Source organism: Phaseolus vulgaris, chromosome 7 (assembly GCF_000499845.2).
Source record: "Phaseolus vulgaris cultivar G19833 chromosome 7, P. vulgaris v2.0, whole genome shotgun sequence".
Taxonomy (NCBI): Eukaryota; Viridiplantae; Streptophyta; class Magnoliopsida; order Fabales; family Fabaceae; genus Phaseolus; species Phaseolus vulgaris.
Genome location: NC_023753.2, coordinates 17,087,445 through 17,159,533, shown reverse-complemented (window position 1 = coordinate 17,159,533; position 72,089 = coordinate 17,087,445). Strand labels below are relative to the sequence as shown.

At 38.2% G+C, this 72,089-nt stretch overlaps 3 protein-coding genes and 1 pseudogene across 3 annotated transcripts; 2 read left to right on the top strand and 2 right to left on the bottom strand.

Moving 5' to 3' along the window:
* Positions 1–1,135: 1,135 nt before the first annotated feature.
* LOC137829159 (uncharacterized) lies at positions 1,136–4,199 on the bottom strand. The gene is made up of 3 exons (XM_068635954.1): positions 4,029–4,199; positions 1,438–1,781; positions 1,136–1,346 (listed from the first exon to the last, which is right to left on the bottom strand). Exons 1-3 carry the CDS (start codon positions 4,197–4,199, stop codon positions 1,136–1,138), a joined length of 726 nt encoding a protein of 241 aa, XP_068492055.1.
* An 18,732-nt stretch (positions 4,200–22,931) lies between these two features.
* LOC137829158 (uncharacterized) lies at positions 22,932–24,008 on the top strand. Its single transcript, XM_068635953.1, has 2 exons — positions 22,932–23,285; positions 23,454–24,008. Exons 1-2 carry the CDS (start codon positions 22,932–22,934, stop codon positions 24,006–24,008), a joined length of 909 nt encoding a protein of 302 aa, XP_068492054.1.
* Positions 24,009–35,592: 11,584 nt separating this feature from the next.
* LOC137829157 (uncharacterized) lies at positions 35,593–36,312 on the top strand. The gene has a single exon (XM_068635952.1). It carries the CDS (start codon positions 35,593–35,595, stop codon positions 36,310–36,312), a length of 720 nt encoding a protein of 239 aa, XP_068492053.1.
* Positions 36,313–68,072: 31,760 nt separating this feature from the next.
* LOC137830775 (small nucleolar RNA R71) lies at positions 68,073–68,178 on the bottom strand (annotated as a pseudogene).
* Between the last annotated feature and the right edge of the window lie 3,911 nt (positions 68,179–72,089).

Genomic DNA, 72,089 nt, shown 5'->3' with positions numbered 1-72,089 from the left:
ATTTGCACTATTGAGAAGTGGATTTGGAAGGAAGATGAGGACGATCACTTTAAGTCAAATTGACATATTTTATACTTGCAAATCACAGTGAAGGGGAAAGAAATGGGGCTGTTTAAGTCTTTATGGAAACTTAAGGTTGCTCCAACTACACAACATCAAGGCTGGAGAGTTCTTCTAGATAGGATCCATACAAAGGCGAACCTTATTAATAGGGGTATCCAGGTTAGTAATGCTAGGTGTGTGTTTTGCGATGAGAATGATGAGACTGCTTAACACCTATTCTTAAAATACAAACTGACAAATATTGTGGTTATTTTGTGATAGGTGGGTGAATTTATACACATTACACCATAATCAACTTAGAATTAAAAACCAATAATTCCACCTTATGAACTTAAACTGGAAGCAGAATGTAGCTTGGAAGGGGTTGTGGATTGCAATAGTATGGGGGGTTTGGATAAATAGGAATATTCAGGCAGGGAAAGGTTGATATGGAAGAAGTATATGAAGTTTGACTAAATTAATAGTCTGGTTGTGGATTAACATAAGCATAAAAGTTGTGAATTCTCTTTTTCGAATTGGGTTCAATACCCTATTATGTGTTTGAAAACCTTGTGAGAATCTGAAGGTATACAAATCTGGTTCTGAACAAGAAGTCTATAACTTGTCATTCTTTATGGTCTAATAAAACAGAAATACTTTAGTCATTAGCACTATTGATGGGTTTGGTAGGGGTTTATAGGGTCATGACATATAGTACCCTACCTTTTTTAACAGATGTTGCTAAAGGTATGGATTGTATATGGTTGCAGGTTTCTCTGTGAAGCTGGATGTCACGGGGGACAATGTCAGATTAAGGTTGTACCACAAAACTGCAAAACATAGAGAAGAAGGAAGTGAACTGAGGTTGCAAGAATGGATAAATTCTATAGAGTATAACCTCTTGTATGTCATCTATCTTTATAACTAGTTGTATTCTTTTTTGGAGTACAAATGCTATAGCGGGACTAGTTTCTCCAGGACTTCTGTGAGAATGTATGGTTTGAGTGATTTTGTTTTTTGTCTGAGGGCATAAGGCTCTCAGACTGCACATGGTATTTTTGAATACTACCCTTAATGATATTTTCTTTGTATATCAGTTACAGTTACAGTATCTGTAGTAAAGAGATAGAGCACAATACCTAGGGAATACATTTCCCTTAATAGGCTTTTGACCATATTTTCTCCAGTGATAACCATCATCTACTGTATTCTCGTTTTGTCTCTTAATCTTCACTTCCACATTGTCTCTACGAAAAGCCTTCCCTCTCCCTTTCTCACATTCCTCAACTGATCTCTTTCTCTTCCTGTAAGATAATACAAAATAATATCAATAATTGTTAACATGGACATTAACAAAACCTTGGAGATTATGTAGTAACTTTGAAAGAGCAAAACCTGTTCTGAGAAGTGTGTGATCCTCCCCCAACAACACTGGATCTATCCTCATTATCATTGTCTGTAGGAGGAACATCTTCTGGAGTGACCTCCAAATAAGATGAAGGTAAAGGCTGAATGGCTTCACTGCAACCAACTTTGGCATGTGCTTCATTGGAGCAAGAAATTTGATCCTCCTCATCAAATTTTGCATTAAGATCAAAGGGAACCTTCAACATTTTCACATCATTGGAATTGGACGAATGCACTTGTTCAATAACTTTGGTAGGAGAAGCATGTAACAAATTCAACTCCGGGGCAAGAGATTGTTGGCACATTGCCACATTACAATTATCACTAGAAACCTGGTAAACTCAATGTATGATAAATTCCATAGGCATTTCAATCAATTTCAAAAATTTATTAATGTTCACTCTATAAATAGAATAAACAAGTATAAATTTTATAGGTAATATAGTATGATAGAAAGAAATAAAAAAGAAGTTGATATTAATCAAAATTTTAGAGTGGGAAAATATTTACCAATTATAACACGCTGTATATTTAGTTTGGAAGCTTTCGTATATATTGGATGAATTATGAGATAAATAATAAATGCATATTACATAGAAATATTATCTGTTGTTAATTTTACTCACCAACATGTTTTTTTCATAACCCACTGGATCAGCTTAATAAAGGTTGAGTAGTTTATAATAAAGTTTTAGGTTTAATTTAAAATTTGTGGTTTTTTCCATTATATGCAAAAAGAAAAATATTGTGTTTTATTTATTAATATTTTAAAAAATAACTCATGTCATATTTAATGTAACTATGTAACTTGTAAATAAAAGGGATAAATTGGAGAGGAGTTAAAATAATGGAAGTTATCTATGGAAATATAGGATAAATAGGATGGACTCACAAATATTTTTCCATTTTATTTCTTATGCATCGTCATTAATTTTTATTTTTTTATCGACAATAAAAAATAAATAAATAAGAATCACTTCAGGGATGGTTCAACCCTTATACACGGTACCCAACTACCGATTCCTGTCTAAAGCCTCTCAAACTAACAAAAACTTACCTTGCCCAAGTTATATCTAACACACTTAAGTAATTAACCTCATGCATAACAAAGGTTTTAGACATCAATCAGAAAATGAAAACGACATATTTCAATAGCTCCCTTTATTTTTTATTTTTAGTCAACAAAATTATTAAACTTTTACTTTATTTTTCATATTTTGACTTTCATCATCTTTATTTTTTTGTTAAACTAAATATTTTGTAGTAGTCTCTACCGCTACTTAATAATCACTAAATGTATTTGACGTGGCTAAAAAGTCAGATTAAAATAAAATATTTTTTTTAAACTAAAATAAATAAAAATTAGTACAACCGTGATTAAATTAAAAAAAATTATAAATGACACGTATTCACCAAACATAGTGAAATGTTAGACTGATAAGTATAAGTTGGGACTACAGCTAAAAATTCAATATTGTATGTTATTTTGAAATAAACAACTTTAAAAGGATTAAAATAAAAATAAAATTATATAAACTAAAAAATATATTTGATCTTTATTGAAAACATCACAAATTTTAATATATAATTCCAACAAAAAATAATTTATTTTATTCTCTACATTTAAGAAAATTATGTAAGTTTAATCTCTTATATTAAGGACTAACAGTATATGCATAGAAAACTAATTTTGTTGCTGGTAACTATGCCAATAACTTAAACTCTTTTTTTCAAAACTACTCTAAGTATTTCTTTAGCTTTTCAACGCAAATAGTTATGTTTGGAGAGAACAGTGATTATGTAATTGGTTTCTATTCATCCTTTCCCATCCTAGCAAAAATAGAAAAAAGAATTCATATAATTAATTTTAAATATTTATTATTTTGGTTAAAAATTAGTAATTAATTAAGAACACTTTAAGAAAAATAAATTATTGCAACATATAATTAAAAAATAGCCTTAGAATTAAATACCAACAAACAATTTTTATGAAAAGAATTTTATAAGTAGATCTTATGTGGGCAATAGTTTTACAAACAATAAACTTAAATTTATTATATTCCTCCAATGAGATAATCACATTCGATTAGTGTTGAATCATTACGAACAATATCATTTTTGAACTGTTTATTTAAAAATTGAATCCTAAACCACTAATTAAATTGAAACAATCTTTACCTTCAACCTCCTAATGAGAAATGACATTGCTTTTGAGTATCTTACGACTGTGATCTAAAATCTAGTCCAAATACAATCTAACCTAATTTGTGCAAAGATTACAAGTTCGATCCGATAGTGAAAAATTAAGTGTAGATTTAATATTGATTTTGATTTAAACTAAAGTAACTCTAAATAATTTTGTGTTAAATAAAAAAATGACACTAATTGTTTAGAATATTCCAAACTAATTATTTGACTTGAAAATCAATTTTAACAAAAATCAATAGAAAAAATGGAAATATTGAAAAGCAGACCTGATCAAAACTGACATGTTTTTGTAGTATACAGCATATATAAAGAGTATATTTATTATGAAAAGCAAAAGGGCACATTTTTTTAATGAACAGATAGATTGATACCTGAGAAATTGGAACGAAATTGATATCGATACAAGGAAGAGAAGCCTGAGGAGTTTTATTAATCATAGGTTCATTCAAATCAAAATCCAAACCCCTACTCTCCTTGGCAGAGAACCCATGAAAGCCCCTTTCTGCAGAATTGGGTGCTGTGGTTTCAATGGAAGTGGACATGGTGTGGTGTCTTCTGGATAGAACAATTGGAGGTTGAACCAATGAAGCAGCTTTTGCTTTGACTATATTCTTACACACAAAACATGTTAGGGCAATGAATTATATGGACAATTTAAAACATGAAATAAGGAAATACAATACTCATAATTAACTACTCTATTACATATACCACAGAGTGGGATCATGAAACTAAAGTGTTTACTTTACTTATGTGTTCAAGCTGTCACAACATTACAAGGAAAATTAAAATATATTTAATTTTACAAAATCAATTTAGAAAATAAAAGATTTTTCACTGTATCTTTTAATTTAATTATATCACTAACTGATGTATACAATTTTATTGTCATGCACAAAATTAATTATTATCACAAAATTTTATCACTAATTGACTATATGATTAGTATTACAGCAACAAAATTTTATCGCACAGGACAAAGTGAACTGTATGATCATCAAATAACTTAATCAAAAGCTGCAGAGTAATTTATTTATCCATTATTTATTTGCTTCATTTACAATAAATTTATTTAATATAAATATTATAAAATATAAAAAATAAATTGAATCAACTTTATTTATTAAATTTTATGAATAGTTAATAATTCATTTATTATTTCTCAAAATTGAATGAATTCTCTTAATAATACTTAACACATTAGTATAGCCAACTTTTCAATAATTAATTCTTTTTAATTTATTTTTATTTTAAATATTTTCACAAATGTATTTTTAACTTTATTTTATATTTTAAAAAGTAGTTTTAAAATTCATTTTTTAATTTTCTAAAATTATTATTTTGATCAGTAAATCGGATATGAAATTGTTGTTATCAGATAAATTAAATTACATTTTTATTAAATGAATTAGATTAAACCAAATATTTTAATTTATCGGATTAGTGAACTGTCTTTTTTTTAGCGAAAAGAATATAATTCATGAGAGTACTTAGGTATTGTAGCATGTTTACACGTTAAAGATATACAGAAAAGGTTTGAAAACAAAGTTTACAAGAAAAAAAAAAGTCTATCCTTCCAAAAAATAACTAACTAATAAACTCATTCATTGCTAAATAGTCATCCCTCCTAAGGTAATCGTCAATAAATAGAATAAAATTTGATCCAAGGTATCAAAATGTGTTTTTATTGCTTTTAAAAAGGGGACAAAAGGATATGTTTTGTTGAATATTCAATCAAGAGAAATTTTTGTGTTCAGGAATGTTGTCTTCTATGAACATATTTTTCCATATCAAAAGGGTCAAGTTACTAGCAATGAAAATAACAGTCTTAACATTCATGATCAAAGTTTTTTTTTTTTTTACGGAAGATGAACCTGTTTTGAGTCAACCATCACAAGCCATTCTTGCACCCTATGATAATGCTGAAAATAACAATACTAATAACTGTGAATCAGACATTATGAAGTTCCTTTTTCGTATAACCCCTTGTGCATAAGGCCTAGGTCAGCTCGGCTCTTGGGCCAAGTCTAGCTTCACCACTCAATGAGTTAGTGAAGAAAGATACTTCATTTTGTTGGACGGAGAAGCATGAGCAAGCCTTTCAAAGGTTGAAAGCTCAACTCACTAATGCACCTTCTAGCTTTACCAAACTTTTAAAAAACTTTTGAGCTAGAGTGTGATGCATCGGGAGTAGGAATAGGTGTTGTGTTGTTGTAGGGTGGGCACCCAATTGCATATTTTAGTGAAAAACTTCATGGTGCAGCCCTTGTGCATAAGGCCCAGGCGACTAGCGACGGCTAGTTTTGGACCTAGGGGTGCGCTTAGTGTGCATGGGGTCTAGCTCAAGTAAAACACTTTCTTTTAAACCTAAGACCATGTGTGCTAGGGCACTTAGAGGTTAGGTTGCATGTGTTCAAACTTTTAGGCGTAATGAGGAATACGAGGCAAGGTTCGTTAGGATCTGAAGGGAGTGACAACCCCACCATACAACAGCTTATGGAGACCGTAAGTTCTCTCCAGGAGACCGTAAGTTCTCTCCAGGAGACCGTAAGTTATCTCCAGGAGGCGGTGGCGGCATCCAGGGTTGACCAGGAGAGGCTCATGGCTGAGGTTCGAGACGAGCAGGTGCTCAGGCAAGATCAATCCATGGCAGAACTAGATGCGTCATGAGAGAGTAACGAGAAGTTACACAAAGCCAACGAGGAATTGAGTAAGGACCTATAGCAGCTGGGTGAACGCTCCATAGGGGAGCGAGGCCCGACTATTCAAACAAGGGCTCGCCCCAAGCCATTCTCACAGGCGATTATGGACGTTGTCATGCCAGCAAATTTCATAATGCCTAAGATTGTTTTTACAGGTACAGAAGACCCGGAGGCCCATCTCACAACATTTAATGGATGTTATGCATTGCAAGATGTTCATGGGCACTTTCACAGGCACGACACTACAATGGTTTGTTGGCCTCCTAGATAGCCACATCACCTCTTGAAATCAATTTTCTGGATTTTTCAGGGAACAATTCATCGTCACCAAGCTCAACCGCCTGTCTCTTTTGACCTCTTCGATGTAAAGCAGAGACAGGGATAACCTTTGAAGGATTTCTTGAACAGGTTTGGGGCATTCGTAGTAAAGCTCCAGACTCAGGATGAGGCCTTGATTGGTCCATGCCTTTGGGCAAGGGATCATGTCGGGGCCATTCAGCAACTCACTGATCAGAAATCGGGTGAGGACATTCGGGGAGATCCGACGACGGGTTGTTGCCCACATCGTCGCGGAAGAGGTTGTAACGGTGAAGAGCGTAGCATGTACCCAGGGCAAGCCAAGCCCAAAGAAGGCGGTCGAGGTCAACCAATGAGAGTACACGAAGCTGTGACCGAGAAGAAGTCAGACACACGGGGAGCACCTTATGCATTGAGAAAGAGCCAACCCAAGTCGAAGGCGAAGGACGACCTACCTTTCCGACCCAAGTTCAGAATGAATTACAGGGAGTTGTTGGCTATTTTGGGTATGGCAGATAAGATGAGGTTCCCCCCGAAATTTGACAGGAATTTTGGGCCACGCAAGGAGCTCTGGTGTGAGTTTCACAAAGTGTTCAGGCATGATGCGGAACACTGTATAGCCCTAGGCTACCAGTTAGCAGGCCTGATAAAGGATGGATTTTTGAAAGAGTATCTGGAGGGGAGTCAGGAAGGGTCAAAGGAGAAGCTTCCTCCAGTTGACCAAAGGCACGAGATGCCTGTCCATGGAGAGATTAATACCATCTCAGGAGGATTTTCAGGAGGGGGATGCTTAACCTCCAAACGTAAGAAGTACGCAAGGGCAGTAATGACAGTAAAGGTGCGGGAGCCTGACCAGCCGGCCGAGCCCTGTTGATAAAGTGCTTTGAAGAATCCAAATCCAAGGTGTTTGATGAAAGGCTGGTGTTGTTGCTGTGTTTGGGTTGGATCTGAGTAGAATAAAGTGTGATCCACTCCTTCGTTGAATCTAAAACTGATGAGAATTAAAACCTTTTTGAAATTAAAACCTGTTGTTTTGTTGAATCAACCGGTTGTTTTACTCTTAAGAGTTTTTGAAAAAGGGTGAAAGGTGTTTGGTTTGGTTGACTTAACTGTCAAGCCAAAACAATCGGTTGTTTCGTGATTTCAACCAATTGTTTCTTTGAAAATCCTAATAGAATTCAGTTTTGAATGGTGAATCTGTTTCAAAAGTTTTCTAACTGAATACGCTCCTTCATTAAATGTTTTGACCAATCTTTGGAAAATATAAATGGTTTGTTTATGTTTTCAAATAAGTAAAAAACAGTTTTGAGAAATTCAGTTTTGACAGATTTGATTCTAAGATTTCAAGATTCACATCAAGCTTTGGATTTTCAAGAGAGATTGGAATAGGATTGCAATTGTATTCAATTTAGATTGTACTGTGATCAGGTGTAATCATTTCAAAACCTACTATATTTCTGGTGTTGTGTTGCCAAGGAGTATTGTGTGTTCTTGAGGTGTTCAAGATCAATACTTTTGGTGTGGTTTGCCAAAGGTAGTGTGTTTCTTGAAGGGTTCAAGGTCACTACTTTGGTGGTTTGTGTTTTGTAATATGGTTTGATTTCTTAGTGGATTACACAATGGTATTCTGGGGACTAGATGTAACTCTTGGCTTAAGAGCGAACCAGTATAAGCTGTTTGTGTGATTCTCTCTTACTTTGAACTTATTTTAATTATGTTTTAAGCTTATCTGATATAAACAACCAATTGTTTCGAAGAAAAACCGATTGTTTTTCTGTGTATTGCTGCATAACTGCTTGAGTTCTTGGCTAACTTGATTCATGTTCTGGATTTATACAAAGAATTTCATTAAACTTGAAAAAGTTTTCAAAAACCCCTATTAAGCAATTCCCCTCATATATTCTAACAAGCCCGACCTCTACTTTACAAGGGATGACTTGGGAGACATAGTCCCGCATGAAGACAATCCAATGGTGATCTCGGTCGTCACTGTCGGAAGAAGAATACAAAGGGTTCTCATTGACCAGGGGAGCTCGGCAAACGTAATGTTTTGGGTAATGTTCAGCAAGTTGCAGTTGTCACCTGACCAGTTGAGACCATACGACGAATGTTTGTTTGGTTTTGTTGGAGATCAGGTGGAGGTAAAAGAGCATGTGGAGTTGAGGACGACTTTCTCAGATGGCACCTCATCCCGAACAATCAGTATCAGGTACTTGGTTGTTAACGTTGTTTCGGCTTATCATATGCTTTTGGGAAGACCTTCCTTGAACAAGTTAGGCGTGGTGGCCTCGACAAGGCACATAAAGATGAAGCTGCCTTCCCTTGAGGAAGGGGTAATCGTCATAAAGCGAACCAGAGGGCGAGAGGAAATGCTATGAGAACAACCTGAAAAATAAAAGGAAGTATGTGTGGTCACTGTCCAAGAACACCCGTGTAGAAGTCGCCAAGGAGAGACGCCCTAAGCCTGCTGGTGAGGTTCAAGATAAAGAGATTAAAGGGAAGAAGTTCAAGCTCAGCTCATCACTAGGCCAGGAGATGCAAGATTAGATCGCCAAGGTGATAGCAAGGCACTTGAACGCTTTTGCATGGGCCACCTCAGACATCCCCGACATCGACCCTGACTTCTTGTGCCACAGGCCCACTATGGACGAGAAGGTTAGGCCCGTAATACAGTGGAGAAGGAAGTTCAATGAAGAGAGACGCATGGTCATCAAGGAAGAGACCCATAAACTTTTTAGTGTTGGCCACATAAGGGAAATCCATAACCCTAAGTGGTTAGAAAATGTTTTGTTGGTAAATAAGGCCAATGGGAAGTGGACAACGTGTGTTGACTTCACGGACCTGAATAAAGCCTATCCTAAGGATTCATACCTGCTGCCTAGCATTGATTCCTTAGTGGACAACACTTCAGGTTGCCGACTTCTGAGTTTTTTAGACGCATTCTCGGGGTACAACCAAATTCGCATGCATCCTCGCGACGAGAGCAAGACCGCGTTCATGATGAAGGTCTCTAACTATTGTTACAAAGTCATGCCCTTCAGGCTGAAGAACGCCAGCGCTACCTATCAGAGGTTGATGGATAGGATTCTCACCCCCATGATTGGGGGAAATGTACAAGCATATGTGGACAACATGGTCGTCACCTTGAAAGAGAAAGACCAACACGTCATTGACTTGGAGGAGCTATTCACTACAATAACTAAGTATGATATGAAATTGAACCCAGAAAAGTGTGTATTTAGGGTAGAGGTAGGGAAGTTCTTGGGATTCCTGCTTACTGAACGGGGGATAGAAGCGAACCCGGAAAAATGTGCAACAATCATAGGATTGAGGAGCCCTGCCACTGTGAAGGAAGTGCAACAGTTGACTAGACGGATGGCCACCCTATTTGGTTCTTATCAGTAGGAGAAGATAAGGGGTACCCTTACTTCCAGTGTTTGAAGAAGAACAGTCGCTTCACGTGGACTCGAGAATATGAAGAGATGTTCCTCAAGCTGAAGAAGTACCTGACTAGCCTACCTGTCCTTTGTAAGCTGCTACCAGGTGCTCCCCTTCGTCTCTATTTCGCAGTTACAGATCAAGTGATCAACTAGATCATTGTGCAAGAGAAGGATCGGGTTCAGAGGCCCATATACTTCGTGAGAAAGGTGTTGCAAGAGCCCGAGTTATTGTATCAGGCCATTGAGAAGGCAGCTTTGGTAGTAGTATTCGCAGCTCCGCGACTCCGCGACTATTTTCAGAGCTTCACTGTGATTGTCATGACCGATCTTCCAATTCGTAAGGTCGTCCAGAAGCCTGATATAGCATATCGGATGGTACATTGGGCAGTCGAGTTATCGGAGTTCGACATGCAGTATGAACCCATAGGGCCTATTAAGGGCTAGGAATGATGGAAGAGTGCCTTCATTCGTTGTGATTTCTTTGGTGGATTGGCGAAAGCTTCATGGATTGCAGCGGACAAGGAGCTCACTTAGAGCTTGTGGATTCCTTGAAGGTGAAGGATAGGTATAGAGAGTGACAGGTGAGGTCTAATCACTTGGTCTAGTGGAAAATTGAAGATCAAACGTCTATCCTAGGGAGGCTAAGAGACAAGAGTGTAATTGACACAAATTTGACAACAATTCACTCATTGATTAATCTTACAAAATGATAGCCTAACACCTCAATTTATAGGAGAGAGGGTTGAACAATTTGGAGCCAAAAGTTTAAAATTAAAAATAAAACTCTCAAATGAGAAAGTGCCATGTGGAGTCATGTTTTCCATGTTTAGCTCACACCTTTCATGCTAAATCCTCTCCACTCCTATGTTGCCATGTGGACGTCCATGTGCTCCAATATGCTCTAAAAGTACCCACCGGAAATCAACAGGATCAGGTTGGGGTTCTTCAGATGACAAATCTACCATGAAATCAACATATACCTAGCCTTTAATCGATTCCCGAGGCTCATACTCCACATCAAACTCAAACAACTCTACTGCCTAGTGGACCATCCGACCTGTTATGTCGGGCTTCTGAAGGACCTTGCGAATGGGCAAATAAGTCATCACAATCATAGTGAAACTCTGGAAGTAATGACGAAGCCACCGAGCGGCTTTCTCAATGGCTTGGTATCGTATCTCTGGTCCTTGTAATACCTTGCTCACGAAGTAAATCAGCCTATGCACTTTGTCTTGTTCTTGCACAATGACCGAGCTGATTGCTCGTTCGGTGAGTGCAAAATAAAGACGAATGGGAGCACCCTGCTGTGACTTGCAGAGGACAGAAGGACTGGCCAGATACTCCTTCAACTTGATGAAGGCTTCCTCACGCTCGCGAGTTCAGAAAAACCAGTTATTCTTCTTCAAATACTTCATGTTCTTAGTCCCTAAGAACATCCTCCCCCTGCGAGTCTTCCTGATTAGTCTCTAGGTATTCCTTCAAGAATCCATCTTTCACCAAACTCGTCAACTGGTTACCCAGGGCTATGCACCTCTGCACTTCATGCCCAAATCCATTGTGAAACTCGCACCACACTTCCCTCCATAGCCCCAAATTTCTATTAGTCTTCTGAGGAAACTTCAGCTTTTCCACAATGCCTGGTATGCCCAATAATTCCTTGTAGGATACTCGAAACTTGGGATGATACGTTTGCTCCCCTCTGACCTTTGTTTTGGGCGCACTCCTCCTGGTCGAGTATAGTGCGTACCTCGATTCTGCTTTCTTCTCGGATGAGGCCTCATTCATCCTTAGAGGGCGGGCTCGACTGCTCTCATTAAGCTTGGGTTGTCTCGAGGACGAACTACCATGTTTCATGGCTACAACTTCCTCTGCACTGATGTGAGCAATGACTCGTCAAAGGTTTTCGGCAAAGGTTTCTACCAGATTCCGGATCAACGAGTCACTAAATAGTCATCTCATGATCCCCTGCTCAAAGGCGTTGACCATCACAACCTCGTCACGGGTCTAGAGCTTCACTGTAAGCGCCCATAACCTATTTAAGTAGTTTTTCGAAGACTCCCCTTCTATTTGCCTTATGCTAAAGAGGTCATACAAAATTGGAGGCTTAGCCTGGTTGACAGAGAACTGTTTCCTGAACAGCTCAGAAAACTGGTCGAAAGAAGTGATGTGGCCATTAGGGAGCCCGCTGAACCACTACAGTGTTGTACTTGTAAATGTGCCCATGAACATCTTGCAATGGATGGAATCAGTTCCTCCGGAAATTATCATCTGGGCTTGAACATCGCGAGATGATTTTTGGGGTCCTCTACACTTGTAAAGACAATCTTAGGCGTGATGTAATGCGATGGCACAGGCTCATCCATGATTGCCTGTGAGAATTGCTTAGAACGACCTCTCTGGAGTGCGTTCAATCTCCGCTCCCTCGCAAAGCGCTGACCATACTGTTGCAGACTCTTGCGCAAGTCTTTATTGGTCTTGCATAATTCTTCATTGTTCGCCCGCGAAGCATCTATCTCCGTCATCAGTTGATCTTGCATAAGTATCTGCCCAACCCGGGCATCAGTCATAAGCCTTTTCTGCTCGGCTTTAGCTTTTACCATAAGCCTTTTCTGTTCGACTTTAGCTTCTTGTTGGATCTGCTCCTACTTTCACCTGTACCGCTTGTTGGCTTCCTGGAGAGCTCTAATGGTGTCCATGAGTTTTTGTAGAGTGGGGACCTCACTCCCTTCAAATCCCACAGGTGCCTGCCTAGTTTTTCTCATCTCGTCAGGAACTCGAACACGTATGTGGATGGGATCAGGTTTTATCGGGTCCCACGGTGGGCTCAAATGTTCTCGCTGGTTGACCTCATATGGACTTGATGGAGAGCTCCTCTTCTAACATGCCTCTTCATGCTACTCTGTGTTGCATCTTGTCACTCTGAAACGTGGCTCCGTTGAGATAGAGGGGGCTCTACCTGTTGATCACACTCTGACGATCAAGTCAGTAAGAGCTTATAGAGTATAAAATAAGTGTATTGAACATGAGTTCGGTCCTCGGTTTTGGACTAGGAATAGCTCGGTCCTCGGCTCGGGCTGGCAGGTGGTCAGCTTGGCTATTGGGCTCGGGCAAGGATTACGTGTTTAGCCCAATTGAAGGGGCCCGTCAAATATAAGCATAATGAGGCAGCCATACGAGGGGGGCCCATTGTGTGTGTGCTTATAGATAAGTGTGCGTGTTTGTTACTTGTGACGTATGCATTTTGTTATTTGTTGCATGTTAATTACGTATTAAATGTTTGTTGATAGATGCTGATAATAACCCTAAAATATAGAGGTGCGCACTTAAAATAAAATGTTGGCCTATGGTTAGCACCTAAAAATAATTGGTGCCCATGACAAGAAGTTTTTTCTGTTCAAGATAAAAGATTAATGTGCCCAGTTCTATTTTCAGTTAAGATTTTATTCTCATGAGCGAAAGCTGTTACAAGAATAGTTATAAAAGGGGATTGAGTTTCCCGGTGAAGGTACTGTTTTTGCACACTATACTGAAACTGTTTACTTTTGGTGAGTCCTAACTGACTTGATCGTCGGAGTGTAATCAACCGGTAGGGGGCCCTCTGTCACAACGGAGCCATATTCTAAGCGCAACAAGGAGACGTGAATCGAAGTTCTGAAGAGGCAGATCCGAAAGGAGGGGTTCAACCCAAGTCAATCGGCGAAAGAGTCAACCGGCGAGAACAATAGTATTCAGTTTCTGTCTTAGAAACAACGTACCTTTAACTGGGGTCTCATTCCCCTTTTATAACTACTCTTGTAACAACTTTCTCTCATGAGAATCTTATCTCTAACGAAAGCACAAAATAACAACAGAAAAAACCACATGTTCACGTGCATCTCTTATGCTAACAACAAGAAAATATTTTATTTACGGGAGCACCTTTACTCACGATGCAACATTATTTTCTCAATATGCATGTCACTTAGCTATTACGTACCCTAAAACGCACACTTAGGTTAAATCATATTCTACTAATAAATCTTATATTAGCATATGATGAAGCCCTTATTTTAAATATTTCCTTAACGAACTGACCTATAGAACTGAGTCAAACATATGACCCACTTAATGGGCCCAATGTCCGAGCTGACCTACCCATACTCGTACACCGAGCTTCGAGCACTGAGAATTGAGCACTATGTCCAGTACATCATCCATGGAAGAACTTGTTGCTTGGTCTCAATAATGGTTCCTTTCCACTTCTCTTCTGTGTTGCTTCTCACTACATCCGCAAAAGACTGCTTCCTATTGACCATCTTCCCTGCCTCCTTCCCTTTCTTCTCCCTCCATACCTCCTAGTTTATGTTTTTGTTCTTAATTGTTTCAGGGATACGTGAGCTCCTAACCTCTGTAAATGGGCCACTTGCTAGATCAACTCTTATGTATTTTGGGATGTTCACGTAAAGTTTCTTGTTCCCAATAAAGATTTGGTCTAACTCCTTCTCTAATCTATCCACGTTTGCTACCTTAAAAAAACCACACAAACCCATATCTCCTTCCCCAACTGTTAAGCTTCCGTAAAATAAAACCTCCTTTACCCTTGTCCACCTCTAAAAGATCTTAAGCATATCATATTCTCCATGGGTAGTTGAAAAATTTGAGAAGAAGAAAATAGTGAAGTTACTAGCCAATTGTTGTGTCACGCGTCCATCGGATCTCCTCCATCGGTCCTCCCTCATATGTGATATCCTAACCTAAAAGAAGGTATTCACCATAAAATGACAGTCACTCGTATACAGAAGAAAAATCAAATAAGAGCAGTTACATTCATATTTCACACTTAAATAAATCATTATTTTATTATAATATAATATTTTATTTTAAGAAATAGTTGTAAAATAGTTAATTTTACTATTTGCAGTAACAAACAAATTTATTCAACAAATAAACCATACATATAAAGCTATCGAAAAATAAAACCCAAAAAATAAAAGGGACGTTAATTTTGTATATCCCATTTTTCACATTCACTCTAGAGCAAGCAGCACTGAACTTAGTTTTCTAACAAGGACTGTGTTATCTTGTCATTTCTTAAGAATAAATTGTTATTGATCTATGTAACTACTTCATGAGAAAGAAAAAAAATTGGTGATACTTTAACACCCCTACACAGTAAATAATTAATATTTTAATTTAATTTTAAAAAACTTGTACTACTAATGCCTAAAAGCAAGATGTGGTGATTTGAGAAACTTATTTTATTACTTTTTAAAAGCCTACCAATATTAGAAATTGTTTCAGTTGGATATATAGAGTTTTAAGAAAATTATTGAAAGAATGTAAATAAAAAGAAGTATATGCAATCTAACAAAATATGTAAAAAACTTATTAGATTCTTCATGGCAAAACCAAAATATATATATAAAAAGGATGCCACCAGACGCATTTCAGCACTAAGTCTGAAAAACTAGCGCTTTTGTAATACTAGCTTTCTTCCTCATACCATAGTTTGATTGAAATCTGAAAATGAACGGCACAAAATATCTTAAAACACCAAAAGAAAACCGACAGAAAATTTTCAATTGCTAACAACTGTTATTATGTAAAGACAAGATAACTATGAAAGATAATATCGTCTGCATGCATATGGAAGGTCGATAAACGGATCACAATGACGTTGAAGATGCAGAGAAGCACTCGCATACTTCTGCTCTGGTTCAAGCATTACCTAATACCATCTGCGATATATTGCACCCCTTAAAGGAAAGACCGAACTGGACCCATTAGCATTAACCCTAGAGCGAGAAAAAACTTCAGAAGAAGAAGGAATCACTGGAAACTGGGGTTGAGGGGCAGCATAAGGGTTAAGGTCAAGTCCATAGAAACGGTAAGGTATGGTATTGGTATTGTTCAAGAAAGAAGAATAATGAATTTGGGGGCTGTAAGAGGAAGACCCAATATTCATGTTACTGTTGAAACTTCCAAAACAGTTACGCCACACAGACCTAGTGTAGGCAAATCCAGGATTTGTGTCATTACGAGATAGTTGAAGAGTGTGAGGTTGTGCTGGGTGTGGAGTGTGAGGTTGTGCTGGGTGTGGAGTGTGAGGTTGTGCAGGGTGTGGAGTGTTGAGAAAGTTCCTACTCTCAGATAATCTAAAACTCCATAAAGCATTGGATGCAGGAATAGCAAGTTCTTCATCTTCTTCATATTCATCTTGTTCATCTTCTTCATCTTCTGCACAGTGTTTTTTAGGGTTCTTAGGGGATGGTTGTTCATGATTGTGTTTTCCCTCGTAAGTAGTGATCACATTCTTTCTGTTGCGCGAATCTCGTTCCACGTGCTTCCTTACACAACACCCAGAACTTGTGCATTTGTAGTAGGCCCTAGAAAAATCCCAGGAACACTTTATCTTTAAATTAATACATATTTGCAGAATTGCATGAATCAACATGTACTAGGGTAAAAGAGTATGCCATAATGTGAAGAGTATAATTATCAGTGAGGATTCATATAGGTGTTGATAGTAGAAGCAAAAACTTCATGTAAAAAAAAAAAGAGCAAACCAATACATAGTTTAGTTTTAACAAATTTTTAATTTTAATTCTGTTGACTGTGAAGAGAGAATTTGAAAAGAGAGAATTTGAAAAGAGAGACATTATGAATTTTCTCAAGGAAGATGGAAAAAGATAGATGAAAAAAATAATGAGTTAAGGAGTACAATCTAGATATAATATTAATTTGTATTATCGGTTACTAAATGGTGGTCATAGGTAAAACTAAAAAACAATGAGAAAAAGATTGAAGAAGGAAAACTGAGAGAATAATAAGAGTTAGGAAAGAGATTATCAAGAAGAACAAGAACGATTAAGTATATTTTATCCTCTATTAGCACAATAATTCCATACCATCTCTAATGAAAGAATATTGTAAATGTAAATAAATAAGAGCCATAAATAATTTGAACAAAGAACACGACACTCCTTCCAAGATAGAACTAAAGATGTAGATGATATTATTTTTATGTGAAGATAAAATTCAGAATGTAATGAATGTGAAATATATTCTAAGATGCTTTTGAAGTAGCATATGAGCTAAAAGTGAATTTCCACATAGTAAGTTGGTAGGTAATAGGGATAGAAAAAATTATAACATAGATAGATTTGTTGTTATATTAAATTGTAAAAAGATGTCTATATGTCTTTCACATATTTGAGAATACGAATGGAAGAGAATCCGAGAAGAATATGGGTATGTGCGAACCTATACTAAGTAAGATTAAAAAAAGTTTCATTTGCAGGCAAAAAAGAAATTAGAAAAATAGTTTTTGTGGGGATGGGAAGTGGAAGCAAGAAAAATTCTTAAGTGGAAGGTCGAATATGTGTAGAACAAAAGAAGATGAAGTTTGGATATAAAATATATACAAAGATTTGATGAAGCACTTATATGGAAATGGAGAGCAATGCATGAGAATAAAGGGATGTGGAAGGAAATAATTAAATCAAAATATGGGAATGGAAGAGAAGTTAGTAAAATGAGTAAAATTCCTTATGAGTGAGCATGGTGACAGGAGGTGAAGAAGATATGTGGAATAATAATTAACAAGGATGAAAGTCAAAGAAAACTAATATCTAATGGCTAAGAAGTGGATAATTATGATTGAAAAGTGAATAGGTGGAGGAATAAAGAGAGAGGAGGTACCTAGGGAACAAATTTCCCTTTATAGTTTTTTGGCCATACTTTCGCCAACGATAACCATCGTCCACCATGGTCTTTCTTCGGCTTTCAACATTTACAGTCAATGTGTTACCGCGAAATGACCTCACATTATTCCCTTTCTCATATTCCTCTACAGATCTCTTTCTCTTCCTGCATATCATATTAATTATGTAAGATAGGATTGTGATGATCATGATCACTTTTTTTATGACACATTTTCACGGATAGAACAAAACCTGCTTTCAGAGGTTGTTGTTCCTCCCTCGACCACACTTGCTCTATCTTCATTCTCCACTTCTGTAGGAACAACATCTTCTGCTGTGCCCTCCAAATTAGTGGAAGGTAAAGTGAGAATGCTTTCACCAACTTTCGAACATGCTTCCTCAGTGCAAGAAATTGAGTCCACCTCATCAACTTCAGCATTAAGATCAAATGGAAACTTCACTCTTATCTCATCATTGGAATTCGATGAATGCACTTGTTCAACAACTTGGGTAGAACCAAGACCTTCGCACCCTACCGTTGCCACCACCAAATTATTATCACCACTTACCTGAACAATTCATATATATTTTTCAGTCAATTACCAATCATTCCTAATCTTAATCAAAGAAAGAAACACAGATATGAATGCAGTATAATTTTAAGATATATGGTATACTCTTTGATACACGAAAGAGTTCCAAAAGATAAATACATTAGATGTTAATAAAGTGTTGTATAGAGTGAAAAAAGTGTTTGTCAATTTTAAAGTTAAAGTTCGGAAGCTTTCAATATTGGATTTTTTTTAGAAAAACAACAAACATATATGTATTGATTAGAAAGAGTATGAAAATTCATGTTTATATTTATTAAATTAAAAATAATATAAAGTGGCATGTCATCATACAACTTTTATTTTTATTTTTATGAGTAATAAACAATAAATAAATAAATATTGATCACTAAAATATGACACAATCTTTATAAAAAAAATAAAATAGGACCTCACATCCCAATCTATTTTAAACTTCCTACAAAAGTTATCAACTAACTCTTATTCCAAAAATATCACATTCAAAAATTTCATCCTTAATAACAATTAGAATTATCAAACACATCAAACTCAAAAAAACATAAAAACATAATCAAACCACTAAGCATAAATCATAAACAATTAGAATAACTTCTAAAAATTCTCTCTACAAATAACACAGCAAGTGAATATACCAGTATCTCAATAGACATCATAAGCATTCCTTTGTGTCATCACACAACTTACAAAACTATATTTATTGATAACTTAAAAACAACACTGACTAAAATTAAAATATACATGTATATGATTATTTTAGGAAAATAAGTTTAGAATTACTAAAGTAGAAAAATGAGTAAATATTACATTTATTTAAAATATATTTAATTTTTTTTTTAAATATCATAGTTTATACAATTCCTTAAAAGTGTGTATTTGTCTATACGTTTTACTAGAATGGAGTATAGTTTTAGTTTCTAAGACTGAAAATATGTAAAGAATAACTAAAATGGCATCATTATATTACATATAAATACAAGAAATAATTAGTATTTTATAAGAAATAAAATTATAATTATAATATTTTCATAAACTAATCCTCTTTGTTGGGTTTAAAATTACAAAATATTTTACACAAAAGACAACCTTTGTTATGAACAACAAACTCTAAGAATATTTAGTGCCGGTATATACTTAGGAATTAAAGTTAAGATTTGTTGTTAAATTAAAATAGCCCACAAAAATTACACAAATTAGTTTGATGGTATTTTAAGTAAATTAATGTCAGAATTATGTTTAAATGATTAAATTTTATAAGCCGACGAGACAAAATCTCTAATTATTCAGAAGAATCAATGTTTTAGAGAGAAAAGTACTTCTATAAAGAAATTTGAACTGAAATATTTTTTTTACTCTCACATAAAACCTATATATATTATGAGATTAATCATTGGTATGACACAGTCAAATTTAAATCTCTTTAGAACACTAATCATCAATCAATCCGGTACTTAGTCTCACTTTAAAATTGAAGCAACTTGATAATTTTGTAATTCAACAAAAAAGAATTCAGATAAATGAATTTAATTTTAAAATAATAAACTATTTCATTTCAAAATCAATTTTACCCCAAATTAATTTCATACAGAGTATAAAAAAAAGACTGTTTATGGATGAACTGTTGAAAAGTGGATAGTAGCATACAGCATAAAGAAAACATTTTTATTATTATGAAATAAAAATAAAAAAGGCACTCTTTTTAATGAACAGAAGGATAATACCTGAGAGATTGGAACCAAATTGATGTCTATAAGAGGAGAAGAAGGCATTGCATCGATGTTGGGTTCATTTAAATCCAAATCGATAACCCTTCTCTGCTCACTACAACTGGGTTTGGAAGATAAAGCATGAGAGATGGTGTGATGGTGTTGGTGGCTATTGTTTTCCATGAGAGAAGAGATTGGTGAAAAGTGAAAGCTAGGATTTGGACAATGGATCTTAAACTTCTGAAGCTTTTCCACTGTTTGTATACACAGAATGCTTAAGCAACCAATATATGGACAATTTAGATGCAAACTAAGGAAATAAAATACTTCTTACTAATTGAATGCTGTGTATATCTACCACAAGCTGTGATCATGAAAGGAAAGTGCTTTGGCTAAATACATATCTAAGCTGTTAAATCATCTACAAAAATATATTTTTTTTCATTAACATAAAATTTTCTAGCTTATAATTACTTTTCATTATATTATTAAAATAATCTAATTTTCACATTTATCTTAAAAATAACCTTAAGTTTAATCATGTGAATTAGAAAACAGGGTCTAAACATATCTAAAAAAAATAATTTTAATGAATTTTTTTTATAAAAGTGCAAGATAATAATAATAATAATAATAGTAATAATAATAATAATAATAATAAAAGTAACTTCAGAACTTATAATCTAAGCATAGAAATAATTATAATTAAAAAAAATACATAAATGCAATATATATATATATATATATATATGTATGTATGTATATATCATTATTATAATAAAAATAATAAAAGAAGTTATTGTAAGATGTTCACCATCATCTTATTTTGTTTAGATACATCAACTCCAACTCATTCTATGTAATGGCAAAGTTTGCCTCCCCTCGCACTTCAGTACCTAAACTTTCCTTCTTATAATTCTTTACCTCACACTTAAAACTCTATTTCAGAGAACAATGGAATATGAAAGAAATTATATAATAATATAAATGTTTAGGTATTAAATAATATGCATATAAATGATAAATGTGTAAAAAAATCATTAAAATTTAAATTAATTATTTGCAAAAAAAATTAAATTAATCCTAACACTATTAATGGAGATATGGTGAAGCAGAGTTAACATCTTAATATATTCATAATTTTCTTATTATATATTTACTCATGCAAACAAGAAATTTCGATGACATAGTAGGAGATAAGACTATCTATGAATCATGTCCCATAACTTTTATTCAAGAGTTCTATGTTTTATTCTTATCAAACAAACACTCATGTGTAAAAGGAAAAATATAATTAAATTAATTAATCGAATCTAAATTAAATAATGACTATGTGGGTGATAATTAAATATACATTAATATTATAAAATATATTAAATAATGAATTAGAACAAAGTTTTATGTCGACAGTTGGGTCAAGTGAAATTGATGTAAAAACTTTCAAATAAAGTTTCGAATTTGAACTTTATTAAGAAAAAAATACTTATTAAAGGGAAAAATATGACTAAAGTTATTAGTATCTGTTTTACAAAAATATTATGGTACTGTGGTCAATACGTGTATTGTGAAAAAATAATTAATATGAAAACATTAATTCTTTTGAGAAAATGTATATGTATATATATATATATATATATATATATATATATATATATATATATATATATAGAATAATAATCAATAAATAGACCTTGAAAGTGGACTTTTGTGGTTTGAAATTGTGCTTTTATTTAGTTAAAAGAATGGTCGAATAAAAACTGAATAGTTAAAAAAATACTTCTTTATCATCAATTCATGTTATTTTACTCTAAAATAAAGTGTCAAATTCCAAATTGATTTCATGTATTAACCATCCCTACTTACTAAGAAAATCACCTCGACCATGCCATAAACTACGTGTAATCTAAACTATAAGATGGACCAGGAAACTAATGATTCATGGTTATTAATTCAATAATGGTTAAATTGTGCTTGAAGTGGTGATAATGTAGTTCTAACATTGCAATATATTAAGTATTGAATTAAAATTGTATTTGAAGTGGTGGTAAATGTGATTCTAACATGGCATTCTTAGTTGGTGGATCAACTTGTTTGATTTAGTTAATGAAATAAACATCGACATGTTAAATAGTTATGTGGAGCTAATTCTTCACGGTCAGTTTCTTAGAGGGATTATACTCGCTTAGGCACAGAAGTTTGAGACAGTAATAGGTATGTGATGTCTTTAGATGTTCTGGGTCACACGCACCTTGTATTGATGTATCTAATAAATCTATAATCTTGACAGGTTCGGGTAATCTTTGAAGTTTTATTGTGATGGGGATAAATCATTGCAATTGTTGGTAGGAGGAATTCCTAGTAAATGTAAGTCATCAACAACCTCACGTTGATTATGTCCCTGCACGTTTGTACACAACATTTATCGCTCACTACAAGAAAAACATTAAATAAAAATTAATTCTATAGAAAAAAAATTTGTTGTTATATTAACTAAATTAGATACTATTTTAGACACTATAAAACTTATTGGTATATAAATTAGTTTTTATTATTGATAAAAAAATTAAATTAGTATCTAATTAGCTATCGAGGTTTTAGCTAATTACTTTTTGTCTCTAAAATTAAATTCTATTTAATGATTTTCCAATAGATCTATTGAATGGTTCAGAGAAGTGTTTGGATTGTAGGATGTAGGTAGTTTGATGCCCACGACATAGTGAGAAGTCCATTGAATCTTATCATTTGGAGAAAGGAGAAGTCGTAACAAGGTCATCAAACCAGTTTAACTAGGAAATCTCTCTATATTCACACAACACAAGGGCTTGGTTTATCCTTCCTTATACGTCATCAAGAAGGAATGGCTCTACTAGGTAAGTGGATCTGGAGGTTGGGTACGGATAAAGGTGGTTTGTGGAAAGAGATCCTCGTTTCTAAGTACGGTGGGTGGAGAAGCTTGAGAGAGGAAGGTAAAGTTGGTAGGGGCTCTCTTTGGTGGAAAGATTTGAAGGAGGTGTGGGCTTCAGAGGGTTGGGGAAGAAGTTTTGAAGATGGGTTTGAGTGGGAAGTTGGTGAGGGGAGGGCTATCCTTTTTCGGGAGGACAATTGGTTGAGTTGTGGAGCGTTGAAGAGTGTTTTCCCGAGAATTTTCTCTCTTAGTGTGACAAAAGGTGCAAAAGTGGCTGAACTAGGGAATTGGTTTGATGGTGTTTGGGTGTGACACTTTGAATGGCGTAGACCCTTTTTTGAATGGGAGAAACCTCTGGTGGAATAGTTCTTTCAGTTACTACAAGGGGCGAAGTTGGAATCAGGGAAGGCAGATTGCTGGATTTGGAAGGCAGGGGGATTTCATACTTTTACGGTTAACTCAACCTATTTTCAGGTTAGGAAGGATAGAGTTGGGGAGGTTTCTCCAGTTTACAGTAAGTTGTGGAGGTGCAAAGTTTTGCCTTCCGCTTTGGTCACTGCTTGGAGGGTGATGGAGAATAAGATTGCTACTAGGGTAAATTTGGAAAGGCGAGGGGTGGTGGTAGAGAATCTGGTGTGTGGTTTGTGTGGGAAGGTGGAAGAGTCGTCCTGTCATCTGTTTTCCGTCTGCGAGTTTACCTGGCGGGTGTGGTGTCTTTGTTTTGAGTGGCTTGGAGTGTCGTTTGTTATTCACAAGGACCCTTTGGTAAACTTCCAACAATTCAGATTGTGTTCAGCTTCTGATGTGGTTAATGACGTTTGGGGGGCGATTTGGGTTGGTGTTGTGAGTGGAATTTGGAGACATAGGAACTCGGTGACCTTCGACAGGGGCGTGGTAGATGCGCTCGAGGTATTTGCACTGGTACATGTAAATGTTTGGTCTTGGATTTTTGCAAAGTCCTGTTGTAATTCCTTTACGTACCCCAACTGGGTTTTGAACCCAGTGGATTGTATGAGGCTGGTTGTTTAATGCTTTCTTGAGTAGTTCTGGTTGTTCCTTATTTAAGTTGGAAGGTGTTCCTTGGTTGGAGGTTGATAAGGCGCTAGTTATTTATGTATAAGGGTTAGACCACCCCTGAAGTGGTTCCCATTTATTTATTTTTTATTGCTGATAAAAAAAAATGTCTCGTGAATCAACCACAAACATTTCTTTCCACAAAACACTAACACGACACTTCATGCGTCAAGAAAATGAAAAAGGTAATTCTAAAAATAAGATTGTAACATTATTAAATTAAAATAAATTTGTAAGTAATCAAATAAAATAAATTTTTACTAAATATAAATTAATTATAATTAAAGTATGATAAAAAAATATGGCAAAAATATATTGACTATAATTAGTAAATAGAATTTTATAAGTGAAACTTTATGTGGCGTGTTTGAATTTCAATTAGAACATTTAAATTAACTTTTCAGTTTCAGCTGAACATTATATTTTAACATGATTGATACATTTTTTATCTAGTTTAAAAGAAAAATTAACTTTAAACTCTATTTATTTCAAAGTTAATAAGTTTTTGCAACTTCAAATAAGTCCAATTCAACTTAATTTCTTAATTGAATTCTAAACACACTTTTATTTGGTAAAAAAGTAATTAAATAAATTAAATCAAATTGATTAATTCTTCATCAATACTATGAATGGGATATCCGCCATAATTAATTTTTTAGTTGATATTTGATTGACACTAATTGAAATAACGTTTATTTCTAAAAAAGCATTGAAATTTAAAAAGTTAGTGCCATGTGTTTCCCACAAAGTAAATTAAAACATCAAATAATTTTAATGTATGAAAAGTAATATTACGGAGGGGAAAGTGTTAGTTTACATCATAAATTATCATGGATGGATGGATGATACAAAAAATTCTACATTTATGATATAATTATCTTTAAAAATATTAACATAAATTTATTATATTACTATTTATTTATTTTCATATTGTATTACACAATTAAACTCAATATTATTTACTATATATGCACTGCCGTAGTTTTAAAAAAAATCACATTTCTAATCTCTATCCAGCCTTTATGATAAATTCCTTTTGTTTTTGGTAAATTCTACATAAAGCTAATAGGGATAAACTTGTTGTTGTTGTGTATTTATAAAAGGAATAAATTAAAATTAAAAGTTAATGTATGCACTAAAGTTTGTTGAGAATTAGATGAAAGGTTTATTAAAAAATTAAAACTGTCACTATATGAAATCTATTATTACCAATTTTGTACCAATTAACACTAATGGTAATGACTAAGAAAACATATCTTAGTAATTTTAAAAATTACATAAAAAAAGTAGCTATTATTATTTATTGCTGTTAAAAAACAGGTAACAAAATATTAAAAACAACTAGTAAGTAAATGGAAGCAAATATTAGAAATTGATTTTCTTTTTTAGTTTTGATTCGCGTATGAAGTGTTTTAATTAGTAAAAATTAAATTCTAAAAATATTTAAAAGAAAAGCAATTAATTTTTTTACTAAATACATGGATTTTAATGGAAATTAAATATTTATAATTGATACAAAGTCTGAATATTTTGATAAAATATTAATAAATTTTTAACATAAAATTATGAAAATATATGTTAATGATTATGTTTTCAATAAATTGAAATTTAACTTTTTTAATTTTGAAAAGGAGTAGGAGTGCTCGGGACCTCGGTCCAAGCATTTGGGTATGGTCGGCTCGGCTTTGGGCCAAAAGGCAAGTCATGTGTTCGGTCCAGTTTCGTTGGTAAGTCTAGTGGAAAATAATTAAAATAGAGAAAATAACAAGTTTGGTCATATATTAATATAAAGTTGTTAGTTAAATATATATGTCGATATACATTAAGCTATCATAATAGAATATATGTGAATATACACGAAGTTGTTAGTTAAATAAATATATGCATAAAGTTGTTAGTTGAATATATAAAGTTGTTAAATAAGTGAGAACACCCAAGAATAAATGTGCACGAGATTCTCTTCTGTTGTTAGCACCGTGAATAAAGGTGCCCGTTGACAAAATATTTTCCTGTTGTTAGCACCCAAACATGAAAGGTGCACGTGAGCAGGTGATTTTTTGTTATTATTTTATACTTTCAGTAGAGATTATATTCTCGTGAGTGAAAGCTATTAGAGGAATAACTATAAAAGGGGCTTGAGACCTCCTGGTAAAGGTATGTTGTTTATGAGTACTAGGACTGACTATTATTTTGTATGCTCTCACTGACTTGATCGTCGGAGTGTGATCAATAGGTAGAGCCCCCTCTATCTCAGTGGAGCGTTGTTCCAGTGCACCAAGAGGAGACAGACTAGAAGCGGAGCTTGCCCATTAAGTCAACTCAAGGTCAACCAGCGAGAACATTTGGCGCTGACCCGATAAAACCTTATCCCATCCACATTCGTGTTTGAGCTTTCCGAAGTGATGAGAAACACTAGGCAAGGCCCGTAGGGATGTGAAGGAAGCAATGCCCCCACCTTACAACAACTCATGGAAATCATGAGGGCTCTCTAAGAGGCCAACGAGCAGTATAAACAAGAACAAGAACGAATCTGAGAGGAAGCCAAAGCTGAGCAAGTACTTCTGCAGGGTCGGCTGATGGCAGAGATCAATGCCTCCTAAGTAGCCAACGAGGAATTGCACAAGTCCAATGAAGACTTATGTAGAAATCTACACCAACGTGGCCGACGTTCCACCAGGGAACGAGGTATGAACTTGCCTTTGAGAGATAGTCTCAAACCAATTTCGGAGGCGATCATGGATGAGCTTGTGCCACCTCATTACATCACACCCAAGATTTCCTCTTTCACATGGGTAGAGGACCCTAAAAATCATCTCACGACATTCAATGCCCAGATGATTGTCTCTGGAGGAGCGGACGCCATTCGCTGTAAGATGTTCATGAATACTTTTACAAGTACGACCCTACAATGGTTCAGTGAGCTTCCCGATGGTCACCTTTTTCGATCAATTCTCCAGATTAGTTAGAGAACAATTCTCTGTTAACCAGGTCAAGCCTCCTAAGTTGTATGACATTTTCAACGTAAGGCAGAGGGAGGAAGAGCCATTGAAGGATTATCTTAATATATTATGGGTGCTTACTGTAAATGCATGATGAAGATGTGATGGTCACCGCTTTCAAACAAGGAATCGCAGCGGGACCGACCATTCAACGATTCGCTGATAAGAAATCCGACAGATACATTTTTCGAGATACGAGAACGAGCTGTTGTCCACATTGATGCAGAAGAGGTCATACACAGAAAGAATGGCAACTCGCATTTAAGGTAACCTAGGTCTAAGGAAAGTGCCTGAGCTCAGCTCTTGAGAGTAAACGAAACCTCAGCCGAGAAGAGAATGGACTCGAGGTACGTGCCATACGTATCCAAGAGAGACGAACCCAAGACAAAGGGCGGTGATGTGATTCCAATAGCCACATAGAGAAAGGTTCTTGACCTTCTTAGGAATTAACTTGAGTTGGACAATAGTTAGGCACTTTTTCTTAGAATTGGATCATTGTTCTAAGTCAAGAACTCTCCAAAAACTAACATCAATTCCAAACTCATATGGAAGTTCCAATTATAGTCAAATTCAACCGAACAAAATGGAACAAAAGATAAGCAAACTGAATTAGAAGTGCTGGAAATTAAAATGCACCGAACCAAAACAGAAAAGAATAAGAACAGCTGCTGGAAAATGAAAGATAACCAAACCAAAACTTAAGAACACAAGCTAAACATGAACAATTGAAAGAGTAGGAAGGAAGGAGAAGAGAAAAGCTTATGGAGATGGAAGAGTAGGTGAGTAGTGATCACGCCACTAGAAGGATGGTTGCTCCTAGATGAGTGTGCTGCCGCCACTTGAGGACACCATGGATCCTTCAAGATAAGACTAGAGAAGAAGGCTTAAAAGCTCTCCAATGCTCACTCAAAAATTGAGTATAGTTTCTTTACTCTAATTTCAATTCTGAATTGTACAAGCTAAGCACCTTTATTTATAGCCTAGAGGTGCTGAAAAATACGTGGGAAATTTCAAATAAACTCATTTGAAATTCCCACAAAAAACAAGTCACATGGGAGGTGTGACCTTTTTCTACTATGACACCTCCTAAAAACTACACCTACACCAATCTCCTAAGTCACATGGACAATGTGACTTTATTTTACATTTTCACACTCCTTTATTTAATAACCACACCTCCTAAAACTATACAAGAGTATTTCAAAGCTTGGCCTTGCCCCTCATGGGATGGACTTGGGCTCTTTGGGCTTTGGCCTTCTTGGGCTTGGGCTTGGGCTTTGGGCTTGGGCCTCATCTTTTATTTTATGTCTTCTTTTAATTTTGAGAAGACTAGAAGGAAGAACTTCAAATGTGAAGGTGAATGTCCTCTTCATCCATTAATAAAAGCCTCCTTTATTTGATTCTCATCAGGCGGGGAGGGGTTAAGGACTCGACCCAGGTTTTGAGTATCTTACAAAGAATTGTTGAGTATGCCAGAGGTAACAGACAAGATGAAGTTTTCCCATAAGACAAATCGGGATCTGGGGTCATGGAAAGATGCCTGGTGTGAGTTCCACAAGGCATTTGGGCATAATGTTGAGCGATGCATAGCTTTGACCCACTAGCTGGCTAGCTTGGTGAAGGAAGGGTTCCTGAAGGAGTATCTTGAGGCTGACAAGGGAGAACCAAAAGGAGAGGTCACTCTCAGGCCAAGCACATGAGATACCGGTCCTTGGAGAGTTAAACACCATCTTGGGAGGATTTTCAGGAGGAGAAAACTCTGCTTCCAAATGTAAGTGATATGCACGAGCAGTGATGTTTCTAGAGGCGAGGAGACCTTATTATCCCCCATAGCCCACTCTCTGCTTCGTGAGCTCCGACCTGAAAGACGTGGTTCCTCATGAGAATGATCCGGTGGTGATATCTGTCATCACAGTAGGAAGGAAGGTGCACAGAGTCTTGATTAATCAAGGGAGCTCGACTGATGTGATGTTCTGGGGAACATTCACTAGCTTGCAGTTGTCGCCCAACCAATTGAGGCGATACGATGGGTGTTTGGTTTTCTTCACGGGAGATCAAGTAGAAGTACGAGGGTACGTTGAGCTAAGAACGACCTTCTCTAACGATATCGCAGCCAGGACGATCACCATCGGGTACATTGTTGTTAACGCGTCCTCCACTTACAATTTGCTTTTAAGACGACCTTGCCTGAACAAATTGGGTGCGGTGGCCTCAACGACCCATACGAAGATGAAGTTGCCTTCTTCTAAAGGAAGATGAATCCCCAATTTTTTTTAAAGTTCAATTTGGTCCCAACTTTTTTTAAAATGATTCAATGTGGTAACTCTTTTCTTTGAAGATTTGATGAGCTTGATTTGATGATTCCAAATCCTTTCATGAAGATTGAAAAGAAGTGTGTATGTGTGTCTAGGTCGTTTTTGTTGTATCTTTCTACAATGCATTATGATCCAAGTTAAAAAAATTATAATCAAATAATTAAGATTTTTAATCTATTAAAATTATTTCTACTGGAGTCCTATGATTATAATAAGTATTTTTAACTGATTGATTAATCGAATTAATAGGTTGAAAATACTTCAGCTTATAAATGTTTTTAAATAGTTTTATTTTTTAAATTGTCCTTTTTGTTAAAATTTAATTGCTATAATTTCGTGCATAAATCTGTTCAAACATATTTGCATCACAACACTAGGCACTGTTTTCATCTCTCTACACACTTGAACTCTCTTGCACATCATGATGACAAATTCATGAAGCTCTTCTTAGAATCATGTGAAAAATGGTGCGGAAGCCATGGATGTAAATGTGCAAGATCCTCCTAGGAGCTATGGTGATCTTGAAGGTGCATGATATGTATGGAAGTAGGGAGGTTCGGCCAGCCCTATGGTAAGTGAGGAAGATGAAGATTAGAGCCTAGAAACTTGGTAGAAGCAAAGCATGGCACAATGTTGGCAGCATAACTTTACTCTCATTAATCTTGCAAATACAAGTGATAGGCATCTCCTTTTATAGGCTAAGGAGGCCTTAATTCTTAAGCTAAGTGCAAATGAAATGCTAGCTAAATGTAATGTAAATGTGAAGCACATGGGTGCATGGCACATGGGTGCACATGGCACATGGGTGCACATGGTCCTTTATTAGTAAAGGCTTCTAGAAACCTTTAGCTAATCAAGGTTAATGCTTCCTTAATTCTAATGTGCAGAAAATTAAACAATTGTCCACATGGTTATGCTATTTACACCTCATTTAAAGCTAAACTACACTTGATGGGCCTTCACGGAATATGTGCTATTAGGCCTTTTCCCATTCATAGCTTGATCCAAGTCTTCTTGTTCTAGACACTCTTGGCTTGGTCTTAGACGCTCCTAGCTTGATCTTAGATGCTCCTAGCTTGGTCTTAGACGCTTGGCTTGGGTCTAGACGCTCTTGGCTTGGGGTCTAGACGCTCTTGACTTGGCTCTTACCTTTCATGGAAGATTGTGCTTGGCTCTCTTCCATCATCCCCTCCCTCTTGAAAAGGATTTGTCCTCAAATCCAATGCTTTTTCTTCAACTAGGGGGATGAGTGTGGCTGGATGGTGTCCATCATCTCCTCCTTCTTGAGAAGATCTATCCTCAGATCTTCAGGCTTGATCTCGGATAGCAGCCTCTTGCTTTGAGAACTAGGAGTGCCCTCCCAGGTCAAACGTGTACCTACGGAAATCATCAAATAAAGCAGAGGTGTGAGTTTGAAAATTAATTTCACTAAGTTGCCATTTTTGTTTTTCTTTTGTGTTTGGCAACTTTTTACAATATTTCTTTTTTGATTGTTGTATGTGTTTTCTAATCATCTTATGCATTTTAAAATTTTCAATTGTGGTTACTTTCTCCTTAGTCACAAATCCTATAGGAGATGGTAACAACTCAATAGAAGAAAGATGATTTAGCCCACATACAACCTCAAAAGTAGAAATATAAGTAGTTTTGTGAACTACTTTATGGTGTGCATGCTCATCTCTAGAGTTGTGTTTGTCTTTCATGATTACTCTAGGCATAGTAGAAAGAGCTAGATTTTCAATTGTATTTTGACCATTCTTTTGAGGATAAAAATTTGAAGAGTACAACTTAATTTCAAGTTTTTCTAAAAGTATCCTTGAATGATGGTTTTCAATTTTTGGAGCTCTATCCAACACTACGCTTGAAGATAAACCATGGAGACTTATCACTTCTCTAGAGAAGAGTTTATCCATATCCATGGAAAAACCTTTTGTTGTCCTAGGAAGCTCTAAGATAAAATCGAGGTTTATGTCTTCCCAAAGATCATTTACAAAAGGTAAAGGAGTATAGAGTTCATGAGACACTACCTTAGGCGTATTTGTAAAACAAGAAATGTATCTAAGGTAATGTCTTTGAACTTCTTTTCTCATGGGCGACAAAAGTTTTCCCTTTAAAAGCTCTAGAGTTTTATCAACTCTATTTTGTCCCATGAGTTCTCCTTTATGAAGAGTTTTTCTTTTATGTGTGAAGGTAGTCTCGTTGATACAACCATTGTTCATGAAAATTTTAATGCTTTGCAAGGGTCGTCTCAATAAGACATGACAAGTTTCTTTAGGTACTACCTCACATAAAAAATTGGTTTGGTAGTTACCTATAGATAACTTGACCTTCACTTGGGGATATCTTGGTATATATGTAAAATAATCTATGCAAGCTTCTTTTAAGGATTCTTCTTCTTTTTTTTCTATACTTGCAAGTGTTCCTTTACAAAAGGTAAGGCTTTGAGGTTGTTCAACAAGACACATATTTTCAAAGGTATGTTCAATGTGCTTTCCTTGTTGAATGACCTTGTGGGAAGGAACACTCTTCTCCCACGCCTTTTGTTTCTCAAGGGTTTTCTCATGCTTTATTTTTACATTTTCGTCACTCTCACTAGCTTCTTTTTCTTGGCTACTATTCTCATCTTTGTCCCTTAAGATCATAGATCTTTCATTGAAACATTCAGATGCTAATTGATCATTGCCAATGTATTCTAAACATGGAATTTCTCTAGCTTGAGTGTGAGAGATATGCTTGGTTAGGTTTTGGGAAAGTTCTAGAGATGTTTCTTCCCCTCTATGGAACTTGATCCTGCCGGTTGACCAGAACGCAAAAGCGTTGCCTCGTCAAAGGTATCTTCCTCTGGATCGGCTTTGCATCACGCTAGCTTCCGTCCTTCACACCTCGATTCACCTCAAGAACCTGCAAAAGACAGAGTGGCGCCGCTGCGGCCGATCGCGCTCCGACGCTCAAGTCAGTGACGGAACCACCAAAACTCTAAGAGAGAAAAGCTAGGAACTCAAGGAACCGTGCAAAAACTCTCTCAACGTACTCAAGTATTCTCAAAGCGTAAAGAAGTGTTCTGAACGCGCGTACCTCAGAAGTTCGTTAGAATCCCTTATATACCTGTGCACTTTCTCTCTCCTGACGGTTACACCTCTGGACACGTGGCTCGCATCCAGCTGTACACGTGTCACCATTTGGAACGTCCTCTGCTTGAGCGTCACTTCTTACTCTTCAGGCTGTTCGACTAAGTTACCCATGCAAGAGTAACTCAGTGTATGCCTTGGAGCGCGATCTCTTCTGTGTGGCGAGTACGGGGTGCCACCATGCACACCTTCTCTGTGGTCTCGCCGACCGCCATCATGATCTGCTTCACTTGCTTCATCGTGTATGTTCTGGTAAGCTGTTCCCTGGCCTCAACCTCTGGCTAGGGAATGATCATCTGATAACTCCATCCTTCGTACTCGTGCCCCTTGAAAGCCTTGAACAAGCTCTCTTGATCTTTCGGCGATGTCCCCCTCTCGGCGACTTCTGATCACTTGGTCGCCTAAGCTCGCATACGGCGACTACAACACAAGCCTGGTGACCGCCGGTTTTAGATATGCTAAAGATCGGAGCACGCCAACTTAACGATTGGCGACTACACGAGCTTCCTGATTTCCTTCCCTTCTGTCAGCCAGGTGTTCCGTTCAACACGCCTATATTATCGCTTGCTGCCACGTCATCACTCCCGACTACCTGGTCGGTACACAAGCCCCCAGTCTTAAGCGAAGACTTGTCCAGCGAAAAGACTAAGAGGTCACATCACCGTCGATCTACGCAGCACTGGAACAGAATTCCAAACGTCCGTACCCTCTACTTTTCTGACGCTTCACCAAACCCCTTTTTCCAATCGCTTGACACGTGGCTTCATCAACGGTCATCTTCAGCTGTCGTTTGCGCTTCCGAAAATGTTCGAAAAACCCCTAAAACCCCTTGCACTTCCACTGTTCCATCATCTTTCTGCATTCTCAAACACTCTAAGTTTTTCTCTGCGAAACCACGAAGCTTCTCAACTCTCTCAATCTCCAACTCTCTTCAACGCTCATCCGATCATCAAAAGGTACCCCTTTTACTTCTTCTGTTGATATCTGCTGCATTTTAACCGATTCGCATCATCCATTATCTGTCTGGTGCATACGTTGTGGGCTGTTTTTTCCCTTTTCTCCTTCTCTCGTAGCTTAGGGCTTCGCTCTTCGTCACGTTCATCCCAGCGAACTCTTGTTCGTTCGCTCTGTCTTCTTCGTCCTCAATCGAGTCGTTATGTTAGCTTTGTTTCATCCCTTTCATTTTCCTTTGCAGTTCCTGCGATGGCTCATACAAAATCCACCGCGAACCCTCCTTCTTCGTCGCGAAACCCTCCACCCCAAGCGCGTAGGGTTGCTCCTGGGGCAAATCCTCCACCAGCGCGTAACCTACCACGAGCATCTGGCGCTCCTTCTACCCAGGCTGAGAGGCCTGTAACTTCTCACGCCAACCCCGCTCAGGCAACTCCGCCAGTCGCCGGAGGCGCCTCCCTACCTCCAAAGGACTACAAGGAACTCTACCCTTGGGCCACCTCAACTTTGTTAAAAGAGACTTCTTCAATAAACACGGAGTTGGGCGTGCACCGACTAAGAAAAGGGGACCAATCCGAGCTCACCTTTCATAAGGAGCACGACAGCAAAATGGCCGTGCTGCCCTGCTTCCCGGGTGAACCGATTTGCGCGGACGAGAAAGCAAACAACGGCGAGCTGTTCTGTTTTATCTACGTGACGTTCTTCAAGAAAGTGAAGCTCAGACTTCCCTTTACTCGCTTCGAGAGAGAGCTGTTAACCGAGCTCGATATCGCCCCCGCCTAGCTTCATCCCAACAGCTGGGCGTTCGTAAGGGCGTTCCAAATTATGTGCGCACACTTGGGACTACTAGCTTCAGTTGACGTTTTCCTCTTCCTGTTCGAAGCTAAGAATCCCGGAGACCGCCTCTGGATTAGCCTGAATGGGATTGCTGGGAGGTCAATCCTCTCGATCTTCCAGCAATCTTACAAAGATTGGAAGGGAAAATTCGTGAAGGTGTGCGCAAACGATTAAGATCCCTCCCTGCTCGACGGCTTCCCCTTGTACTGGGTACACAAGGGGAACAAAGACGTCAAAGAAAGCTTTAGGAGGCCCAGAAGTCCCTACACCATGGGCGAGCTAGACAAAGATCTCTGCCTTTTTTGGAAGAGTGTAGCAGCCGCCAACATCACCTTCCCCACCGCCTCAATAATCTCCTTCGAGTTCCTCGAGGGCCAACTTGAAGCTCACATAGGTTAGCCTTTACCTCGACACCAAGGTTTTCGTTTTGTGTTGGGACTGACTTCGCATTTATACCATCTATCATTGGGCGTCCTGTTTGTTGCGTACTGGTCTTGATTTTTAATTCATGTGCCACTTGTTTGCGTTATTCCTGCGTGCATATGCTTGTATAACCTGTTTCTACTTTGGGGCCTACTCATCTGTTTTCTACCCTGTGCAGACCTCGTGTTGGGAAAAGACAAACTGGCTGAATTGAGGGCGATCGCCCGAACTCACTTAGTTGGCGACGGGTTCCCAAACCGTGCCCAACTCGGTGGTGGAGATCGCCGCTGCTCAGGGCAGAACTCCTCCCCAAGGTCCAACTCCTTCGGAGACACTACCCGCCCCCCAAAGAAAAAAGCTTGTCTTGAGGAAGCCAAAGAGGAAAACTCCTCAAGTGGTACAAGAGGATGAGGATGACGAGGCGACTAAGGACGACCTCGTCACCAAAAGAACAAGGGTGGCACCCTCTTCACCACCCGCTCTCCCAAGACCAACACCGCCCTCTCCTCCAGCTCCAACACCGCCAGTCCAAGCAACACCCTTGGCGGTCGCGTCCCCTGTGGTTGAAGGCAGCGAGCCTAATTTCATTGAGAATCCTCCAAGCGCCTCCACGCCATTTGTATCTGCTGGAGAGGGTCCTCCTTCAACCACCTCTATCGCTAGGGCTGCACCAGAAGGAGATGAGGGTGGCCATAACTTGCCAATCCTGATAACAAAATCTCCGACTTCACCACCACGCCAAGAAGCCCTCCTCGCCCTACAAACTCAAGAGGGTGGTGGTGAAAGTCAGCACCAAGCTCCTCCAGCGCCTCCACCGGCAACAACCTCAAGCCGCCCCTCTTCTGTCGACGAGGCCTTGAGGCCCTTCACGGCCAAGCTGAAAATGATGGCGGAGGATCTCCCCTTAATTGTAACAAAAGTTGTGGAGGAGTCCAACAAGAGGTTTCGAGATGAGAACTCAGCGCTCCAGGAGGAGAACCGCCTGATAAGGATTGAGGCGGAAAAACTGTCTTACAACCTGATGGTGGCAGAAATCGATCATTCAAGGCTGGAGGACGCCATGAGCGCTGAGCTGAGGGGCGCGCGGAAGGAGGCCTCCGATCTGCGCCAAAAACTGCACCTCCTAGCTCAAGAGAAAATTGAGCTGGAGAGTAAGCTGGTACCCTACAGGCTCAAGGTGGCCAACTTGGAGGCATCAATGAAAGCAGATGCGGCCAAGGTGGAGAACCTTGAAAAGAGGTCGGCAGATCGGGAGGTGCTACTCGGGAAAGTTGAGAAGGAGAGGGACGACACCAAGGCTGAGCTCGGCAAAGCTCAAGAGGAAAACATGAGGATTGCTGCGGAGCTGGCCCAGGCCCGGGAGGAAAACAAGAAAGCTGCTGAAGAGCTTGCTCGGGCTCGCGAAGAAACTGAAGGGCTGATGAGGCAAACTGACGAGCTGAAGAAGCAAACTCAAGAGCTCGAGCAAAGCTCCGCCCAAGTCCTTTCTACCGGGTTCGACGCCGCTTTGGAGCAAGTCTCGTGCCAATATCTCGAGCTCGATGTCTCCATGGTGTCGATCTGCAACGAAGTGGTGGATGGGAAGATCGTGCCTTCTGAAGATTAATTGTCTCCCTCCATCACTTTGCTCTTTGAAAACTTGGTGCTTATTTCTGTTTCGTAAAAACTTTACATGTAATTTTTCTTCTTATGTATTTGAACTGACATTGCTTTATGTAACTCCTTCTGCTTTTTGCACCTCGTCTTTCTGTTTACTTCGCATTCTTTAACCTTCATCTGCTTTCTTACCCGTTGTATGGTTGATCAACTTAACTGGTAGAACTCACTTAAACAAATTGACTTAGCGATTCTTCAAGCTTATCTGTTCACTGCTTTGAACTCGAGCAAACTGTTAATCTCATAACAATTTATCAAACTGTTAACTCAAAGTAAAATCTGAGCAACTACTAACTTTCAAACGGTGACATTTAACATAACTTGCAAACTTAAGGCAATTAGTTACTTACTAGGCAGCAGGTTTTAACTTAAACTGGTTTCACAATACAGTTTACCTAATCTGCCTGGCAAGGTTAGCCTTTACTCCTGTCATCGCCTAGAATTCTTCTAATCGCCGTAGGGTTCTGGCGATGTAAGCTTTCTTTACCTTCATAACTTGGCTACCGTTCCCTCATCTGGGGGGTAGAGGCACCTTTCGGATCCTTCTCTACCTCCCTGAGTTTCAGAACAATAAGCCGGATAGTGAGGTGTTCTCTTTGAACCTACCTTAGCTATTTTTTGAACTTCTTTCACCCTTCACGTCATACCTGAACACGTTCAAGACGAGAAGGATTTTATCTGTCTTCCCACCGCCTACAAGCGTGGAAGTTTTCTCTGGTCTTACTAAGTCAATATTGATGTTTCACTTAAAGGGGGAAAGACGTTTTCCTTCCTTTCCCGCCGTTTAAGGTCACGAACACCCCTGACTTTTCAGTTCATCTTGCCTGAACTCACTCTGAGATGAGAAGGACTTTTTCTCGCCTGAACTCGCTCGACGGCGAGAAGGACTTTATCTTGCCTGAACTCGCTCGACGGCGAGAAGGACTTTATCTTGCCTGAACTCGCTCGACAGCGAGAAGGACTTTCTCTTGCCTGAACTCGCTCGACGGCGAGAACGACTTTCTCTTGCCTGAACTCGCTCAACGGCGAGAAGGACTTTCTCTTGCCTGAACTCGCTCGACGGCGAGAAGGACTTTCTCTTGCCTGAACTCGCTCGACGGCGAGAAGGACTTTCTCTTGTGCCTCAACTTGCCCAGGGTGTACATCTCCTCCCCCCTGGATGCACTTAGGACTTTTTCTCTTTCTCGCCTGCACTCGCTCGACGACGAGGAGGTCTTTATCTTTCTCGCCTCAAGACGCACGAGAGCGTTGAGGTCTTTAATCCTTACTGGTGCCTCCGATCGCCGTAAGACGATGAGGACTTTAAAACTTTGTCGCCGAAAAGCGATGGGGACTTTAAAACTTTTTCTTAAAAAGCATGCAGCATAACTTTAAACTTGCCTTGAATCACGTACGAGTGATAAGGTCTTTTTTCTAAAACTTTCGAAACAACAAGCATGCAATCTTAGAAGCTTTAAATTCTTTGAAAACTCTTCTTTATTGGGTGGCCTCATTAAAAACCCTCCTTAGGGAAAAAAGAGTGCCCCATTCAAACTGTTTTAACAGAAAGCTTGCAAATCTCTTCATGTTCGTTTTTACTTACAAAGCTTTAACTGTAATATAACTTGAGGTGTGTGGCGTTCCAAGTGCGAGGAATCGCCCCTCCTTCCAATGTCTCTAAGCGGTAGGTGCCGTTCCCGAGCGCCTCGGTTATTCTGAACGGTCCTGTCCACTTAGGCGATAACTTGTTTTCCATCTCGTACTGGTGGGCTTTCCTCATCACCAGGTCGCCTTCTCTAAACTGCCTTGGCATTACCTTCGAGTTATACCTTCGTTCAATCCTCCTTTTCACTGCCTCAGCCTTTACCCTTGCCTCCTCCCTGATCTCATCCAGTAAATCCAGATTCAACCTTCTCTCTTCGTTCGAGTCTTCCGCCACAAAGTTCTGGAATCTCGGCGAGCTCTCCTGGATTTCCACTGGAATCATTACATCACATCCATAGACCAAGCTGAACGGGGTCTCGTGGGTTCCTGACTGCTCGGTGGTGTGGTACGCCCAAACTATGCGGGGCACCTCTTCAGCCCACGATCCCTTGGCTTTCTCTAGCCTTCTCTTCAAACCTCTTAGCAACACCCGATTGACGGACTCTACTTGGCCATTTGTCTGGGGGTGCTCGACGGATGCAAACACCTGCTGAATTCCCACCTCTTCGCACAACTTCTTCAGTAGGTGACTTGCGAACTGAGTCCCATTGTCTGACACCAGGCGCTTAGGCACACCAAACCGGCACACGATGTTCTTCCATACGAAGCTCTCAATCTTGTGTGCGGTGATCTGGGCTACTGGTTCTGCTTCGATCCACTTGGTGAAGTATTCAATCGCCACCACCAAGTACTTCATCTACCTGATCGCCAATGGGAAAGGTCCTAGAATGTCAATTCCCCACGTATGAAACGGCCAAGGGCTGTAAATTGACTTTAACTCTTCTGGAGGCGCTTTGTGCCAATCGGCGTGCTGCTGACATTGCTTGCAACACTGTGCATACTTCTTGCAGTCCTCCCTCATTGTTGGCCAGTAATAACCTGCACGGAGAGTTCTTGCAGCCAGAGCTCGACCCCCGACGTGACTCCCACATATCCCTTCATGGAGCCCGACCATAATTCTTGTACATTTTTCTCCGTGCACACATTCCAGGAGTGGGTGTGAGAACCCAAATCTGTAAAACTCGCAATCAATCATGGTGAACTTGCTGGAGTTCTTCTTTATCTTTCTAACCTCCGTCGGATCCAGCGGGAGAAGGCCATCTGCCAAGCAGCGCTGGTACTGTGTTACCCACGTGTCTGGCTCATGCGTAGCGCAGACCTGCGTCATGTTCACCCTCTCCCCCCGATATGCTCTTATTCTCGGCGACCTTAAAGTCTCCTGGGTCAAGGACCCGTGACTCCTCGCCGCTTTCTCCGTCGACTTGCTTATATGAATAACCAGGTGGTCTGCCACAAATGCTCTAGGCGTCTTCAGAGTTTCTTGGATCACTGTCCTCTACCTACCCCCTTACCCGAACTGGCGAGCTTGGCTAGCAAGTCTGCTCGGGCATTCTGCTCTCTGGGCACATGCACCACTTCAAATGAGACAAAGGAACTCTTCAACTCCTGCACATACTCCAAGTAAGCCGCCATTTGTGGATCCTTGGCCTGGAACTCGCCTGTTACTTGCCCCGTGACTAATAACGAGTCACTCTTAGCCATTAGCACCCTAGCCCCCATCTCCTTGGCCAGCAAGATTCCGGCGATCAACGCTTCATACTCTGCTTGATTGTTGTTGGCTTTGAAGGCAAACCTCAGGGACTGTTCTATTAGCACGACGTTGGGCCCTTCTAGAATGACTCCAGCACCGCTACCCTGCTGGTTTGACGATCCGTCCACCGAGAGCACCCAACGAAAATCATCCCCTTCGACTCGTGTTGCTTCTGACGAGAGCTCGACCACAAAATCAGCGAAAATCTGCCCCTTGATTGGACCTCGGGGCTCATACTTGATGTCGAACTCCGACAGTTCCACCGCCCACTTCACCATCCTCCCAGCCACATCAGGCTTCTTCAGGACTTTCTGGATGGGCAAGTCGGTCATCACCAGCATTGTAAAACTGTGGAAATAGTGGCGCAACCTCCTCGCCGAAAACTCTACAGGCAGTGCAGCTTTCTCCAAGGCCTGATACCTCACCTCCGGGCCTTGCAACACCTTGCTGACGAAATAAATAGGCTTCTGAGCCTGGTCTTGATCTTGGGCGAGCACCACACTTACCGCCCTCTCAGTCACAGCAAAATACAACCTGAGAGGGGTTCCTACCAAGGGTTTGCACAAAACCGGCGGGCTCGCCAAGTACTCTTTAAGCTTCACGAAGGCTTCTTCACACTCCCTCGTCCAGACAAACTTGTTGTTTCGCCTTAAACATTGGAAGTACGGATGGCCTTTCTCTCCGCTAGCTGATACGAAACGAGACAGGGCGGCCATTCGACCTGTAAGTTGCTGCACCTCCTTCACGGTAGCCGGGCTCCTCATTGCCAATATGGCAGCACACTTATCAGGATTCGCCTCTATTCCTCTTTCAGTTAAGAGGAATCCCAAGAACTTCCCTGCCTCCACGCCAAAAATGCACTTCTCGGGGTTCATCTTTAATCTGAACTTGGCGATTGTGGTGAATAACTCCTCCAGATCCGAGACGTGCTTGCTCTTTTCTGGCGAGGTCACGACCATATCATCTACGTACGCTTGCACATTCCTTCCCAGCATTGGTGCAAGTATCTTATCCATCAATCTTTGGTACGTGGCCCCCGCATTCTTCAGCCCAAAGGGCATCACCTTGTAACAGTAGCACGACCTCTCAGTCATGAAGGCAGTTTTCTCTTCATCCATAGGGTGCATCTTTATCTGATTATACCCCGAGAAGGCGTCCAGAAAGCTCAGCAACTTGCACCCTGCTGCACTGTCGACCAGGGCATCTATGCTTGGCAAAGGGTACGAATCCTTTGGGCAAGCCTTGTTCAGGTCAGTGAAGTCGACGCACATGCGCCACTTCCCATTGCTCTTCTTCACCAGTACGACATTAGCCAACCACTCAGGGTACTGGACCTCCCTGATATGGCCTGCGGCGAGGAGCTTCTGTGTTTCATCCCTGATCGCCTGCCTCCTCTCCTCGTTAAATTTCCTTCTTCTCTGCCGCACTGGTCTAACTTGTGTGTCCATTGCCAAATGGTGACACAAGAAATCGGGGTCAATTCCCGGCATGTCTGAAGCAGACCATGCAAAAGCATCCAGATGCCGTTCTATCACCTTGGCGATCTGGTCTTGGAGCCCAGCCTCCAAAGATCTTCCCAGCTTGAGGACCTTTCCCCCGATCTCCCTTTCGAGCCACTCCTCGACGGGTTTGGGTCTGGTTTCCCTGGCGATCACTGCCCTGGCGATTCCCAATTCCCTCGCTTCCTCTGGGCGGTTCCTCGCCTCTTCCTCCCGTCCGCCGCTCTCTCCCTCAACCTCAGCATCCAGCATGGTGACATCGCCTCCGGCGGCCACCTCCATCGCCGCATCAACAACTCGCCATTCTGTTGGCTTGGGCTTCACACTAGGAGGCGGCGTCGTGGTGATGTAACTTACTGACCTCTTATTCTTAAGGCTATTCTCATAGCACTTCTTCGCCTCCTTCTGGTCAGATCTTATGGTGATCACCACCCCCTCCATCGATGGTAACTTAACTTTCATGTGCCTAGTTGAGGGCACAGCTCCTATTCTGTTGAGGGTTGGTCTCCCCAACAAAATGTTATATGCTGAGGGGGCATTCACAACGAGGTACTTGATTTTCTCCGTCTTCGAGGCCACCTCATTTGTGAACGTTGTTCTTAGCTCGATGTACCCCCTGACCTCCACCTGGTCGCCAGCGAACCCATACAAGCATCCTCCATAGGGCCTCAGCTGGTCAAGGGGTAGTTGCAACTGTGTGAAAGTCGGCCAGAACATTACATCCGCCGAGCTTCCTTGGTCCACCAGTACCCGGTGGACTTTCCTTCCTGCCGTGACAAGCGAGATGACTATGGGATCGTTGTCGTGGGGCACAACATCCCGGAGGTCTTCCTTCGTGAATGTAATATCCACATCTGGTGAGTGGTCTTCAAACATGTCCACTGTCATCACAGACCTTGCATACTTCTTCCGCTGTGACGCAGTGCATCCACCACCCGAGAAACCTCCAGCGATGGTGTGGATCTCGCCATGAGTGGGCATCTCATGCTGCTGAGCGTCACCACCTGCCGGCTGGGAGCTCGACGCACCCCCTGTCCTCTTGTCCAACAAGTAATCGTTCAAAAACCCGCTCTTGACCAGGTCGTCGAGCTGGTATCCCAGGGCCAAACACGAATCAACGGTGTGACCAAAACTCTGGTGGAACTCACACCAGGCGTCTGGTTTTGGTCCCAACACCTTGTCGCCCACTTTCTCCGGTGCCTTAAGCCTGGCTGCTATGTTGGGAATGGCGATCAGATCCGCCAACCCCATGACAAACTTGTGCTTTGGTGGGCGATTATATTCCCTGGGGCGTCCTGGGCCCCTTCCTTTGTTCTTCCTCGGATCATAAGGATGGCGAGTCCTTTGATCCTTCTTGGCCGCCATCGTCTCCAGCACCCTCTGCGGCTGGATTCTAGTCTGGGCACGTGGCCTAGCAGGGGCCACGTTCCCTCTTTTCTTGGCGACCTCACTCTCGTCGGCGATGTGGGCCACCGCAAGTCGCCTAACTTCAGCAAACGTGGCGGGGTGAGCCTTAATCAGCGCCTCACAGAAAGGTCCCGGCAGCACGCCCTTTTTGAAGGTGTATACCAGCATCTCCTCGTCTTTAGCAGGCGAGCGGACCATCTGTGCTCCAAAGCGATTCAAGTAGTCCCTGAGGGACTCTCCTTGGTACTGCCTTATGTCGAACAGGTCATAAGACACCCTAGGTGGCGCCTTGTTCACAATGTACTGCTCGATGAAAAGATTCGAAAACTGTTGGAAATTGGTTATGTGACCTGTAGGCAAGCTCACAAACCATTCCAACGCTGTTCCCTGGAGCGTGCTCACAAACATCTTGCAATATACAGCATCCGAGCCTCCTGACAGCATCATCTGCGTATGGAACGTGGTGAGATGTGCCGCAGGGTCCTCCACGCCGGTGAAAGAAGCTTTCACAGGTACTACGCTCGCAGGGATAGGCGTGTCTGTGATCGCCTGAGCAAACGGCATAGGGAAAACGCGCGGCGGCGACGACAGCGCGACCTCTTCAACAACTGGGCGTCCTCTCTGCTCCTGAAGAGCTTGACGCAACTCCTCAGTCACTTTGCTGAGCTCTTCATTCCTCGCCTGAGAGGCGACCAGGTCTTCATGCATCTTTGCTTGCTCTATGCGCGATGCCTCCACATTCGCCTGCAGCGCACGCATGATCTCCATCATCTGTGCCATGGTCATGGCGCCTTCTGCAGCAACTAGCACAACGGGACTTGAACGGTTGCTTCTCATCTTTCTCATGAAAACTCAGCAGACCAAACTTCAACGAACAAAACCTTCTCCAGCAAACGATCGATCCAGCAATCAATCGGTCAGAAACTCTCAAACTCCCAAGAACTTCCAAAAACGCAACTGCAACAGCACACCGATAGATTCGAACGTCGAAACCTTCACAGAAACTTGCAATCGCACCACGAACCTGCCACTTCTCCAGCAAAACTCCCGGTTCACCAAACAGAAACGCGAACGAACGGTAAAACTTCGAACCAACCAATTGGAAACCGCGCAAACAGCAAGAAACTTCGGGAAAACCGATCGAAAGCTCGAACGAACGGTGGAAAACTTCAAACTACCGATTAAAACCCAAACGAACGGCGGAAAACTTGAATTCACCGAACAAAGCTCGAACGGACGGTGGAAAATGGTTGCACCAGCACACAACCACACAGAAACTACAGAAACTTCAAGAACTCACGCTGTGGATGGGGACAGGTTTTACACGGCCCCACGGTGGGCGCCTGATGATCCTGCCGGTTGACCAGAACGCAAGAGCGTTGCCTCGTCAAAGGTATCTTCCTCTGGATCGGCTTTGCACCACGCTAGCTTTCGTCCTTCACACCTCGATTCACCTCAAGAACCTGCAAAAGACAGAGTGGCGCCGCTGCGGCCGATCGCACTCCGACGCTCAAGTCAGTGACGGAACCACCAAAACTCTAAGAGAGAAAAGCTAGGAACTCAAGGAACCGTGCAAAAACTCTCTCAGCGTACTCAAGTATTCTCAAAGCGTAAAGAAGTGTTCTGAACGCGCGTACCTCAGAAGTTCGTTAGAATCCCTTATATACCTGTGCACTTTCTCTCTCCTGACGGTTACACCTCTGGACACGTGGCTCGCATCCAGCTGTACACGTGTCACCATCTGGAACGTGCTCTGCTTGAGCGTCACTTCTTACTCTTCAGGCTGTTCGACTAAGTTACCCATGCAAGGAGTAACTCGGTGTATAGCTGCCTTGGAGCGCGATCTCTTCTGTGTGGCGAGTACGGGGTGTCACCATGCACACCTTCTCTGTGGTCTCGCCGGCCGCCATCATGATCTGCTTCACTTGCTTCATCGTGTATGTTCTGGTAAGCTGTTCCCTGGCCTCAACCTCTGGCTAGGGAATGATCATCTGATAACTCCATCCTTCGTACTCGTGCCCCTTGAAAGCCTCAAACAAGCTCTCTTGATCTTTCGGCGATGTCCCCCTCTCGGCGACTTCTGATCACTTGGTCGCCTAAGCTCGCATACGGCGACTACAACACAAGCCTGGTGACCGCCGGTTTTAGATATGCTAAAGATCGGAGCACGCCAACTTAACAATTGGCGACTACACGAGCTTCCCGATTTCCTTTCCTTCTGTCAGCCAAGTGTTTCGTTCAACACGCCTATATTATCGCTTGCTGCCACGTCATCACTCCCGACTACCTGGTCGGTACAAAACTCATCCTTGTCATAAGATACATAGTATGAACTTTGTTTTTGACTTGATTGTTTTCTCAAAATTTGTTTTTCAACTTTAATGCTAAGTTGAATCAAGTCATTTAAATCTTTATAAGGTAAAAGTTCAACTTTGTTTCTTATCTCAAGTTTGAGACCACTTAGAAACCTAGCTATGGTGGTATGGTTGTCTTCGTTAATCCTTGCCCTCTCAATATATGATATCATATTTTGCCAATATTCTTCTACACTCATATCTTTTTGATGAAGTCCTTGGAGCTTGTCCATCAACTTCCTATTGTAATGTGAGGGAATATGGCAACATCTCAAGGCTCCCCTAAGGTCATTCCAAGATGTAATGGGAGGGTCCTTGTGGAGATGTCTCTCTCTTTTTAGGGCATTCCACCAATACATAGTGATGGAGATCAAGCCCAAGAGAACATGGAGGCCACTCATCAAGCTCAAGAAGAGGTGGAGGCACAAATGGAGGACGCCCATGGAGGTCAAAGTCCACCTCAAAGGATTACAAGAAGCATGTTCAAAGCCTTGGGAGCTAGAGGACATTTATTTTCTCTTTTTGTAGTGTCTTTAGTTGAAGGTGCTTAGAGGGAAACCTTAGAAACCTCTTTTGTTATAGCATCTTTTAGGTTTTAAATAGGACCTTTAGGGGGGTGTATTAGTAGATAGGTGTAGGAGTAGAATAGGGGGTGCCAAAGTGAAGGAAGGGATCACACCTTCCTTACTTAGGCAATTAGCGCCGGTTCTAGATGGCTTTTGGAGGGAATTTTGAATTGTTTAGCTTTCATTTTTCAGCACCTTAGGCTATAAATAGAGGTGCCTTCCTTGTAAAATTGAGATTTGAATTTATCTAAAGAAACTATACTCAAAATTGGAGTGAGCATTTGGAGAGCTTTTGAGCTTCTACTCTAGTCTTATCTTGAAGGACCATGGTTTCCTCAAGTGGCGGCTTCCACACTCATCTAGGAGCATCCATACTTCTAGTGGCGTGATCATCCAACCTATCTTCCATCTTCATGAGCATTCTCTTCTCCTTCCTTTCTTCTCTTTCAATTACTCTTGTTGTCTTGTGTTCTTGAGCATGTTTTGGTTCGGCTATTCCATTTTCCAGCACATGTGTTCTGTTTTTTGTTTTCAATTCCTTTTATGTTCGGTTCTTATGTGTTCTTGCATAATTCTGTTCGGTCAATTCATTTTATGTTTCCTTTGTTGATTCAATTTGACAATATTTGGTTCAACCAAATGAGTTTGGGAATTGGTACTTGTTATTGGTGAGTTCTTGACTTAGAACCATGATCCAACTTCTAAGAAAGTGCCTCTATATTTTCCAGCTCAAGGTGATTCCTCAAAGTGTCAAGAATCTTGTTCTATGTGGCTATTGGAATCACATCATGTGGTATCATGAGTCTTAGGTTCATTCTTGTTTAATTGTTGAGTTGTGTGCACTTTAATTTCAAGAGCTCTTTAATTTCTTGCAATTTTAGAATTTTAATTGAGTATTCTTGCTGTTTTTCTTTTGCTCCAAGTGTTTGTGGAAAGGTTTATGGCACTCATAATTCTTATGAGTATGGTTGCTCTTTTGGAATGGCATTATCCTTCCTAGAGTTTACCTTAAGCTTCCTTTCATTTGTTACAATTTGTGTTGTGTCTTTTAATTTTTGAATCATGTCAAGTTGTGTCTTAGTCATGTTATTCCATATATGTCATTACTTCTAGTAGTACTTTTATTGTTTTGATTGTTTCTTGCTTTGGTGTCATATAATTTTCTGAATTGATGTTGATCCTTTGTGCATTTTCTTTTTAGAATTGAGTTCATACTTGTATTCTAGACCTATACAAGTTCCACTACATCATTTTCTATTATGTCTTTGCTAGTTCATCATTCTGTTTTTTATTCCTATTAGGATTCCTCTGTTTCTGAAAAGAGTGCTTACTGTTTTTCCTTATTGCAACTGATTTACGTACTGTAAAATTCTGAAATTCTGGATTTGAGATATTCAAAGTGTTAGAAAATAATAGAAAAAAGAATCATTCAAAAATATGAAGTACACAAAAAATGATAAATAAAATAAAAAAAGTGTACATTCCTGCCGAAAAAAATACGGTAATCTGGCAGTGATTTTAAAAAATTTATTTCTCTCAATTGGCTTACTGTTTTTAATTGATTCCAGTGCCATTTTTGAGTTAACATCTTGAAGTTTATGTGGTATAAATTTCATAATCCAGTTCGCTCTACAACGTTCCAGTTAAATCAGTGAATATCAAACACAGTTTGCATAACAAAAAAAAAAAATTTCCAGTAGCTAAATTTTTTGTTTTCTTCATCTACTCTAGTGCTTTTCCTTAGGTATTCTTTTGTGTGCCTACTTTTCTCATTGAGTTCTTTATTTTCTTGATTGTCTTTCATTCTTATTCTTTGAGTTTGTCTTACATATAGTTTTCCTTTTGCAATTACCTTTCCTTGCTTATACCTTTTCTTGTTTGTCTTTATTGTTTCTTTGGTTTTGTGGTGGTTTGCTCTTAAGATTGGTGTGCTTGCTTTGACATATTTCATTTGAGGATTCCAAGGCCTCAAGATCAGATTGGAGCAAGAACATTATTTCTTTGAGAGTGATATCTTTTTCAGCCTTAAATTCACTTCGGCAGTTTCAAGTGCAAAGCTCACTGTTTTTGCTAATTTTTAACTTGTTTGCTGTTTTGTGTGTTTGCTGTTTTTTTTACTTACAAATGGCTGGATCTTCAAGTGATGCATCCTACAAGCAGAATTCTCCTTCCAAAGCTTCCATTCTTGGTGAATTACATGAAGCTCAAAGAACAATTAGAAGGTTGGAGGAAAAAATGCAAAAGATGGAGGTCCAACAATCTAGACCATCTCCTTCTATCCATGATGGACATCATTCTCATAGACCATCTTCAAGAGCTTCTTCAAATGATGTTGGCCGTGAAGATGAGCATAGGAGAAGGAGACCTCCACCCCAAGTCCATGGACAAAGACATCATCACCAAGGGGAAAGAATTCACTACGGCAATGGCTTCTACCATGATGCAAAGTCCAAGCTTCCTTCGGTCAAACTACCTTCCTTTAATGGTTCTAGTGATCCAAATGTGTATTTAGATTGGGAGGCTAAGTGTGAACAAATTTTTGAGATCCATGAGATCCAAGATGAGCATAAGCTCAAGCTAGCCACCCTAGAGTTTAGTGATTATGCCATGAAATGGTGGCATGGAATTGTAAAGGACATTATCTATCACAAGGGTCCTCCCGTGGACTCTTGGAACTCTTTAAAGGATCATATGCGCGCTAGGTTTGTGCCCCCACATTTTAGGAAAGACCTCATGTTGAGACTCCAACGGTTTCAACAAGGCACGCTAAATGTGGATGAATATTATAAGGAGCTTGAGACGCTTGTGCTTAAAATTGAATTAGAAGAAAGTGAAGAAGCCATGGTTGCTAGGTTTGTGAGTGGTCTTAGGAAGGACATCCAAGACATTGTTGAGTTACAAGAGTATTCATCATTGGGCTCTTTAGTTCATCTTGCAATGAAGGTGGAAGCCCAACTTGCTAAGAAAAACTCTTTTAAAAATGCTTCCAATAATGGATACTACTCCAAGTCTTGGAGAAACAAAACTTCTTTTTCAAAACATCCTTCCAAAGATTCTTCTTTCAAACCCAAGGAATCTAAGCCATCAACATCTAGACCTAAGTCTCCCACTAGAACATCTAACACTAAATGCTTTAAATGTATGGGTTATGGTCATATTGCTGCAAATTGTCCTTCAAAACGAAGTATGTACATGCATGAGGGCATTGTAGTTAGTGAGCATGATTCGGATTCTTCAAAGCATTCATTGCATTCTCATGCATCTAGTGAGGAAGAGAGCGAATGTCCACTTGAAGGGGACTTGTTAGTTGTGAGAAGACTTCTTGGACAAGTTTCACAACCTTTTGATGAAAGTCAAAGGGAAAATATTTTCCATACAAGATGTCTTATTCAAAACAACATTTGTTCCTTGATAGTGGATGGGGGTAGTTGTGCAAATGTGGCTAGTACAAGAGTAGTAGATAAGCTTGGATTGCCTACTATCTCTCATACAAAGCCCTACAAATTACAATGGCTTAGTGAAGTAGGAGAAATAATTGTTAATAAACAAGTCCTCATCCATTTCTCCATTGGAAAATACAAAGATGAGGTATTATGTGATGTTGTGCCCATGGAAGCCACTCATGTTCTTTTGGGAAGGCCTTGGCAATTTGATAGAAAAGTTTTACATGATGGCTTTACCAACAAATTATCTTTTGAATTCCATGGTCACAAGGTTACTTTAAAATCTCTCTCTCCAAGAGAAGTCCATGAGGACCAAGTTATCATGAAGAAAAAGAGGGAGAGTGAAAAAGATAAAAAAGATAAAAAAGATAAGAGTTCTAAGCCTACACTCCTTGTGTCTAGGCGTGACATTGAAAGGGAAATAGTGGCTCATCATCCTCTTTTTTTAGCCATCCCTAGAACTCTTAGCATAGAATCACTTGTTGATAGTCCTCATTGCTTGGAAAATTTGGTAGAAGAGTTCAAAGATGTGTTTCAAGATCCTCCAAATGGACTTCCACCTTTGAGAGGGATTGAACACCAAATTGATTTGATACCGGGCTCTTCTTTACCAAATCGTCCCGCATATAGGACCAATCCAAGTGAAACCAAGGAAATTCGCCAACAAGTTGAGGCTTTGATTGAAAAAGGGTGGGTGCAAGATAGCATGAGTCCTTGTGCTATGCCTATCATCTTAGTGCCAAAAAAGGATGGCACATGGCGAATGTGTTCGGATTGTAGGGCCATCAATAACATAACCATTAAGTATAGGCATCCCATACCTAGACTAGATGATTTGTTGGATGAATTACATGGTTCAAAAATCTTTTCAAAGATTGATCTTAAAAGCGGCTACAATCAAATCCGTATCAAACCGGGTGATGAATGGAAGACGGCTTTTAAGACCAACTTTGGTTTATATGAGTGGTTAGTTATGCCTTTTGGTTTAACTAATGCACCAAGTACCTTCATGCGCCTCATGCATCATGTTCTTAGACCTTTCATTGGTAAGTTTGTTGTGGTTTACTTTGATGACATTCTCATTTATAGCTTATCTTTGAATGACCATAGGTTGCATGTTAGGCAAGTTTTGGAAACCCTTAGGAAGGAACATTTGTATGCTAACCTTGCTAAATGTATGTTTGCTCTTGATCATATAGAATTCCTAGGGTTTGTTGTGAGTTGTAAAGGGGTCCATGTGGACAAAACCAAGGTGGTGGCCATTCAAAATTGGCCTACACCGAAATCTTTGAATGAGGTCCGAAGTTTTCATGGGCTTGCTTCTTTCTATAGAAGATTTGTCCCAAACTTTGGTACCATTGCCGCACCACTCAATGACATAGTGAAAAAGGATGTGGTCTTTCATTGGGGAGAAGCACAACAAAATGCTTTTGATACTTTGAAAGAAAAATTGACTAATGCTCCCATCTTGGCCCTTCCTAATTTCACTAAGACATTTGAGATTGAGTGTGATGCTTCAAGCATAGGTATTGGGGCTGTTCTCCTTCAAGAGGGCCACCCCATCGCCTATTTTAGTGAGAAATTAAAGGGAAGTCATCTCAACTATTCCACCTATGATAAGGAATTATATGCACTTGTTAGGGCTTTGTTTACTTGGCAACACTATCTTTTTCCCAAAGAGTTTGTGATACATAGTGATCATGAATCTCTTAAATATTTGAAAAGCCAAAACAAACTTAACAAGAGGCATGCTAAGTGGGTGGAATTCATTGAGCAATTTCCTTATGTGATCAAACACAAGCAAGGTAAAATAAATATTGTGGCGGATGCTCTTTCTAGAAGATACACCTTGCTAAATCTTTTAACCTCTCAATATCTTGGTTTTGATCACATTAAGGAACTTTATCATGATGACCTTGATTTTTCTCTCCTCTATCAAGAGTGTCTTAAGGGAGGACACAAAGATTTTTTTATTCAAGATGGCTTTCTTTTTAAGGGAAAACGTCTTTGTGTTCCCCAATGCTCTATTAGATTATCTCTTGTTAGAGAAGCTCATGAGGGGGGCTTAATGGGACATTTTGGGGTTGCTAAAACTTTGGATGTGTTGCATGAACATTTCTTTTGGCCTCATATGCATAAACATGTTCATAGTTTGTGTGATAAATGCATAGCTTGCCGCAAAGCTAAATCTAAGATGCATCCCCATGGTCTTTATACTCCTCTTCCTATCCCTTCAATGCCTTGGGTAGATATATCTATGGATTTCATCTTAGGCTTACCCAAGACATCAAAGGGAAAGGACTCCATTTTTGTGGTAGTGGATCGTTTTTCAAAGATGGCTCACTTTATTCCTTGCCACAAAGTGGATGATGCATGCCACATTGCAAACCTCTTCTTCCAAGAAGTGGTTCGCTTGCATGGGATTCCTAGGTCTATAGTGTCCGATAGAGATCCTAAGTTCTTGAGTCACTTTTGGAAGACCTTGTGGGGCAAGCTTGGAACTAAGCTTTTATTTTCTACCACTTGCCACCCACAAACTGATGGTCAAACCGAGGTGGTGAATAGAACTTTGGGACAACTATTGAGATGCTTTATTTCGGGGAATCCTAGAGTGTGGGAGAATTTACTACCCCATGTTGAGTTTGCATATAACCGAGTAGTAAATTCTACCACCTCCCATTCTCCTTTTGAGGTGGTCTATGGGTTTAATCCCCTAACACCTCTTGATCTTCTTCCTATTCCCCTTCTTGAAGATGTCTTGTGCAAAGATGGGGATGAAAAGGCTTCTTTTGTGAAAACTTTGCATAAAGACATCAAGAAGAGAATTGAGAAGAAGGTTGGCAAGTATGCTGAACTTGCCAATAAAAGGAGAAAAGCATTGTTGTTTGATGAGGGCGATTGGGTTTGGCTTCACTTGAGGAAGGATCGTTTTCCTACTCAAAGGAAGTCCAAACTAATGCCTCGAGGGGATGGACCTTTCCAAGTCCTCAAGAGGATTAATGACAATGCTTATGAGTTAGATATGCCTGATACATTCTTAGGTAGTCATACTTTTAATGTCAGCGATCTAACTCCTTTTTCTGTAGGTCTCCAGAATTCGTGGTCGAATTCTCTCCAACTCGGGGAGTATGATGGAGATCAAGCCCAAGAGAACATGGAGGCCACTCATCAAGCTCAAGAAGAGGTGGAGGCACAAATGGAGGACGCCCATGGAGGTCAAAGTCCACCTCAAAGGATTACAAGAAGCATGTTCAAAGCCTTGGGAGCTAGAGGACATTTATTTTCTCTTTTTGTAGTGTCTTTAGTTGAAGGTGCTTAGAGGGAAACCTTAGAAACCTCTTTTGTTATAGCATCTTTTAGGTTTTAAATAGGACCTTTAGGGGGTGTATTAGTAGATAGGTGTAGGAGTAGAATAGGGGGTGCCAAAGTGAAGGAAGGGATCACACCTTCCTTGCTTAGGCAATTAGCGCCGGTTCTAGATGGCTTTTGGAGGGAATTTTGAATTGTTTAGCTTTCATTTTTCAGCACCTTAGGCTATAAATAGAGGTGCCTTCCTTGTAAAATTGAGATTTGAATTTATCTAAAGAAACTATACTCAAAATTGGAGTGAGCATTTGGAGAGCTTTTGAGCTTCTACTCTAGTCTTATCTTGAAGGACCATGGTTTCCTCAAGTGGCGGCTTCCACACTCATCTAGGAGCATCCATACTTCTAGTGGCGTGATCATCCAACCTATCTTCCATCTTCATGAGCATTCTCTTCTCCTTCCTTTCTTCTCTTTCAATTACTCTTGTTGTCTTGTGTTCTTGAGCATGTTTTGGTTCGGCTATTCCATTTTCCAGCACATGTGTTCTGTTTTTTGTTTTCAATTCCTTTTATGTTCGGTCAATTCATTTTATGTTTCCTTTGTTGATTCAATTTGACAATATTTGGTTCAACCAAATGAGTTTGGGAATTGGTACTTGTTATTGGTGAGTTCTTGACTTAGAACCATGATCCAACTTCTAAGAAAGTGCCTCTATATTTTCCAGCTCAAGGTGATTCCTCAAAGTGTCAAGAATCTTGTTCTATGTGGCTATTGGAATCACATCACATAGCATCACATTGAAAACTTAAGGTAGCTAAGGGTACTTTCTTTTTTTCACTCACATGGTTGTAAGCAAACAATTGCTCTACCCTCATCTCCCAATATAGATATGTTTCTACATCTTCTTTTCCATAGAAATGAGGTAGCTCTACCTTAACCTCCTTTAGGTTTTCTTGTCTCTCTTTTCTAACTCTCCTAGGGGGTGGTTGATGATATTCATTTATCCCAAGACTTTCTTCCCCAAAAGATTCATAAACTTGAGAGCTATATGCATGAGAATGTAATTTTTTTGAATTTTGAGACTTCTCATCCTTTGCTTTAGTCAATACATTAAGTTTAGTCTCACTTTCCAATTGTCTATATGAAATTGATTGCACAGCTTGTGAAACTTCTTTCAAAAGAGTTTTTAAAGATTTTACTTCACTTCCAATAGACTTTGCAGAATGAGAAGAAGAAGACATGACTAGAGCTTTGTGTATAGAAGTGTTTTACTTTGAGAAAAATTAGGGAAGTTAAAGAAGGTAGTTTTCCAGGTAAGAGAGGTGAGTCACAATGGACTACTTAAATACCAAGTCTTTGCCTTAGCCAAAAACTATCCCTCAATGTCTTCACACAAATCTTTCTCTTGGTAAACCACTTAAAACACAATTAAGTTAGAGAAATCAAGATTTTAATGCAAGAAAACAATGCAAACTATTTAACAAACAAAACAAATAATCAAAGCTTTAAACAAGACTAAACAAAAAGCAATTAACAAAACAATTAACAATTGCTAAGCTAGAAAGTTCTAAACTAGTCGGCCCTAGGTGAGGCTTCTTGGACACTTGGAGCCCTTGAAGACACACTCACCGTCTAATCACGTAATTAAAGAAGTAATTAACACAAGTTAAGTAGCAAAGACAAAAATTAAGAAAACTCCCTTTGTTGATCTTTTTTTGTTTTTTGCTATTGGCACTTCCTTGGTTGTCTTTCCTTGTTGGGCCTTCCAAGTGTTTGTGGTGTTTTGAGAAGTGTTTGTTTCTGCCTTTGCTTTTGTTCCTCTTAGAATTAAGGACTTAATTCTCCAATTCCAAAACCTATCAAGAAGACTAGACCTTACTCAAGTCAAATTTCCACTCAAATAAGCACCAATTGAGAATGAATTCCAACACCAAATTTAGAGGCCAAAGAATTAAAGCAAGAAACAATTTAATTGGAAAAACAGTACCACACAAATGGAGTTAGATTGTGACAACTAGAAAGAGTTCCAAGAAATATTAGACAAGCAAATAAAGGTACTCAAATAAAGGTAGGCACACAAAAATGAATCCTAAGAATAGCACTAGAATAGATTTCAAAATAAAAAAAAAAGCACCACTGGAAAATTGTTGTGGGCCAGAGAACGTGATTTTCCCCAATTTATGATGAGCTGCCCGATTAAGATTTGCCTCTGAAAATTTATATGCAAAATATTCAAGATCTTAACTAAAATCTGGCGTTGGTTTCACTCCAAACGCATGAAACATTTTTGTTTAATAAATTTTTCAAATTCAGTGTTCAGTTTACGCCAACTGTAGCGCCCAGATTTGCACACTGTTTTTAAAATATTTATCTTTTTTTTCTATTGACTCTTTTGAGCAGATTCTTTTTTTTTTGTCTTTTCTGTAACACCTCAATCTTGCATAATCCAGAGAATCAAAAATTTCCTATGAGGGAAAATAATTGTTTGAAACAAAACAGCCAGCACAGAGAATGTAAAACAGGGGATTCTGGAAAAACTAAAAAAAAAACAGCAAGAGACCAAAAGATAAACACAATGGAATTAATGTAAAGGAATTTGTGTAGATCTAAACACAAATATGAACTCAAACTAAAAATAAAAGGCACCAAAAGATCAATATCACAGCAGTTTCAAATCAAGCAAAATTACCCAAAATCAAGAAACAATCAAGCCAAACAAAGGACTACTATGAATTGATGACATTGTGGATGAACATGATTTGACAAAACATATATGGATTCAGAAATTAAAAGACTCAAAGAGCATAAAATGAACCAAATAAAAGTGCAATAAAGACTCAAATACCTAAAATAAAAAACAGCAACTCAAGGTGTATGGAATCCTATCACAAATTGCACAAGGATTGTTCAAGATCAATTGAACAAAGTGCACCGATTGGATCTTCCAAATAGCACACCAAATCAAAGTAAAAATTAAAAAACAGCAAGAAAATTATGGAAACAAGATGAACAACTTGAAATAAAGAAGAACTCAAAATGAAAAGACCAAGAACTACTCATCTTTGAAGAACCTATGCTCATGATACCAAATGATGGCAAATTCATGAAACTCTTCTTAGAATCATGTGAAAAATGGTGCGGAAGCCATGGATGTAAATGTGCAAGATCCTCCTAGGAGCTATGGTAATCTTGAAGGTGCATGATATGTATGGAAGTAGGGAGGTTCGACCGGCCCTATGGTAAGTGAGGAAGATGAAGATTAGAGCCTAGAAACTAGGTAGAAGCAAAGCATGGCACAATGTTGGCAGCATAACTTTACTCTCATTAATCTTCCAAATACAAGTGATAGGCATCTCCTTTTATAGGCTAAGGAGGCCGTAATTCTTAAGCTAAGTGCAAATGAAATGCTAGCTAAATGTAATGTAAATGTGAAGCACATGGGTGCACATGGTCCTTTATTAGTAAAGGCTTCTAGAAACCTTTAGCTACTCAAGGTTAATGCTTCCTTAATTCTAATGTGCAGAAAATTAAACAATTGTCCACATGGTTATGCTATTTACACCTCATTTAAAGCTAAACTACACTTGATGGGCCTTCACGGAATATGTGCTATTAGGCCTTTTCCCATTCATAGCTTGATCCAAGTCTTCTTGTTCTAGACACTCTTGGCTTGGTCTTAGACGCTCCTAGCTTAATCTTAGATGCTCCTAGCTTGGTCTTAGACACTTGGCTTGGGTCTAGACGCTCTTGGCTTGGGGTCTAGACGCCCTTGACTTGGCTCTTGCCTTTCATGGAAGATTGTGCTTGGCCCTCTTCCATCACATCATGTCTTCACACTAGTGTATAAAAGCCCATTTACGAGAGCCTATACACATTAGTTCAGTCTTAAACGTTGTTCATCAAAATACAATGGCATTTTTTTTAATTAAAACGAACGTATAGATGACGGTTCAGGGTAAAACCATTGTATATTTTGATGATCGGATTCATAAATGATAGTTTTTTATGGGAACCGTCATTTATGAGTATAACATATACATCATTTTTAATAAAACCGTTGTATATTTTTTTCAAATTTATGGATAGACGGTAGTTTTAAGTAAGAACCGTTGTCTAGAAATTATTTACGCTAATTTTTTTCCCGCCAGACTTACATTTATTCTTTCGTTCACTCTCGCCACACTTCATCTTACTTGCTTCTCATTGTCTTAAGTTCTTCCACTATTGTTCCTTCATTGCTTCTCTTTCTTCTTCCACCATTGATGTGAGTTGATTTCAGATTGACACATTTTAGAGGTTACTTTTTTATTAGCTTTTTGAGGTTAACAATTTAAGGTGAAAACCCAAAGAAGATCCCACTAGACACGAACTTAAGTAAGTGTTAAGGTTCACTTCTAGAGGGCAAATAGAAAATCACAATTATATGGTGATTATGATGATGAAAGTAAATTGCGGAAATGGAAGGAACATAAGATGAAGAAAGACAAGTGATAACCAAAATTAAAAGATAAGCATAATATCATAAAGAGGAATGGAATGGATGGTGCAAAAAGAAAGATAAAAAGAGGAAGGGATGAAGAAAACTTATGGAAGAAGAAGGGTTGTCACGCCACTTGGAGAAAGGAGGCACTCCAAGATGAGTGGTGAAAGAGCTACCACTTGAAGTGCTCACACACTCAAGATAAGACCCACTATGAGAACTCTCAAGTCTCACAAAAACACTCCTGCAAAGTTTCTTTACTATCCAAATTCAATGTGTAAATGCATGAGGCAAGACACTCTATTTATAGGAGAAAGTGTCTTGGAGAACAAGAAAGAGGGGTATGGGTAACCCAAGAGTTACTCTGCACAAATTGTGTGAGGTGTTAGTGAGGTTTGAATTCCTTTTAGCATTTAGGTCTTATCTCGTGAGTATTGAAAGCTCTCAAGTGGCGGCTATCTTCACTTATCTTGGAGGCCAATCACACTCCAAGTGGCGTATTCCACTTCTCAAATCCATCACATAAGTTTTCTCCTATCCGTTCTTCCATTGTCATTCCATTTTTACTCTTTGTATCATGTTCTTGTTTGATTTTCCTTGTTTCCATTCGACAATTCTATTTTGGTTTCTTTTCCTTGTTCTTTAATTTCGCACCTTCTAGCATCATTTTCACCTTATAATTGTCTTTTCCTTTTTCCTTTGTAAAATGAACCTTCACATCTACTTAACCACTTGGTCAAGTTAATGTCTAGTGGGGATTTTCCTAAGGTTTTCACTCTTAAATCCCTAAAATCTCAATCTAAGTAAAGTGTCACACCAGAAAATGAACAATCCTAAAATCAACTCACATCAATGGGTGTCATTTGTGAGAAGCCTTCTAGAAGGTAGGTCAAAAAACCCTAAACCTAGAAGCACTTATCATGAAAGGTGGGCTTGACACAAGCCCAAATTACTAAGCACACCCTACTCTAGTTTATTCTTCTATGTGGACTCCCAAAGTGAGCCCAATTTATTTACATAACTTCTCTTGCGAAAAGACAAGAAGGAATAACTTTTGATTTTCTGATTTATATCTGGTTCTTCTTCTACTGATGCTCTCTCGAGGTTTGGTGGGGTCTGGCTTTGTATACTGAGATCACTGGCCTATTTGTGAAGTGTTTCTCGTGTCCTTAGTCATCTGCTGGTTGATGTGGTTTGTATCAACCATTTTTCTTCCACATTCATTGCTTCTTAGGTAATTTCTTTGTTTTTTTTATAGGTTCTCTTGGGTTTCCCTTCATTGCTTTGCCTTGACGTTGTCGTGCCACTCATTCTTCTCTATGTTACTACGCTTTGTCGTCATTGCCACTTGACAATTTTGCCCCATCACTGCCCACCACTACAAGGTTTGTAACTTAAATTTTTTTATTTTTTTTTTTTTCCATTTTTTTTAAGTGATGAGTATGAAAGAATAGTATAAAAATTTATACAATTTGCACAATGAAACGTCAACAGTAGTGGTCATGATTGAGTAAAGTTTAGTTATCTGTGCGTTAATTGTTTGAACGGGGGGAGATTGGATGTTAACAAAATCAGGGAGCACCTTTTATGTAATGGCTTTCTACGATCTTATACAACTTGGACATGACATGGTGAATTACTAAATTTACCAAGAGTGTTCGTATCCCAAGAATATGTTCAGTCCACCATGGATGATGCAGTACATGATGATCGATTGGAGGACATGATTCGTGATGTTGGAGTTGAGTCTTTTGCAGAAGCGCATGGATATGAAAGTATTGTTAGAAAGGATGGCTTTAAACTAGAGGGGGGGGGGTGAATTGTTTAAAGAGGTTTTTCGCAAACTTTTAACTCAAGAATGAAATTATCTCGAGAAAAAAATAATAAAGAATTCAGTTTGCCAAAAACTTAAAATTAAAGCAACAGCACCAGAAAAACAATCGGTTGTTTATACCAGTTTGCAAATATCAAAACTGAATTTAAAGAGATTAAGGAAAGAGATAATGGACACAGATGTTTATACTGGTCCACTCTAAACCCAAAGCTACATCCAGTCTTCTCAGAAACCACTAAGGAACATCACTAAGCAATCAAACCTAGATCACTTACAACACAACCAAGAAAGTGACCTTGATCCCCTCAAGACACACACTTCTCTTGGCCAACACACCAACACTAAGAATGTTGATCTTGATCCCCTCAAGAGCACACAACACTTCTCAGCAAACACACAAAGATTCTTGTTCAACAAAATACAAGGATTACACTTGTTACAGAAGCAAATCTGAAATCAATACAAGCATAAATCCTATCTCACACTCTTTGATCAATCTCAATCTCTAAGCAATCTCAACTCTTTGAAAAACTCAAAACACGTCAAAAAACTTCTTAATTCAAATCTGTTTTTCTGAATATATTCAAAGATGTTGTTTGTTATCAAATCTTAACAAACTTATTCATTGCATTTAAGGATTGGTCAAAGCATTAAAGACTGGAGCGTAAACAGTTAGAAAAAATTTAATGCTCAGTCAAAGTAAAACCATTTTTCTGTTATGGTACCAAAACAAACAATCGGTTGTTTCCACGAATCAATCGGTTGTTTTGGTTATAATAGCTCAACCATTTGAAAAACAGTTTTCAACCTTTTCTAAAAACTCCTAAGTATAAAACAATCGGTTGTTTTTCACGTAGTTTGAAAAACACATTTCTTTTAAAAAGATTGAGAATGCCTATGCTTTGGATTCAATCAAGAGTGGATTACATAAACAATCTACAGCATGTTCTTCTTGTTGAAAATCAAGAGTGGATTCAATCATGTTGAAAATCCATATCTGCAGCATGTTCTTCTTGTTCATGACCAGCAGCAGCACTAGATGAGGCTCCAAAGTCACCATCTTTGCTAATCCATTTGCGACCTACTTTGGTAAAACCCCTTTTGCTGAGAGATCCATTGTTCAACTCTTGAGTTGACTTGACCAACTCAGATGTTTCATCCTCTAGGTTCACTTCAAAATAAAGCAGAAATTTAGAAATCAAAACAGCATATGGATAATGATAGTCACTTAACCTCATTGCCTTTGGCATATGCTCTTTGATGATGTGTATCCAATTAATTCTGATCTTTTTCATAATACAGAAGATGTACACCAGATCCTCTTCAGTAAGCATTGAGTGATTGCTCCCCCTTGGAGTTAGAATCCAAGTCACAATGAGGGCTAACAACCTTTCATCAACCCTTAAGCCACCAACCGAGCAATTCCTAACTTGTGCATTTTGGTTCTTCAAGCAGCTCTTGTAGTATTGATTTTTGTTGAAGTTCTCCACTACTCCAAGGTTCCCCTTGCTAATTCTGAGGCCTTAGTACTTTAGACTAGCTACAGCAATCCACACTTCATGTGTAATCTCCATTTCTACACCTTTTACATGAGAAACAAGGTTGTTTCCCTCAAACTTGAGATTTGTGTAGAAAACTCTTATCAAGTCTGGATAGATATTCCCTTTCATCTCCAAGAACTTTCTAAGGAACTGATCTTTGAGGAGCCTTTTGACATTGTCCAGCTTTTGACTTTTCAGCCAATCAAAGCAAACAACTTTAGGGTTGTTTATCACTTTGGTGCTAGTCTCAAATCTATATCTGTCAATAAGATCATTATCACCAGAAAACCATCCTTCAAGCCTTCCTCCAGACCTTACTGCTCTAGATTTGACTCTTCTTGAGGTGGGAGGAGTTGAGTCCATGATGGCAGAGATGAAAAGCAGAGAAAAGCTCACTCACAGATTTTGCAAGAGATGTTGCAATTGTTTGTTCTTGTGGAAGTTCAGCTGCAACAGATTTTATAGCACAAACATAATCATAAAGCATTTAATGACATTAATGGGTACCAGATTTTCAGAGAGAGAGGACTTGACCCTGCCTTGCACAGAAAACGTCAGAAAAAGCAGAAAATCACATGGTCTTCACATGTGATCTTTGACTAGTCATTAAGGCTCTTCACATGACTGTTGTAACTTCTTTCTGAGCGTGATCAACTTTCAACACAGGTTCATAGACCAAGGATTCTCTCTTTAATTTGATTTGCAACGGATAGAAATTCAAAATGGAAATTAAATTGATTTCTTCAAAGTGTTGTCAAACTCAAAACAATCTGTTGTTTCGAGAAAACAATCTGTTGTTTTTCTGCAGCAGTAATAAAGCATGAGCATCAATAAATCAAATCAGATGAAATTGAACACTTTAAAGAGGTTATACAAACATGTAAAAGAACTTAAAAATAGAAATTAATAACAGATATAAGGAATGTCTTATCCTTTGTGTTGTTCTTTCAATGAGGCATGTGCTTTGAGATCAAGAAGCCTTAATTTAACTGTTGAGGGCTTTTGGACAGATACATAACATTGATTCAGCTTCAATGTTGATCTTTTCCTTCCAAAAACTTGATCAGATGACTCAGTCCTTCACACTTCTTTAGATTTCCTGCACAGGCATGAGTTCAGGCAGCAAGATTTGGTCCCTTCACAAATGTGGGTCCAATTGGTTTCTTTTTTCTCATTTGGAACCTCACATCCTTTAGGAATCCATTTCATGTAGCCTCTAGGAACAGAAAACTTTCTTATTTTGCATAATCTAACCGAATGGCCCTTCTTCATGCAATAAAAGCATGTGACAACTGGTTGTTTCGATTTAACAATCGGTTGTTTTACTGGCTTTCTTAAAAAGTTTTTTGAAAACTTATCTTGTTGGTTCTGTGGATTGAAACCTAAACCAGCCTTTCCAAAAACACAGCTTTGAGATGCCAAGACATTCTCAAATTTAGATTTCCCTTTAGAAAGCTTGTCCACAGTGTCAACAAGATAATGCACCTTTTTCTCAAGATTTTCACAATTTCCGCAAATGAGAATGTCACACTTGCAAGAAGCATTTTTGAAATGATTTTCCAGATTTTTGAAATCATTTATTGATTTTTCAATCTCATCTTCAAGTGATTTCACACTCTTTTCTAGCCAGTTGTTAAGTTCTTTCAATCGGTTGTTTGAAAGCACCAATCGATTAGCTTCATCGTGAGTTTCTTGAAAAGCTTCAAGCAATTCACTGTAATTTTGTTCATTTAAAGAAGCACATGAACTTACATCACTTGAGCTACATGATTCATCATCTTCTTCAGCAATTAAGCAGATGTTTGCTTTCTCATCTTTACTTGATGAAGAACTTGATGATGATACCTCATTTTCATCCCAAGCTATGTAGGCTCTCTTTGTTTTGCCTTTCTTGTCCTTGTAGCTAGGCTTCTTCTCCTTGCTTTTGTTTGGGCAATCTTCCTTTATGTGACCTTGCTCACCACAACCAAAACAAGTATAGTTATTTGAATTAAAATCATTAGATTTCTTGTTTCTATACCTATCTTTGTTGTTGTCCTTGTTGCGGTTCCTCTTCAAGAATTTGCTAAACTTTCTTGACAGCAAGCTAGGGTTTTCCTCATCACTATCATCCCTGGATTCTTGTTTGCCTTTGTCCTTGGAAGCTTTTAAGGCTATGCTCCTTACGTGCTTGTCTTCGCTTTCTTGAACATTGAGTCGATTCATCTCTAACTCATGTTCCATAAGCTTGCCAAACAAAGAAGCTATACTCAAGGATGTTAGATCTTTAGATTCGGAAATAGCAGTTACCTTGGGTTGCCATGCTCTATCAAGACATTTCAAGATTTTGATGTTTAGCTCTTCCTTTTCAAAGGTCTTGTCAAGGCTCATGAGATGATTGATGATGTGTGTGAATCTTTTCTGCATCTCAGCAATTGTTTCACCTTTGAGCATTCTGATCATACTCTTGGATTAGAGTATGCTTCCTAGCTCTCTTCACCTCATTTGTACCTTCATGAGTTACCTCCAAGGTGTCCCACATATCTTTTGATGATTTGAATTGACAGACTCTGAAAAACTCATCTGAATATAAAGCAGAGGTTATTATATTTTTGGCAATGCAATTGAATTTTAACCTTCTTGCTTTCTGAATCAGTCCATTGAGACCAAGGCTTTTCAATGAAAGATCCATATTTTTCAAACTTTGGGACAAAAGGACCATTTTCAATTGCATCCCAAATTCCTTTGTCAAGTGATTCCGTAAATATTTTCATTCTCACTTTCCAAAATTGGTAGTTCAAACCACAAAACAAAGGTGGTCTGTTGATTGAAGTACCTTCCCCAAAAGATAGTCTATTAGCCATCAAAAACAGTTTTTAGGATCACACCTGAATAACTTTCAAGAACCAAGCTCTTGATGCCAATTGTTAGAAAGGATGGCTTTAAACTAGAGCGGGGGGAGGGGGGGGGGGTGAATTGTTTAAAGAGGGTTTGCGCAAACTTTTAAGTCAAGAATGAAATTATCTCGAGAAACAAATGATAACGAATTCAGTTTGCCAAAAACTTAAAATAAAAGCAACAACACCAGAAAAACAATCGGTTGTTTATACTAGTTTGCAAATATCAAAACTAAATTTAAAGAGATTAAGGAAAGAGATAATGCACACAAATGTTTATACTGGTTCACTCTAAACCCAGAGCTACATCCAGTCTTCTCAGAAACCACTGAGGAACACCACTAAGCAATCAAACCTAGATCACTTACAACACAACCAAGAAAGTGACCTTGATCCCCTCAAGACACACACTTCTCTTGGCCAACACACCAACACTAAGAATGCTGATCTTGATCCCCTCAAGAACACACAACACTTCTCAGCAAACACACAAAGATTCTTGTTCAACAAAATACAAGGATTATACTTGTTACAGAAGCAAATCTGAAATCAATACAAGCATAAATCCTATCTCACACTCTTTGATCAATCTCAATCTCTAAGCAATCTCAACTCTTTGAAAAACTCAAAACACTTCAAAAACTTCTTAATTCAAATCTATTTTTCTGAATATATTCAAAGATGTTGTTTGTTATCAAATCTTAACAAACTTATTCATTGCATTTAAGGATTGGTCAAAACATTAAAGACTGGAGCGTAAACAATTAGAAAAACATTTAATGCTCAGTCAAAGTGTAAACCATTTTTCTGTTATGGTAATAAAACAAACAATCGGTTGTTTCCACGAATCAATCGGTTGTTTTGGTTTTAACAGCTCAACCATTTGAAAAACAGTTTTCAACCTTTTCTAAAAACTCCTAAGTATAAAACAATCGGTTGTTTCGACAAAACAATCAGTTGTTTTTCACTTAGTTTGAAAAACACTTTTCTTTTAAAAAGATTGAGAATGCCTATGCTTTGGATTCAATCAAGAGTGGATTACATAAACAATCTACCCCAGATCCTATCTAAGACAGCTCAGCAACAACAAGCACAACCAAGCCTTCAACATCCTTCAAAGGGTTTGGATTCTTCAAAGCTTGAACACCACTTGGTGCAACCGGTAACCCAAACAATAAAGATGGGCCGAAAAAGGTGGTTTCCTAGCCACACTCCAGTTATCAGTAAGGGAGAGGCCTAGATCACGGAGGGTCCATGCATGGGGTGTGGGTTTCTACGATCTTATACAACTTGGACATGGCATGGTGAATTATTAAATTTACCAGGAGTGTTCGTATCCCAAGAATATGTTCAGTCCACCATGGATGATGCAGTACATGATGATCGATTGGAGGACATGATTCGTGATGTTGGAGCTGAGTCTTTTGCAGAAGCGCATGGATATGAAAGTATGTCAAGCGATGTAGAGACTCAATTGTATCTGGATCAACTGACTTCACACGATTGTCGACAGTGTTAAGATTGATAAATTTGAAGGCAATAAATGGATTGACTGATAAAAGCTTAACATAATTGCTTCAGTTGTTGAAGGAGATACTTACAGAGGGAAATACTCTACCGAATCGTAATTATGAGGCCAAAAATATTTTTTGTCCAATGGGTATGGAGTATAAAAATACATATGCGTTGATTTTGAATTGTTGAAAATTGTTTGAGGTGTGGGTTATCACGTTATAAGTTGAAATAAAAAGATGATAATATTATTGAAGAGATGGAAAAGCATGGACCCCTAATGAAGGTTTTGTGGTATCTTCCCATAATTCCAAGGATGAAGCATTTGTTTGCAAACCCAAATAATGCTAAGATGGCATGTGGATGAGAGGAAATGTGATGGCATGTACCGCCATTCATTTGATCTATTCAATGGAAGAAATTTGATGACGAGTTTCCTGAGTTTGATAAAGAGTCAAGAAATATCCGACTTGGATTAGCTATAGACGGAATGAATTCTTTTTATAATATGAGTATGAATCACAGTTCATGGTTTGTTTTACTAGTTATTTGAAACTTACCTCCTAGACTGTGCATGAAGCGAAAATACATGATGTTGTTTATGATGATATCCTGTTCAAGACAGTCAGGAAATAACATAATTTTTTTATCTAAGTCCCCTAATTGAAGATTTAAAGTTAATGTGGGATCAGGGTGTTGAAGTATTTAACGAATTTGCTGATGAAACTTTCAAGATGCATGCCATGTTATTTTGCACCATAAATATGACTTTCTCTTATATGGTAACTTACCAAGGTATAGTGTTAAGTGATGTGAGTTGATTATAGGATTGCACATTTTATGGTGGCACTTTTTTTATGAGTTCTTGTTTTAGGCAGAATATGGTGAGAAACTCAAAGAAGATTCCCTCTGAAAATGAACTTAACCAAGTGGTTAAGTAAGGGTGAAGGTTCACTTCTAGAGAGCAAAGAGAAAAACACAAGTATGGTGATTATGATGATGAAGGTGTTGAATTTAAAGAACTTAAATGGAAAGAAACAAGATAGAAACTGAGTAAGGAAAGAAGAAAAGGAATAAAAATGATGCAATGGAACAAAACAAAAACAAAAGGTGAGAGTTAGAGAAAGCTTCTAGAGGGAGGCAATGAATCATGCCACTTGGAGGATGGGCTACTTGATAAGTGTCTAATTTCAGTAATATTTTATATTAAAATATAGGCACTTATGAGGATTTATTGCTAATTTACATATAAAATAATCCCTAATTTATGAATTTATACCTTTTTACATTTTTTATGATCTTTATTTGAATAAGAGTATTTTATTCTCAAATTTGGTGTTAATTGCAGATTTCTAAGGAAGATTGGAGATTTGGATTAAAGATGAATGATTTGAGCTAAAAAGATAAAGATAGAAGGTCCCAGAATGGAAAAAGATGCAAAGAAAGATTGGGCCTTTTTTATGTTTTATCATTTAGCCCATTAGCGCGACATAGGAAACAACCTAACCCTAGAAAACTAGGATAAATAGAGGGCTAGAGGCTCAACCTTAGGGTGCCAGATTGAGAGGAAAACACACCATAAAGTGAATTGTAACCCAATTGGGAGAATGGAAGGTGATAGAAGTATGCGTGGCTAATTCTACCCTTTGGAATTGGGAGTAATCTGCTCAAACTCTTATGTATTGAGGTGATATTTTATATATTAATATTCAGTTCTTGATTGATTATTGGTATTGTTGTTTTACTTTTAATTTTCCGTGACAAATTGAGAATCTTAAATCTGACCGGGAGGTATTTTTAGGGTTCGGACCTAAACAACAATACTTAACATATTTGAGTGTTAGGAATAGACTTGAAATGTTAATTGCTATTAACGTCTGAGCTTCGTTCTAAGTTGTTCTTATAATTATGCGAGGGATCGATAGTTAGGGAACATTCTTAAGGATTTTATATGCGAGGAATCGATATAAATGATTTTTATACGGGCATCAAATTCAATTAAAGAACTTAATATTGACATGCTAATCAAAATACATGAGAGGGAGAGAGATGAAACCTAATCCCTATTTTTCCAATTGAAACAATTAATTCTTTGTCTGTTTTCTTATTGATCATCGCCAACACAACCACTTTCAATATACTTTTAATTGTTTTGTTCTATATTTAGCGATTATTGTACTTGATAATTCACTGTTCCTTGTGGGATCGATATCCGTCCTTAGGGACAATTATTACTTCTGACAAACGCGGTGCACTTGCCGTAAAAAGTCATCAAGTTTTTGGCGCCGTTGCCGGGGACAGATTTTGATTTGTTGAGTATAATTTCCTAAATATTGTGAATATTTTAATTGTTTTGATTTGTTTTTATTTTTTATTTTTTTTTTACAGATTTTTTTTTATTTTATTTGATTTTATTTTAGTTTGCTGATTTGCTGTTATTATTTTAATTCTTATTTTGATTTTAGTTATTTCTATTTATTTTCAGATTTAGTTTGATTTTATTTTATTTTAGTTCTTTTTAGGTTTAGTTACGTAGTTTTATTTAGGTTTAGGTAGTTTTTATTTATTTGTTTTAATTATTTATCTATTACTAGTTTTAGCTTGTATTTTTACGTAGTATCTTTAAAATAAGTTAGTTGTTTACGTTTTGTTTTATCTGTTTTATTCTATTTTGTTTTTATTTCTAGTATTTATTTTATTCTGTTTTTATTTCTTGATTTTAGTTATTTCTCGTTTTCATTGTTTTCTTCTATTCTGTTTTAGTTTTTATTTTATTTATATATTTTTATTTTTATTTTTGTTATATTTTTTTATTTTTATTTTTTTTCTGAATATCTTTGTTTTATTTTCTTAGTGTCATTTTAGTGTTTTGTTTTTGTTTTATTTTATCTTTAAGTTTTAATTTGTAGTTTATTGATTTTATTTTAGTTAGCTATTTAAATTCTTGTTTATTTTTGAATTTTTGAATAAAAAAATTTAAATAATAATATAAAATATAAAATTGGGGTTACTACTTGTGATTTTTTCCTTCTAACCCTTGCATTAGTTGTTTTTATATGATATTGAGAGGTCAAATTCCAGAAGACCACTTGCTATTTGAAGCAGAAATTGAGAAGGTTGCCAGAAAAAATCGAAAATCAAAGACAAAAGAGAATCAAGAAGATAATAGAGAGTATTCTTCAACATCTTCTTCTTTTTCCATTGATATTTTTCAGGAGAATAACAACATGGCGGGGGAGGAAACACCACCTCCTAGGAGAACTCTTGGAGATTACGCCATACATCAAGGGCCTAGACACTTTTCTAGCATTGCAGTGCCTGCAACTAACAGGGCCTTGGAGATGAAGCCTGCATTCCTTACCCTCATTAGTACCAATCAATTCACGGCGATGGATCATGAGGATCCTCATACACACTTGGCTACTTTTTATGAATTGGTGGGAACTATGGGTTTCCAATCAGGTGATCTTGAGAGTATATACATGCGTTTATTTCCTTTTTCTTTGGCAGGGAAAGCAAAGGAGTGGCTTATATCTCATCCTAATCAGAGTTTAACCAAATGGAAGGATGTGGAGGAAAAATTTTTGCAAAGATTTTTCCCAATCTCTCGCTACATCAATGCTAAGTCTGAAATATCTATGTTCAGACAAGGGGTAGAAGAGTCTTTCTGTGAGGCATGGGAGAGATTCAAGAGGATGCTGAGAAAATGCCCAAACCATGGGTTTGAAGATATTGCTCAACTGAGCATATTTATTAATGGTCTTAGATCAAATACAAAGATGCTCCTAGATGCCGCGGCTGGTGGCACAATGATGGCTGTTGATGCAGATCAAGCAACGAGGATTATAGAAGCTTTGGCCACAACTGACTATCAAGCTCAACATGATAGAAAAAATCATCAAAAAAGAGGAGTATTGGAGTTAAACACTGCAGATGCATTGCTAGCTCAAAACAAAATTCTGACACAACAACTTGAGCAACTGACCGCACATATGACCCAATTACCCCAAAAGTTGCATGCTGTTCAATCACTCCAAAGTCAGAATGTACCTCTCAGGTGTGATTTTTGTGGAGGTGATCATCCTAATGGTCACTGTTATTATCAGAACAACGCATCCGAAGTTGAGGTGAATTATATGGGCAATCAAGGAAGGCAAGGCGGTTTTTCTAACAATTATCCTCAAGGTTGGAAAAATAATCAAAATCAGAATTTTGGATGGAAGCAAGACTATAATTCATCCAACAAGCAAGGGCCTTTCCAACAGCAGCATCAATCGAATTCTCCATCTATTCCTGACAGGATGAATAAAGTGGAAGATGTTTTGTCAAAGATTGTGAGTACACAGGAAAATAGTATGGCTACGATTAGGAGCATGGAAACTCAGATAGGACAGCTAGCTAAACAAATGTCACAACTCACACAAACTGTAGAAGGGAAAATTGGCCAATTCTCAGCTAACACTACCACCAACCCCAAGGAGCAGTGCAATAACATCACTACTGAAGGTGATGAGAAAACTAGAGAAGAAAATGGTGAGATGGTGAAGGTTGAAAAAGAAAAGGAAAAAAATAAGGAAGAGGGAGAAAATTGTGAAATTGTAGAAATCGCAAAAGAAACATCCCAGAGGAACATAAAAAAAGAAAAGGAAGGATTATTTTCTGACAATTTGCTTCCAAAAAATTATTTTGCAGGATGGCCAGAGAAAAAGACATATTTTGATGAAGTTAGAAGGAAGATATGTTGTTTTAAAAATAAATATGGAGAGAAGGAAGCAGGGAGCAATTTCTCAAAAACTTTGCCAAAGAAATTCAGGGATCCAGGGAGTTTTACTATTTCTGTGTCAATTGGTAATTTATTTGTGTATAATGCTTTATTGGACTTAGGGTCAAGTGTAAATTTGATGCCATTATCCATGTTAAGACAGATAGGTAACTTGGAGGTTAAACCCACCAAGATGCAGTTACAATTGCCTGACAGAACAGTGAAGTATCCCTATGGTGTGGTTGAAGATGTCCTTATGCAAATAGACAAATTCATATTTCCGGTGGATTTTGTTATCCTGGACATGAAAGAAGATGAGGATGTCCCTTTGATTCTCGGCAGACCTTTAATGAAAACTGCTAAAGTCATAGTTGATGTTGACAAGGGAGAAATTCTTGTAAGGTCTCATGATGAAGAGGTAAAATTTAATCTTTTTAATGATGTAACCAAGTGTACTGCAGATGAGACTGGGAAACAAGAGGAAATTCCAAGAAATAGTGAAAAGATGAAGAGTTCAAAGTCAAAGGAGAAAGTTATACGTCATGAAAAGTTAGAGGCAAAAGGAGACAATCAAGGAAAGCTAGTGGAAGGAGAGGAGTATCGTCCAGGACAACCTATCATGCTCAACGCAGGTAGGGGTAGAGGAAGGAAGAAAACAAGAAAATTATGGGTCATCAAGGAATTGAAGAAAGACGGAAAAATTGAAGTTGAAGAGCCATATTCAAGACGGATAAAAGTGATAACAAAAGCACGGGTGGAACAAGATAAATATCCTCCTTGAAATAAACAGGCGTCAAGCTAGATGACGTTAAATGAGCGCTTACTGGGAGGCAACCCAGTCCACATTTTAGTTTTATGTTGTTACATTTGTTTATTTTATTTTTCAAAAAAATAAAAAAAAAATCTTGTATGCCTCCTAATCATTTTGCAGGTTATGTATTTTGACCTGAGGACAGGTTCTATTAGTCAAGGGGGCAGATCCAGCAAATGAAGCAAGACTATAGATAAAATTTTTAACAAAAAGTTGGATGACTTCTTAAGAAGAGAGGATTGAGCAAAAATATGGTTCTATCTCTCTAATTCTCTTTTCTTTTCAATTATTTAAATTTTATTTTCTGTTTAGTTTTTATTTATTTTATTTTATTTTTTGGTTATTTTGTTTTTTTTATTTGTTTATTTTTTTAGTTTGTTTTAATTGCTTATTTTGTGTTTTGAATAAATTTGTTGTTTTTGTTAGTTTGTTAGTTTTAGGTTTTGAATTATCGTTCTTGAATAAATTTTCAGTTTTAATTTGTTTGCTTTCTAGTTTATTTTTCTCAAATAAAAAAGAACTAGAATATTAATTTTGAATTGTGGAAAAAAGAATTTGTGTTTAGATATTAAACAGTGAGATGAATTAGACACAGGTTAGAAAAGAAAATATGATTGAATCCCTATTCAAATGTAGTTAAAATTATGATACATGAAAATTTAACAGGATGATTGATTAGGACAAATAATGACAAGACAAAAAGGAATGAGACCATTTAAACCAAGTGAGTGTGTGAACCTTAAACAATTTTGAGAGTTTTACTGATGAATTGACAGTTGTGGTTGCTTGATTTTTATTTTTGTTGCATCATAAAAGATCATGAAGATGATTGAGGCATTTGTTTGTGTTAATTAGGAGCCAGGGCCAAAAAGCCAACCTTTATATTAGAATTCCAATTTTTTTATATCCCCTTTGGGCTAAGAAATTTTTTGTTAATATTGCACCTTAACCTTTATTGATATAATTTTCTACCCTTTAGCATGTCTAAGGAAGGAGAACATAGATGCAATACATATAGAAAAGGGAATGGTTGGTTCTGATTTTGAAAGTTCAAAAAGTTGAAAATAGGAAGAATCTTTTCCTATTATTGAAAAAAAAAACAGAAACAGAAGAAGCAAAAGAAATAAAAAAAAAAGAAAGATAGAAAATAATTTCATGAAAATCATGAAAAGAAAGAAAATGAGGAAAAAGGTGACATCGAAAGAAAGTGGTAATTAGATAACATATATGTTCTCTATAATTGAATTGTAGGTATGTTCTTCTTCTTTAAGATGTGCATTTTGTTATCTAAGAAAAACCAATATTTTTTGGAAGCCCAGCCTCATTACAACCCTGTAAAAGACCTCAAGATTCATGTTTCTAATATGTTTGTGATTTGAAGATGAAATGAAAAGCAACTGTGATTTGTTATGATTCAGTGAAAATATAGAGAAACACTTACCCGTGAGCATATGAGAAGATATTCCTTGATGAATTGTCATTTATTTGTTTTGATTTGATCCTGGAAATTGATTGTGTCTATAATTTTCTATATTTGAATTTGGAAGCATCATAAGTTTCTAATTTGATCTGTTGTTTAGTGAATTAAGCTGTTTGATATTTAAATTCAAATATATTCATTTACTTTGCTTGAGGACAAGCAAGATTCTAAGTTGGGGAGAGTGATAAGTGTCTAATTTCAGTAATATTTTATATTAAAATATAGGCACTTATGAGGATTTATTGCTAATTTACATATAAAATAATCCCTAATTTATGAATTTATACATTTTTACATTTTTTATGATCTTTATTTGAATAAGAGTATTTTATTCTCAAATTTGGTGTTAATTGCAGATTTCTAAGGAAGATTGGAGATTTGGATTAAAGATGAATGATTTGAGCTAAAAAGATAAAGATAGAAGGTCCCAGAATGGAAAAAGATGCAAAGAAAGATTGGGCCTTTTTTATGTTTTATCATTTAGCCCATTAGCGCGACATAGGAAACAACCTAACCCTAGAAAACTAGGATAAATAGAGGGCTAGAGGCTCAACCTTAGGGTGCCAGATTGAGAGGAAAACA

Coding starts and splice junctions, on each gene's coding strand:
- LOC137829158 (XM_068635953.1), top strand. CDS start 22,932: ATGGCTCTACTAGGTAAGTGGATCTGGAGGTTGGGTACGGATAAAGGT. Junction 23,286..23,453: donor ATTGGTTTGATGGTGTTTGG/GTGTGACACTTT, acceptor ACCTATTTTCAG/GTTAGGAAGGATAGAGTTGG.
- LOC137829157 (XM_068635952.1), top strand. CDS start 35,593: ATGGCGGAGGATCTCCCCTTAATTGTAACAAAAGTTGTGGAGGAGTCC.
- LOC137829159 (XM_068635954.1), bottom strand. CDS start 4,199: ATGTCCACTTCCATTGAAACCACAGCACCCAATTCTGCAGAAAGGGGC. Junction 1,782..4,028: donor ATTTCGTTCCAATTTCTCAG/GTATCAATCTAT, acceptor TGAGTTTACCAG/GTTTCTAGTGATAATTGTAA. Junction 1,347..1,437: donor TCACACACTTCTCAGAACAG/GTTTTGCTCTTT, acceptor ATTATCTTACAG/GAAGAGAAAGAGATCAGTTG.